This window comes from Lathyrus oleraceus, chromosome 6 (assembly GCF_024323335.1).
Source record: "Lathyrus oleraceus cultivar Zhongwan6 chromosome 6, CAAS_Psat_ZW6_1.0, whole genome shotgun sequence".
In the NCBI taxonomy this organism is placed as follows: Eukaryota; Viridiplantae; Streptophyta; class Magnoliopsida; order Fabales; family Fabaceae; genus Lathyrus; species Lathyrus oleraceus.
Window position 1 is genome coordinate 405,912,095 of NC_066584.1, and position 72,089 is coordinate 405,984,183.

The following is a 72,089-nucleotide window of genomic DNA, read 5'->3' on the forward strand; positions in this document are numbered from 1 at the left end:
CGAAGGGTATCACTCGATAACAGAATGTTCCCCAAGGTGTGATGAATGTTGTCTTCTCCATATCTTCGGGTGCCATTTTGATTTGGTTATATCCGGAAAATCCGTCCATAAACGAAAAGACTTTGAATTTAGCTGTATTGTCTACCAACATATCAATGTGTGGTAGAGGGAAATCATCTTTCGGACTAGCTTTATTCAAATCTCTGTAAATAACACACATACGGACTTTTCCGTCTTTCTTAGGCACAGGCACAATATTGGCCACCCATAGAGGATATGTAGAAGTCACCAGAAACCCCGCATCAATTTGCTTCTGAACTTCCTCTTTGATCTTCACTGCCATATCTGGATGAGTTCTTCTGAGCTTCTGCTTCACAGGCACGCACTCAGGCTTCAAAGGCAGGAAATGTTGCACAATATCTGTATCTATACCTGGCATGTCTTCGTACGACCAAGCAAAGATATCGGAATATTCTCGTAGCAAACTGATCAACCCCTTCTTGACAGACTCTTCCAGGAGTTCCCCAATCTTCACCATACGAACACAATCTTCAGACCCCAAGTTGACTGTTTCCAGATCTTCGATATGCGGCTGAATGATCTTCTTCTCGTGCTCAAGGAGACGGGTAATCTCGTCAGAAATCCCTTCAACATCATCTTCCTCTGCTTCAAATACAGGGAATTCAAAATTGGGAGATGGCGTTGGATCATTATGTTCAATGGGTTTTAGAATCAACCTGCATAATGATTTTGGATAATAAAAAACTTTAGAATTTAAACAAACAAATCATTATGCAGATGAAAAAGATTGCTTTTATTCTTGTTTTTAGGGTTTTTTGTGATCACCGATTTCATGCAAAAACCAAAAAGTGAAAACAAATGGAAAAACAAATGTTTATCAATGCATTAATTGAATGAAATATCATTGTATAGATGCTGCCAACAATGTCATCACTTCTCCTTTTGGCATGGGAGAAGGGTTTTTGAACAAAGTGAACATATTACGCTGACTTATGAATGGCCGTAGGAACATCCACAACGACCTAATTATGGCAGATCCCGCTAGGGATAACAAAGTTGTCAATATCCTCTACATCCTCTTCCAAGATAGCAGCAACTTCTTCAGCTTGATCGGCGTGGATGAAACCTCCACTCTTGAACAGTCCTTTGTCGTTAAAGACCCCAGAAGAATAGCCAATGCCAGCCCGGGATTTGTTGTCTTCAAGCTCAATCATCTTCCCCAAACCAGCAACTGCACCACATTCAATGGCCAGTTTCGCATCACGGTAGGAAGCAAATGAAGGGGACTTCTTCTCAATCGGCTCAGCAATAAACAAAGCTTGGAAAGGCGTTCCAACTTCATCCTCAGTATCAATATATGAGAAAGAAGACAAGTGGCTAACCAAGAGAGCCTTTTCTCCCCCTACCACAACCAGTTTCTTATTCTTAACGAATTTCAGCTTCTGGTGTAGGGTGGATGTCACGGTGCCAGCCTCGTGAATCCATGGTCTACCAAGGAGACATCTATAAGATGGGTGGATATCCATAACCTGGAAGGTAACTTGGAAATCACTTGGTCCAATCTTGATTGGGAGATCAACTTCCCCAATCACGGTCTTGCGCGACCCACCGAAAGCTTTCACAACAACACCACTCTGCCTCATGGGAGGCCTCTGATATGACAATCTCGAAAGAGTGGTTTTTGGCAATACATTCAAAGATGACCCAGTGTCCACCAGCACGTTGGACATGGCGTCGGTTTTGCAATTCATGGAAATATGTAAAGTCATGTTGTGGTCTCTTCCCTCCTCGGGGAGATCAGCGTCACAGAAACTCAAAGTGTTGCAAGCAGTAATGTTTACAACTATACTGTCAAACTGTTCGATTGTGACATCGTGATCGACATAAGCCACGTCCAATACTTTCTGCAGAGCCTCCCTATGGGGTTCTGAATTCAGAAGCAAAGATAGCATGGAGATCTTGGACGACGTTTGTAGAAGCTGGTCTACAACGTTGTACTCACTCTTCTTGATGAGCCTCAGCATCTCATCACAGTCTTCATTCACAATGCCACTCGGGCCAACAGAAGAAGCAGGAGTCTTTTGTACAGAGGAGGGTTTAGCAACAGCAAGTGCCGGGTTCGGAACATTCACTGCAGTCCCAACCGGACGCTCAGCAGAATCAAAAACAACATGAGGCTTCGGGGGTGCAGAAAACACACGACCACTACGGGTCAACCCGCTCACATCAGCAATATTAACAACAGAGGATGAAGGCAAAGGCACTTCTTTCCCATCTTCCACAGCAACTGGATTATAGCGGAAGGGAATTGCTCTATCTGAAGCATAAGGCACGGGGCCTGCAGGCTTGATCACCAAAGAAGGAGAGACCTTCAGCTTGCTACCATCATAACGGATGACAACAGGCTCAGGAATCTTGAACACGGGAGAAATCACATTTACTTCTGGTTCATCTTCATCAACATTTCTGTTTTGAAGAATCTCAATAGTCCCCTCATCCAACAGCTCTTGAAGCTCTCTGCGCACTTGGCGGCAACCCAATCTATTGACGGAGCAGATACGGCATTTGTCATGGTCGTGCTCCATATGACTGTAATCACACAGCAGACGATGCAACTCAACCAATGACTGTCGAATATGGCTTACATATTTGACCTTATATTTGCTAGGGCAACCCTGGACCATGTTAACCGACTTCCCATGCTCGGGCAATGGGTTCTTCGTAACATTAGGGTCTGAGTCCTCAAAGCTCAGAATGCCGCATCTCATAAGGTCTTGAACCTTAGTCTTCAATGGATAGCAGTTTTCTATATTGTGACCGGGAGCACCGGAATGATAAACACAATGTTGGTCGGGCTTGTACCACCACTGCGGGTTAGCAGGTACAGCCGGAGGATCCCTCGGGGTAATCAATTTCCGCTCTATTAAAGAGGGATATAGCTCAGCATATGACATAGGGATAGGATCGAAAGTGATCTTCTTCCTATCATAATTCAAATTAGCCTGATTACTGTTGCCACGAGGCTGGTAAGCCTGTTGCTGTGGACGATGTTGCTGTTGATACTGAGGTTGTTGCTGATTATGCTGATTGTTGTCTCTGAAGACAGGTGCTATGTGAGCCACCTGATGCTGGTTGCTGGCATGACGCACAGGCTTCCTCTTGGAAGAGGGTCTTCTTGGTTTAGCATGAGATTGCACAGCATGTGCCTCCCCATCTTTCTTCTTAAACGCCCCATATCGTTTATAAGAGCCTTCATCCTTGGATAACCGTCCTTCCCGGACTCCTTCCTCCAATCGCATCCCCATGCTCACCATTTCAGTGAAATCAGAGGGAGCACTAGCGACCATCCGCTCATAGTAAAATGAACTAAGAGTCTTCAGAAAGATCTTAGTCATTTCCTTCTCTTCCAGCGGAGGAGTAATCTGAGCTGCCAGCTCTCGCCACCTTTGGGCGTATTCCTTAAATGTCTCTTTGTCCTTCTGAGACATGGCCCTGAGTTGATCACGGTCAGGAGCCATATCAACATTATATTTGTACTGCTTGACGAAGGCCTCACCAAGATCATTGAAGGAACGGATGTTTGCACTATCAAGGCTCATATACCAACGAAGAGCTGCACCAGACAAACTATCCTGAAAATAATGAATCAACAGTTGATCATTATCAGTCTGAGTAGACATTTTCCTGGCATACATAACCAGGTGACTGAGCGGGCAGGTGTTCCCCTTATACTTCTCAAAGTCAGGGACTTTGAATTTGACACGAATCTTAACACCAGGAACCAAGCATAGTTCAGCAGCAGATTTGCCGAACAAATCTTTCCCTCGGAGGGTCTTCAATTCCTTGCGGAGCTCAAGGAATTGGTCATTCATCGCATCCATCTTTTCATTAACATCTGGGCACTCAGACGGCTCAGAATGATAGATGGTGTCGTCTACCCTGGGAGTGGTATGCACGACAGGAGGAGGCATTGCAAGGACCGGGCTAGATGCCGACATGGAAGCAAATGTAGGAGCTGGAATATCTGGCATAAAACCTGGAGGCATACCCCACGGAAACCCAGCTGGCATGGCTGGAACGAAGTGGGCACTAGCAGCTGGCATTGTCGAGGAGACAACCTCTGATATAACAGTCCTTTGGGGAGGAGTTGCAGGAGGTGGAGACGGTTGATTCTGTGCAGCTAGAAACTGCTCCATCAGAGCGCTCAGTCTAGAAACTTCTTCCTTCAGCTCACGGTTCTCTTGTTAGAGTTGATCCATCACTCTTGCAGAATTAGCTCGGGTGTAGTACCGATGAGTCAGCTTGTCTTCAAAATAAATGAAGAGCACAGAGTTAGGCCACAGACAAGAAGACCAGAACGACACCTACTTATGCGAGATGATGCATGCAATGCTCGTGCATATGCTTTGTTTTTTATTTCAAGGAACTTTTAGGGTTCTATTTGCAAATTTTGAAATTTAAAGCATTTAATCGCATATGGAAAATATCTCATCAAATATATATTTGAGACAAAGAAGTACAGCATTGTCAATCATATTACAAGGGAAAAGGAAAATGAACATCCTATGGATCCCTAGAAGCTCGAGATGCTGGAAGACGAGATACACAAAGCCTCTTGATCTCTCTCTCGTACGCTGCTTCCATATCCGCTTTCTCCTTAGCAAGTCGATCATACTTCCTCTTCCAGAACTTGGAAGACTGAGGAAGCAGAGAAGTCCAGGTATCATTCGGATCATCTATCACCTGATGCTCGAGGAATTCAATCAGAGCGTCCTTCTCCTTAATTTGCTGAAGCAATTCTTCTCTTTCACGGATCCAAGCACGTGAAAGGTCTTCTTCTCTCAACTCCTCTACGCCTTGGTTAGGGAGGGTTGAAGGCCCAACCACAACCAACGATGTAGGTCTCGGATAATTGTATGGCATAAGATACTCTGATGCTCTCTGTCTGACCCAAGAAGTATATGGCTCCAAAGCAATGCAGTTCTTCGGACCCAACTCATTTCTACCCTTCTTATGAATCTTGCGCCAAGCGCAGATCATCCTGGCTTTCAGGCCTTGGGGATCTTTACCCTCCTGAAAGAACACACCTTCTAACAGAATGTTATGAGGTTTATCCTTTAGGGGGAACCCAAGCTGACGACGTGCTAAGATAGGGTTGTAGTTGATCCCACCACTTGTACCAAGAAGAGGCACATTAGGGAATTCACCACAATAATCAATAATCTGAACTGTATCATACACGCGATCATACCAAGATATATCATCATTAGTGAGAGACATAAGTCTCGTAGACCACCGTAGACATCCCTTGTTCTCCTTGAAGGCAACCGTCTGAGGTAAGTGAGAAATAAACCACTTATACAACAGAGGCAAACAGCACACAATAGCTCCTCCGCCCTTTGCATTCCTCAGATGCAAAGAGAAATAGGTATCACCCAACAGAGTAGGAACGGGATTAAGAACAGAAAAGATCCTAATGGCGTTCACATCCACAAATTTGTCGATGTTGGGGAACAATACCAATCCATAGATGAGCAGCACGAATATGGCCTCAAAGGCATCCTCACTCATGGTCTTCCCATAAACGGTAGCTTGAGCGATGAGGAAATCAGAAGGAAGACCCTGAATTCCACCTTTTGCGGTCATATGCGCTTCAATCAGGGATTCATCTATGTGCAACAAGTCTGCGATCTCTCGAGAAGTCGGAATAGTCTCTAAGCCACTGAACGACACCTGATCCATAATAGGAATACCCACAAGATGAGCACACTCCTCAAGCGTAGGCAACAGCTGAAAGTCCGGAAAAGAGAAGCAATGATACAAAGGATCATAGAACTGCGCCAAAGTACTCATCAACCCTTCATCAACCTGAGTAGTCAACAGTGGCAGAAGCTTCCCATAACGAGCTTTGAAACCCAAGGGATCCAATACATAAGATGTTAGATTCCTTAACTCTTTCAGATCGGGTTGTCGAAAGCTGTACTTCTTTGTATGCCTTTTTGGTCTTTCCATGTCTGAAAATTTTGCAAATAAACCCTTTAAGTTCCTTGAAAATTTTCTCATTTTTCGGATGACATGAATGCAGATGAATGCATGAATGTATGAATGCAACAATTACACTCAAGGATCAAGCAAAGCACACCAGACAAAGGTCACGGGAAAGCTCATAGTATCCTTAATATCAATCATCCATTTTGGTGGATTATGGTTTTCACCTTATCAACACCCAAGTTCCATTGATATTAACGATACATGAACCGGCTCAATCATCCTTAATATCAATCATCCATTTTGGTGGATTATGGTTTACACCTTAGCAACACCCAAGTTCCATTGATATTAAGGATGTCTGAACGACTCAACCATGAATCACGGGTTTGTTGAGAGTCACGAGCATGGAGTCTCGGTTAAAAACCACCCAAAGGGAGTGTACTAGGGTTTAAACCTGCCGAACATGTTCTACCAGAGGTTCCCATAGCCATCATCCTATCTTTCGAATATTATCGGAGGAACAAATACTCGTATTCCAAAAATATTCTCAAGAGAGACTCTTATGAGTGTAGTATCGCGTAACAATCGCATCAGATCTTACATCTGAACGATTTCCGCACTACGTCCTAAAAAATAGGCCAAGATGGGCTTGGTAAACTAAGGTCCTTGGCTTCTAAGGCACATGATTGAAAGAATAATGCCTAACCACAAATAACTTGTGTGACATTATTAATCCAACATGACCTCCACCAAGTGAATGGACTCGCAAGTCAACTTGTTAAGGAATAATCCACACAAGTCGACGAGACTATGCCATTCTCCTATCCTAAGGTGCACTCGAGTTCGGGTATAGAACTCATCTCACAGAGATCACCAAGCAAACATCAATTGTATATCAAGTAATTCAATCATTACAATCAATACAGTTATCCCAAATTGTACAAAAATATGTCATATAACAAATAAACAATATCATACAACAAGGATGAAAAGTAGGCAAAACCACCAAGGAGCAATTTTTATCCCCAGTGGAGTCGCCACTTTTCTGTAGCGGTGTATTCGTCACTTTATGATTTATTGACTAAATCAAAAGCAAAGCATACAAAGAATCGAGTCGCCACCGCACTTTTATTTATCCAAAGGAATGGCTAAAAAGCGAACAAAAGCCTAAGAAGTTTTACACATAGAAAACTAATGAAAAGATCAGAGATCTGGGTAAGGGGTTAATTACGCAATGGGAAGGTGTTAGGCACCCAAAACGTCCTAGGTACTCCTAGGGAGCCCTTTTCACAACTTGTTGTACGAAATGTTATTTGTTTATGAAAAATTTATTGTGCAAACATGGATTGAAAGGATGGGAAAAGAATATACAAGTTATTATTTTTGTGTTTGAACGGATGAACCCGTTGCCTACGTACCTTTCCATGGAAGGTAAGGATCAAAACGCCGTAGTTCGGCTAAAAGATTTCCAAAAGTATGGGTGGATTCATTTTAAAACAAAAGCACTAAGGTCTTTCGTTATCCATGGGAGAAAACTCAACCTTATACAAACAACAAGTCCACCATGTGAGAAAAGCTTCAACTTGCTAGTGAGGGGTTAACCCTATAATAAGCAAGGAAGTCTTACAATTCAATCACTAAGGACAAAAGGTGAGATTAACATCAACCAACTAGGATAAATCAAACCTATGGCTAATGTATGAAAAACTTATCAAGAATGGACAAAGCCACAAAACCATTGAGTGAGTGGAATTAACCAATTAGGATTATTCACAAAAGTGGTCAAAGTATGATTAGAATTCAATTCAAAAGAAGTATTATGAAATGAAGTTTGAAAAATCAGAGGCTTAAGGCCTAGGTTTCTAATTTGAAAACAAATGAAGATGTTTGCATAATATTTTCTAGTTTTGGGTTAACATGCAAATGGAAGTTTAAAGAAACAAAAGGTGGGAGGGTGAGGAAGTAAAACTTCTCAGATGTTCACCTCTTGAGATCATATGTAGATGATTCAAGTGATTCTCTTGGAATAGGCAACAATGCAAATAACAGATGAACAAAGTAAATGGATACCGCATGCCAATCAATGGACTTATTCCAATCTCACAAAACAAAATGGATACCAGATGCCAATCAATGGACTTATTCCAATCTCACAAAACAAAATGGATACCGGATGCCAATCAATGGACTTATACCAATCTCCAAGGAATGATCATAGGAAACAACTGCCAATAAATGGACTTACAATTGACTCCTCACAAAACAAAATAAAGATAGGATATGGAGTGCCAATCAATGGTCTTATGTCCACCTCCACAAATGATCATAGGAAACAGATACCCAATCAATGGTATTACATCTGACTCCTCACATAAAGCAAATATGCTATGAAAAGAAAAAGCAAGCACATGGAATGATGCAAGTAGATATGCAAAAGCAAACATGAAGGATGTACAGTTAAGCAATCAAGCAATCAGTTAGCACACACTATATACAATCAATTAGGCTCAAGCAAGGTTAGGCTTTACAGCCAACTGGAATAGGGTATTTTGAGCTCTTAACCCTAACATTGAGAGTTAGGGTGAAGCAGGTGAAATGGAGATGAGGGGTGTGCCTCATAGCTCTTATCCCTGGTCAGGGAGAGCTTTAAACGATAGAAAGTGTGGGAGTTCAGAAAGTTGGAACTCTTCTCCACAAATGATTGACTCTATAAGATCCTGGGTTATTATTCACCATGCATCAACACATGGTGTGAGCAAGGTGAATGACACACTGAGTAGCAGGAGATGGATTACACATCTCTTTTATCTGCCAATTGCCTCTTAAGAGGACTTTTCCTGCTTGGCACAAAGTTAAACAATCACAAGCATTGCCTCTTAAGGAGGGCTTCAGACAGGTGCCTACCAATAACAGTAGGTCTTCCAGACTACATGAAGATTAGAGATTATACCTAAGTGGTTAAGCAACCAAACAAAGCAAAGTTCAAATGAACTTAAAGCAACTTAAGTACCTGTGGAAACAACTAAACAAATCAGTACAATGCTCAGACAACAAGACAACAGTCAATAAGCAATAGACAATCCCAATGTACAAAATGTGTAAGCCATAAGGCAAACTCAAATGAGTTAGCATCAACCTATAAAACACACAAGTGTTAGTAATCAAAAGCAAACATCAATGCTCAATTGATGGAGCATCATCAATTATGCAACTTGGATGCTTAAACCTGAAATCAAAGCTCAAACATAAGCAACAAACCACTAAGTCAAAGCCTAGGGTCAAAGATGGAGAAAAAATTCAAAACAGGAGCTCAAATTTAACATGAATCAAATTAAATCACATCTTGACACATTCCAAAAGGTCTCACATCAAAATCAGTTATCAAAAGCATTTCATGATCAAGAGAAGTTCAAGGCAATTTCAAAGCTCATATGTGATCATCATGAATGAAAAATTCAAATCAAAACAGAAATGATTCAAATAAATCTGGAAATATTCATGCACATTCAAGACATCTAAAATATGCATCACACAAAAAATCAGAAGCATTGGACATCATTTGATATGGAAAGCACATGGTACAAGTTGGACAAGGAAAGGTGTGACACAAATTGTCACACCAAGTTAGCACATGCATAAAACAGAAATGATAATTGATAAAAATGCCAAACCAAAACTAAAATGTCAAGCAATGTTCCTAGTTTCATCATGCAAAATTTCAAGGCCAGTGGATAAGAAATAAGCATTTCATGAAGAGATAAGCAAGGCAAGGTCAAACAAGCATATGTACTCAAACATCCTAGCACAAATCAATTTTCCAGCCAGGCACAACTTTGGAAATTATGATCATAAAATAGTAGACAAGATAAGGATCACAATGCAAAAAATTGGAGTCAATTTGGATGAGTTTTCAAATTGTTATGATTTTTCGAAGTTAAGGAAAAAATTAAAAATGAAAATGGACCTAGTATGTGAAAATAGGAGGGAAAATGGAAAATGATTAAGCATTTTGAAAATATCCACTCGCCAGGAATCGAACCAGGCGCAAATTCAAAAGTGGCGCCTCAATCAAAACGGCACCGTATTGCCTTAAACCCTAGCGCGCCAAATATTTCGTAGCTAATTCAAATTTCGTAGCTAATTGGTAGCAAAACCGTGGCTGTTTCTGGAAATGAAGAACATTCAAGGTTGAAGATGAAGATCATCATGATCTTCATCTGGATTTTCCAGATTTTCCAAAATGTGTCCAAAAATCAAAATCAAGCACAGCATCATGCAGTATTTTCCACGTACATCAAGGATCCACAATCATTTCAACATAATTCATCATAACAAAGCCAAATCGAAGGAAATAAAAATCAACATCAAACTTTCAATCATGCATATCTAGCTCAAAACAGCACCAAATCACACGATTCAAAGCTCAAACTCATCAGCATACTTAGATCTATAATAATATGGCCATGGATTTCAAAAATAAGAAGTTCGAATTGTAACCTCTTGAAGTGAAGAAGCTGGAATTCGTGCTATCCAAGACTTGAAATGGCCAAAAGCTTCTCTGTGATGCTTGTATAGATGATTGGAGGAGAGATTGAAGCTCAATTGCACTCGAATCCAACAGAATTTGAAATCACCATGGATGCTTCAATCTTCAAGTATGCTTCAACATGGCACGGTTTCCTTTGATTTCACGTCCAAATCTCCTCAAAAACACTTCAGGAGCAAGAATCAACCAATAGAATATGCTTTTGTTTGAAGAAATTGCAAAAAAAATTGAAAGAAAAGTTTTGAGAAATTTGGATCAAGATCTGAAAAATGGTCCTTTTTTCTGAAAACAGTTGAGGTTATCCTTATATACTTCCTACTAATCATGTTTAGATCATGCTTAAGCCAAAGCCAAAAGTGATTAGCAACTTATGAGGTGTTTTTGCAAAATGGTATTTTCACCCCCATGCATGGAATGCATGTGTGAACAGTGCACGAATTCCATTGATTTTCACTTAAAATCAATTTTTAAAACCAATGGTAATGGCAAAAAATTCAAACCATGCACCATTTTTAAACTTTGTAATTTCCCTCCAAAAAGCCCATGGATTAACAAGTGATCATGTGATGACAATTAATGTATTGTGATGCATAATTTGGAAATTAGAGGTCAAGAGGAGAATATTGCAAAAAGAACCACTCATTTTGGAGCTTTGGTTGAAAAGTTATGGCCATTTGAAGTCCCATGCACACTTTGCCATGATTTGATCATATCTCCTTAACCACAGATGAGAAATTCATGATCTTGGACTTTTTGGAAATGGGAGAGAAAGATATACAACTTTCATGTTCAACAAAATTTCATTTGAAGCTTTCTTCATGATGTAATATTGAGTTGAAGTTGGTCCAAAATCTTTCCATTTTTGGAAAGTTCAAATTACAGGTCACTTTCTATTTTTGGAAATTCTTGACCTGACTTCAAATTCTTCACTGTGAATGTTTGAAATGTCAAATGAGACTTGTTTGAACATGAATGAAGTATTTCTAATCACTTCCCACCTCCAAATCCACAGTTGACTTGGCAGTTGACTTTTTAAGTCTTCAATTGTCTTGACAATGTTCTGATGAAATTCAAGCCTCTTCCACTTGGGATTTTGCTTCAAAATGACATCATAGCTCATATGAACTCTTGTGAATGATTGTGGGGTCCAAATCTCAAGAATGACCATCATCTATTGCTCAATGAATGCTTTGATTGCCTTGACCTGTTATTACTTCATCTGCAAGACAAAGGTTAGATGACATATTTTTGTACTTTTGGTTAGGGATAAAAAGAAAAACAATGATATACAAATGCAAACATGCTTGGTGATCAAGAATCACTCTCAAAAATATGACCCACCCACAGGGAAGGAAGCAAGGTGTCCAATGATCCTTGAGGCAATGCAATGATATGATATGATGTCATGAGGGATCTTAGGGACAAAATTGGGGTCTTACAGTCAAGAATATCCTTAAGTATTTGAGAAGGGCTAAGGACTCATTCTTGATATATGGAGGTCAGGAAGAGTTGGCTGTAATTGGATACACCGATGCTAGCTTCCAGAAAGATAAGGATGACTTTAGATCGCAATCTTGTTATGTGTTTTGCTTAAACGGTGGCGCTGTGAGCTGGAAAAGTTCAAAGCAAGATACAGTTGCTGATTTTACAACCGAGGCCGAGTATATTGCTGCCTCAAGTGCAGTAAAGGAAGCTGTTTGGATCAAAAAGTTCATTAGTGAACTTGACATAGCTCCTAGCATTGTGGATCCCATTGGTCTCTATTGTGATAACAATGGTGCTATCGCACAAGCTAAGGAGCCTAGATCTCACCAATGATCCAAACACATACTTAGGCGTTATCACCTCATTCGAGAGATAATAGATAGAGGAGATATGAAAATATATAGAGTACCTACACTTGACAATATTGCTGACCCACTGACAAAGCCTCTTGCGCAGCAGAAGCATGATGGCCATACTAGATCTATGGGCATTAGGGGTATGCCTGATTGGCTCTAGTGCTAGTGGGAGATTGTTGGTGTAAGCCCTAGAGGCCAATACTTTTGGTACTTGTATCGAATTGTTTATTAATAATAAAAGGCTTTTTCTTTATTATGTTTGTTTAATAAAGTCCCTGGAATAGATAGTCTGTTTAATGTATCAAGTGTGACTTAATCATGAGAGCACATTAAACATAAGGACACTATTCTTAAAGTATCCGTAGTTGAGCTTTATTGTGAAGTGGGATAACATTAAAGCATGAAGACTATTATGTTTATAGACTGATGATCACATCTCATGGATCATGGATAAGGAGTTATCAAGTCTCAAACATAGGTATGAATATTAAGAGTAATATTTATACTGGATTGACCCGCTATGAGAATACTATATAGAATGTTATGCAAAGTGTCATAAGTTATTCTCATGGTGATAATGGTGTATACCACCCTTCGACCTGAAACCACTATGGACCGTAGATGTAGAGTCGAGTGCCTTATTGTTGATCAAACGTTGTCCGTAACTGGATGACCATAAAGACAGTTGATGGGTACTCCACGACGCATGCTGAGGGGCATGAGTGACCTAGATGGATTTTGCCCATCCTGCGTAATAGGATAAATGCCTATGGGCCCAATATTGAACTGGACAAGGATGACACGGTCTATGCCTTGTGTTCAATATAGACATAAGGGCAAAAGGGTAATTATATACATAATTATTATTACAGAAGGATTTGTCAGATCACATGACATTTTCGTGTCTTGGGTAGCAGTGATGTGTTGCTAGATACCGTTCACTGTTTATTATGTTAAATACGTGATTTAATATAATTACCAATGCCGCGAAAACCTATAGGGTCACACACAAAGGACGGATTGATGAGAGATAGAGTAATTAAGGAATACCGTAATGTACGGTGCCCTTAAGTGAATTATAGAACATCGTAAGGTACGGTGTACTTAAGTAGAATACGAAATATGGTAAGGTACCACGAGCTTAAGTGATTTTGGCATATTATAAGATATGGGCCATATACACTTGAGTGGGACTTTTAGCTTGCAGCCCACACAAGTGGTTCTATAAATAGAACCCTTGGGTAGAAGCATTGTCACTCTTGCAATTTCGTTTCTCTCTCTCTCTCTCACTCAAAGCCTTCATTCGTAGCAGCTAGCACTGAGATTGAAGGAATCCGTTCGTGTGGACTGAGTAGAGGCGTTGTCATCGTTCAACGTTCGTGATCGCCACAAGAGGTAACGATTCTATCACTGATCATGCCCATTCGTAAGGATCATTAAAGGAGAAATTTTATATTCCGCTGCATTTTGGATCGCAATTATCCTTCATTTCCTACCAGTCATATGTGATCAACATCCTGAGTCCAAGTACCATTGGTCCTGGAATCTTTCTCCATCTCTTATTGTGACCACCAACAACATCCCTTCTTCTTCTTCTTCATGTTTTACAAACTTTGCATCAGTTTCCCGATTCTTCTTTTTTTCAGGACAATCACTTGAGTAGTGATCATACTTCTGACAATTGAAACATTGAATGTGACTTTTGTCAGGTTTTTGACCATCGCCTCTTCCTCTACCTACAACACCACCTCTTTGGTTGCTTTGGTGTGAGGACTTTATTTGATTTGAACAACCTCCTTCTTGCTAATTTTGACCATCGAATTGTTATAACCTCATCTACCTTTGTTGTTGAGCCACTTCCCTTTACCTTTCTTTTCTCTTGTTGAATGTTCCTACAAATCCACATCACTCTTCAACTTGCTTGCAACTCTTTCAGCCATTATTTTTTCATGAGATTCAAGTGTCTCTTGAAACTCTTCCTTTGTCAATGTTGACAAATCTTTCGACTCTTCTATGGATACTACCACATGGTTGAACTTTGGAGCCAATGACCTCAAGAACTTCACAACAACTGATCTTGATGTCAACACTGCTCTATATACCTTGATTTGATTCACCAGTTTTGTAACCCTAGTGAAAAAATAAGTTATACTTTCATTCTCTTCCATCTGAAGCAATTCATATGTTCATTTGCAAGTTTGTAACCTCACTTCTTTCACCTTCTCAGCGCCTCCAAACGATTTCTTAAGAATTTCACATGCTTATTTCGTTAATTCGACATCACTAACCTTTTCGAAATTGTCTGCGTCAATGCATTGATGAATCATAAAGAGAGTTTTATAATCTTTCTTCTTCAATTATTGTGTGTGGAATTTTCTTCATCTACTGCGTTTGCTGCAAGCGGTGTCGCTCCATCATTCACAAGATCCCAAAGATCTTGATAGTAAAAGACGACTTTTATCTGCTTGCACCGATTCTCGTAATTCTGATTCTTCAGAATTGGGAGACTCGCCGAAAAATGTATGTTCAGATGATTCATCATGTTATGCTTCCAAGAATCGCTCAGTCAGTGCTCTAGATATCAGATGTTGGAATTCATCAATTTCCATCAAGAATATAACCAAACCTTGATGAATTCCTTACCAAATCTTGATGAACAAGAATCAATCTTTCTGATTAATAACTCATCTTGTTTTTTACTCGGGTGAATCAACCATACTTTGGTTGCAAGATTTCGCTACACAATTGATAATGAAAAGAAGGGAAATTGAATTGGTGAAGAAAAGAAAATTAGGGTTTTCAAGCAAGGAAGAAGAAGAAGAAGAAATTTTTGTAGAGTTTCTCTCTGCTCTCAAACTTTGAATTTTATTCTTTGCAACTGCAAATTCTCCAATTACAATGATAAGGGTTACTCCTTATTGATAGATTTGAGTTTGCTTGCTCCTCAAGCAAAGCCCAAAATACTTAATTCGGCTAACACTACAAAATTATACCTAAGTCGAAATTCCTGTTGAGGTACACTACTTCGATATTTCGATATTTACACAATTCAACACTTTCTTTCTTCTGTCGAGCAACCTGCTTCGACACAAGAAATTATAATTCAACCAAAATTTTGTAGATACACATTTATCGCGAGAAAGGTTTAGGTAACTTTAGAGAATAATGACTTTGTAACTTTTAGTCCTATCTCTCTCTAAAAAAATCATTCTCTCTCTAAAATTGTTGTAGGATATAATTTTATGGTTTAATTTAATTTTTGGTCTAGTATGATAACCTCATATTTTATTGTGATTCCTTAATTTTAAAAAAGTCTATATTGATCTTTTAATTCTTCATCTTAATTCTTTTCGTCTAATTAACGACAAATTTAATAATTAATTTTTGAGTTTTTTCATCGTTAATTAGACGAAAATAATAAACATAATACATTTAAAAAAATTATATAATTAATATAATTTTTTAATTAAGAAACTAAAATAACTCAAAATTAACATATAGGATAAAAAAAGAATATTAAGCTAATTTTATCTATTCTTGGACTCCTAGTTAATAGAACGTTGAGGCATAAACATGTTGAAACAAATTTAAAATGGACCAAAATATCCATCCAAAAAATAAAGAAAAAGAGAAAGCCAAAATTGAAGAACTTCTAATTTGTAGAAGTTCTTTTTGTGGTCCTGGTGGCTACCCCTAGTTTTCACTTCTTTGTTTCCTCAATTAAAGCAAAAGAGAACAACTTTGAATCTTGTTATTGTGAAGAACCCAACCAAAAACATTATTTACAACTATTCAGTCAATTAGTGAACTCATTCAATTTTACTATTCATGCTTGTCATTTTCTCTCCAAATGGTTGTCATAAAGTTTTAATATTATGTCTCCAATCTTTTCAAACACAACACAGTGGCCTACAAGGTTGAAATTAACAGTCAAAATTCCTACCAAACAAATTTGAAAATTGTGACATCTTCTATGAAGAAATCATGCAACATTAATTCAATAGTATGGATATTCTCAAAAACTTCCTTTTATAATGGGGCATCAATTTCCTCAGGTTTGCATGGATCTCCATAACCTACCGTTTGGTGAGAAAAACAACATAAAAAATTAAACTACATGCTACTACTATTTTGTTCTTTTGTATGTGAGGATGAAACAACCATTTTTCTCTTGAGAGGCTGTCGATAAAGTTGATACCTTAATTATTTAGGAAAATGTTTAATGTATTTTTTTATATTTTTTTTAGGTTAAATATATTTGTAATACTCCTAAATATTTTAAATTTTGTTTTTAATCTCTTAAAATATTTTCTTCAAAGAATAGTCCTTTTAAAAAAATTTATTCACATTTGTAATCTCTAATACTCGTTATAATTGTCGTTCATTCAATTGATAAATAATAACCGCCGTTAAAATCGTGGTTAATTCAACCGTTAAATTATAAAAACCGTTATTAAGTTGTAGAATAGACTAAAAGTGTGATTGAAAATTTTAAAAGAAATATTCTTTAAAATAAATATTTTGAAAAATTAAAAACAAAATTTAAGATATTTCGAAAAACATAAATATATTTAACTTTTTTTTATAAGAAAATAAATATCATTATTAAATAAAGAACACTAGGTTACTCTAACCCATATACAACAAATTTCAACCCATAAAACACTTGAGAACGGGTAAAAAAATCCTTGGAGGTGATTACACCAATCAAAAAAGCTAGGAGAAAAGTTACATTTTGAATCAATTATAATTTAAATCCACGAAAAAAAAAATTGATCTTGAACAGTGTTTCAGCATCATACCCCACGTCATCTTTAAAAATAAATCCATTATTTTTGTTTCATATACACCAACAAATGATCATCCAAATATATCCTTCTCTATTTTTGTTCACCTTGCTATTTAGTTGCTTTGTAAAAGCTATACAGGTTGAGACACTTGCTCTTCCTCCACAACATATGAACCAATCCACAACATAATTTTCTGCCAAATTGATACTGTTTTCCTGCACTAGAATATCATGTGAGTATTATTTTCCTCTTGCTCAAAACAGAATACACACACTATATCATGTGCACTAGTGAGAACTCATCTTCCGTGTTGGAATAAAATTGATTGATATCATATCTCTTAGGTTTTGATGATAATAAAATATTTAAAGAACAATTATGTATTATAATATTTGTTTAAGTATGTAGGATTATAAGACCAATAACAGATAAAGAGAAACTTAAAGATTCTGAATCTGAAGTTCTGACTCTAACTCTGAAGATCACTTCTGAAGACTCTGACTCTGATGGAAGATCCAGACTCTAAAAAAATCAACTCTGAAGAAAGTCAGACTCTAGTGATCCAAAATCAGTAGCTTCAAAAGTCAAGAAGCAGACTTTGAAGAGATCAGTCTCTGAAGAGTATAGTCTGAAGAAAGTCATCCTCTAAAGGTTTTGTTATCTCTTCAATCGAGGAAGAGTTAAGGAAAAATCTATTCATTGTTGTCTGAGCTTCAACGAATAATTCTTCTTGCAGAAGGTGCTTTCTTGATGTGTCCAATCAAAGTACAAAGGTTATCCAATCTTTTGGTGAAAGTCTTCCAACGTTTGGTTTCCTTCTATCTATAAGGGAGTAGATGGGCTTGAAGATAATGACTAATACACTGCTATACAAGACTTTGAACCTTGACATTTCAAAGAGAAGTTACTTTGTCAAATTAGCTAGACTTAGAACCTCTTATCATTGTGTAAATTTTAGAAGTTCTAAAAGTCGTAAGAGTCTTACCAAGATGTATTATGTCTACACCTTTGATTGTATATTAAATGTAGTTTTATCCAAATCTCTTAACAGTTTATTATAGAGTCAGAAGTCTTTTGTGTTAGTGCTTGAGAATTTGAAGTCTCTTGCTTGTGTTCTTGAGAATAGAAGTCTCTTACTTGCAGGTTTGAGCATTGGAAGTCTCTTTCTTGTGTGGTTGAGCATATAAGTTTCTTACTTGAGGGTTTGAGCATTGTAAGTCTCTTGCTTGGTGCTTGAGCATTTGTAATCAGTTTGGTTATAGTGAAAATCCCTTAGAAGTATAAGGGGATTGGAATACTCTGAATTTGTAAGAAGAACTAGGATAACTGCTTGTGTCTCTACTTTATTTTCTCTGCATCTGAAATATTAATCCGCTGATATCATCTTTATAACTTTGAGTCAGATTCTGGTTTAGAATATGATAAGGACTTTCAGAAGCAAACCTTTGATTCTTATTCAGACCCTGAACTAAGTGTTCAAAATCTGATTGAAATCAATCAGAAGCAGAAGAAGAAAAACCTTAGAAGAGAAAAATTCAACACAATTTGACCCCCTTGTTGTGTTTTTCTCACCTTTAGTTTGCATCAGATCAAGGTATGTGTTAAACATTTAACAATGGTACAAAAAAGATCCTGAGAAAAACACTTTTTATATAAAGGTTGATTGTGATGTATCTAAATCTAGCGAGGGTACTCGTAATCTATTTGGTGTTGTTAATCATGATTACAGTACTTTTGAGAAAAACAATTATACAGCTAAACCTCCAGCTTTCAGTGGAGATTCTAAATAGTTTGAATGGTGGAAGAGCAAGACGTATACTCATATCATAGGTCTTGATTATGAGTTATGGAATATTTTTGAATATGACATTTATATTCAAGTAAATGGAGTTGGAATGGTGTCTAACAGAAAATCTCTCACACCTGCTTAGAAAAAGATTTACAAAAATCATCATAAAGTTAGAGGAATCTTGGTTGATGCTTTACCTTATTCAGAGTACATCGAAATCAATGATAAATCTACTGCTAAGACCATTTTCAAATCCCTATGTTCTACATATGAAGGGAATCAACAAGTTAAGGAAGCTAAGACTAACCTTCTAGTTCAGCAATATGAGTTATTCAAAATGAAGGAAGATGAAGTCATTGAAACCATGTTTTCTAGGTTTCAAATTCTTGTGTTTGGACTTCAGGTTCTGAACAAGAGCTACACTACCTTTGATCATGTCAAGAAGATTCTTAGGATTCTTCCTGTCAGATACAGACCCAAGGTAACAACAATCCAGGAGGCTAAGGACTTAAACACATTAAGTCTTGAACGTCTTATCATCAATCTCCATAGTCATGAGATAGAGCTCATGGAGATGAACCTTCCAAGAAGTCAAAGTCCATTGCTTTGAAATATTCTGTAAAATCTATAAAGGCTCATATAATCTAGAACTCTAAAGAAGCTTCTCAATCAGAAGGTTCTGAAGAAGACTCAAATGATAACGAAATGAACTTTATCATTAAAATATTTCAATATTTGCCCAAGAAGAAAAAAAGATTCTCTGGTAGAAGAAGTGGCTTCAGAGGATCAAGTTCAAGAGATAAGAAGGATGATCAGAAAGAGCTTCTTCAACCGCAAGAAGTCTGGTCACTTCATTGATGACTATCCAGAGCTACAAAAGGACAAGTCAAAGAATGGAAGCTTCAGAAATAGGTTCAAGAAGAGTCTCATGGAAACATGGTATGAACTTTACAATGTATAAGACTCTAAGAAAGATGAAAAAGAATCCAATATAGCTTTGATGGCTCTTACATCTGATGAAGCAGAATCTGACTCAGATTCTGGTTCAGAATCTGAGGAGGATGAGGTATTTTTAAAACTATATCGTTCTATTTTGATGACTTTTATTCAAGGTCTTATGAGTTGCTGTCAGGAAAAGGCCAGACACATGAAAATATTAACAAATCAATATGATGTTTTGAAAGAGGCATTAAGATTTTTTCAAAATAAAAATGAAGCTCTTGAAAGAAATAATAGATCGCCTGTTAATGAAGTATCTGATAAAACTCCTGATGAGCTTGAAATGGCTCTTCAAGAATTTATCTTGACTGGCCTTAAAAGAACCAAACTTGCATCCATAATCTATGGTGTAAGTAGAAGTAGAGGAGAAGGTCTTGGTTACCATAAAATACCTTTTAATGTAAGGACTGAAGCCTTGATTAAACCATCAGATCCTCCTTCTTCAAAATCTACTTAAAGAGGGTTATACTTTTACTTCGTAACTGATTCTAACAATGCAAAGGTTCTGAACCAATCGGAATCTAAGATTGTTGAGTCAAAGGTTCTGAAGAAAACAAAACCTGAAATTATAATGTCAAAGGTATGAAGTCACCAAAACCTAAGACTCTGAAGTCAAAGGTTCTGAAGAAACTAGAGCATAAGGCATCTGGTCATAAAGTTCTGAAAGGTTTAGAACCTAAGGTTAAGATACATTTAAGACAAAAAAAACTTTTAAATCAAAAGTCATTAATGATTCTAAGCCTTTCCATATGCACTACTACAAATAACCCCATTTCACCTCGGACTCGAAAGGGATATAACCTCGATTACACATATGAGGTAATGAAGGGTGACATAAAAACCTGCCATATTACCCCTAGGGTTTTGAATAACTGAAGGAAAATTGGAACTGTTCATGGGTTTGATCCTTAGCAACTACATTTTTTGGATTTTCAAAATTACGTTGTTTTTCACCTCAGTTTTTAACAATAACCGAGGGGTAAAGTCATGTTTACAAAATTTTACAAAAGTGTATAATGTTAGGATACTATGAATGCTCTAAACACTATAAAGTATATAACACTGAAACACAAATTGTTGAGGAATCAATTCATGTTAGATTTGATGATAAGCTTGACTTTGAAAAGTCAAATTCAGTTAAGAGGTTTGCAGATCTGGAGATTACTTATTCAGGCTCTGAAGGTAAAGAATCAGAGGCAAAAGACCAAGGAACGATTCAACTAAAAGTTGTTGAAGCTAAGACTCTTCTAAGGAAGCACAGACGAAGATCTTTACATTTTGAAGAATTGATTCTGGGAGGTAAAATTGAACCAGTTAGAACTAGATCCTCTTTCAAACCCTCTGAAGAGACGCTCCTGGTTCGGTGTCCTTCATAGAACCTGCATTTGTTGATGAAGCACTTCTAGACACTTAGTGGAATATGGAAATGCAAGAAATTAAATTAATTCTCCAAAAATGATGTGTGGAATCTTGTGCCTAGACCCAAAAGAATTCATGTCATTGGAACAAAATGGGTTTTGATAAATAAGCTGAATGAGAAAGGAGAAGTGGTATGGAACAAAGCCAGACTGGTGGCGCAAGGTTACGGTTAGCAAGAGGGAATTGACTATACTGGGACCTTTGCACCAGTTTCTAGGTTAGAGTATATTCGTATCTTAATTTCATTTGTTGTTAATAATAATATCATCTTATATCAGATGGGCGTTAAAAGTGCATTTCGGAATAGTTACATAACTGAAGAAGTGTATGTACACCAACCTCTTGATTTTGAAAATCATGAAAATCTAGATTTTATTTTCAAACTTAAGAAATATTTGTATGGTCTGAAACAAGCTCCTAGAGCCTGGTATGAAATACTACACAATTTTATTTTATAAAATGATGTTACCAGAGGAAAGGTTGATACTACTATGTTCTGTAAGTCATTCAAAAATGATATTCTAGTTGTTCAAATTTACACGGATGATATTATATTTAGTTCTGCTAATGCTACCTTGTGCAAAGAGTTTTCTAAGTCAATGCAGGTTGAGTTTGAGATGAGTCTGATAGGGGAACTCAAGTTCTTTCTAGGTATCCAGATTAACCAAAGTTCATAAGGAACATTTATCTATCAGAGCAAATATACGAAAGAACTTCTGGAGAAATTTGACATGTCAGATTGCAACTCAGCTAAAACTCCAATGCATCCTACTTGTATTCTGGAGAAGGATGAGGTAAGAAATAAGGTAGACCAAAAGGTATACGTAGGTATGATAGGTTCTCTCTTATACTCAATTGTTGCAAGACCTGACATTTTATTCAGTGTATGTTTATGTGCTCGCTTCTAATCACATCCTAGTGAATCCCACTTCACAAATGTTAAAAAGATTTTTAAGTATCTGAAAGGTAATGCTTGTGTTATAGAAAATCAAAAGATTACAAGCTAGTAGATTACTATGATGCTCATTATGCTAGAGATATACTAGAAAGGAAAAGCAGTTCTGGAAGCTTTTAGTTTCTGGGAGACAATTTGATCTCATGGTCCAACAAGAGGCAATCAACAATTGCACTAACAATAGATAAAGTCGAGTATATCGCAGCATCTGGATGCAACACTTAGATCCTATAGATGAAAAGCAAGCTTGGAGACTTTAAGATGTATAAGACTAACGTTCCTATTGTTTGTGATAATACCTCAACTATTTATTTGTCTAAGAATCCCATTTTACATTATAGAGCTAAACATATTGAAATTAAACATCACTTTATACAATACTATGTTCAGAAGGGAATTGAAAATTGAAAATTTATTGATACAGATCATCAATGGGTTAATATCTTCACAAAACCCCTTGTTGAGGATATATTTATTTTCATTCTAAATAATTTTAAAATGGACTTATGTCCACAATGAAAAAGAAGTATATCTCAGAATGTTTAGATTCTCAGAATGATTCAATGAGACTCTGAGGCTTTTGGTTTCTGAATAGTGAGTCTTCTCAAGTAAGAAAGTTTCATGTATCAGAACTATCCAGTTAGAACCTTTCTAAAAAAGTTAGGCCTTCTGGATTCTGAAGAGTTTTCTATATTAACCAGTTGTTAATCAAACGTAAGTTTGTGGTTCAGATTAAAGACACGTGTCTTATAATGAAACACTTTAATGGTTTAGTGACACATTGGGAAAAGATATTTCTTGGAAATAGGTTAGGTCTCTCTACGCTTTCCCTAGGTCATATCCTTTGCACTATTCAAGATTCTTTATAATTGCAAAACATATTTATAAACTCATTTCACTCAATTTTCCCACACTATGCTACTTTCTATCCCACACTTTCTCTCTTTCAAACCTAAGTTTCTCTATAACCTAAATCCTTTTTCTTCGCCATGGCTGATAAATCGTAAGATCAAGCTCAATCTTCTCAGTAACAAGAACAATCTTCTTAGCAACAAGATCAACAATCTTAAAAAGATGGTATTCAAAAGATCATTATATCTATTCTGGTCAAAGAATTGGACATTATGTGTGACATGATAATTGATTTTGATAATCCCAAAGCCAATGGTTACAACCTCACAAAAGATGTTTAAACCCAGGGATGGGAAGAGTTTTTCAACCGTCTAAAAGGGCCAGTTTTGTAATACTCACATATAATATATGTCTAGAATACATATTATACATAGTGTAATATTGGTACTGAAACACATAGGTGCCTCGGCAACAGTGTACATATTACATACCCAAAAGAAAACACTACATGGCACAAAATATACACAAAGGTGACCAAAATAAAAACTAGGAACTAGTCCACTGTAGAATGATCTCAAAAATATCTACACAACGGAGAAGCCATCCAAAACATCAGGTAAGCAAGACATCACTCTATCTTGTCCTTACCCTTCTCCTGATCGGAACTACCTGAAAAATAATCAACAACATGGGGTGAGATAATAATCCCAGTGGGTTCCCTATCTTATGGGTCCACTCAGCTCTACAGGGTTTTCTAATCAATATCCAACTTAAGTCAACAAGGGAATTAAGACTTAAGTGATGGGAAAAAGTCTTGCAATGTATGAAAACATGCTCATGAGTTCTCACAACTCAAAATAAGTCACTATTCAGATTCACGAAACATCCATCCCTAAGCAGACCTACGTCTAGGGCAAGCTCAGTTCATGCATGCTCGTATGATTCGTGTTTCGCGGTGGATATCGGGTCCTTTATGAGTTCCAAACTCAATCCAAGCGACCGTCACCCGTATGGGACTCTAACCCACTTAGGGTATCTTTCACCGTATGGGCCTCTAACCCACTTTGGTGTCCACCTATCCCCCATGTCCACCATGGTTGAGGCTCAAACCCAATTGAAGCACGAATCATTGGTGTCACATCCTATTTCTTACTCATCTAAGCATATCAAATACGGATGTACACCGTCAAGGGTAAAACATTCTGAATACGTGATCAATTCCATAAGACACAACTAGATTCATCAATCACTGGTGACTTCATTCACCAATATACAATCAATAACAATGCATGTTCCATACAATGCGCCTCACTCTCAATTATAGCACCCATTCATTTACGACCTTCACATAGGTATCGTACGAATAAATGTTTCTTTCTACTGTTATTTAAGTTATATGTATAACTTATAGCCTAAAAACAATCCCTAGGTTAACTAACTTGATACTTTATGTAATTCTCACATTCAACATTGGTTCAATACAAGTATAGCATAACAAGTGATTAATAGTTGATGAAATGCATTCAGAAACATTCAAGGAATGAAACCGGAAGTTTTAGGCATGATCCAATTGATTGGTTTATCTCACATTTCTATTTTTCAAAGAATGCAGAGGATCAATCGATTGATCCTGAGTGTCAATCGATTGGCAGCTGAAAAATTTCTAGTTTTCAAGGTCAGTAAGTTTGTGCAATCGATTGGAGCTCACTGTTAATCGATTGGTCCTGCCAAATTTTCGTTTTCTTTAAAACAGAAAGTTAGTACAATCGATTGTTACTAAGGACCAATCGATTGGTCCCAAACTTTTTCCTCTTTTCCATACACAGAAACTTCATTCAATTGATTGGTCGGGGAAAGGACTCCAGAACCAATCAATTGGTTCCTGCACAAATTAAAATTTCCTCTGCATAACCACATAGTTTTCCAACTGTATAATATTGCTTCATTTCTAGCAACCAATATCTTGTAATAGTCATGAAACATATCAACAACATTTTCAAGCAACAACCACATACTTTTATCACAAGAATCCAACAAACACAAGAATACAAATAGAGGCGTCATCAATGGAGATTCACATGATTCATGGAGAAACTCATCACAATATCATTTATCTTACTATCAATTCCATGATTTATCAAACCCTAATTTCTAAATCTAAAGTTCTACCTAGAACCCACCTTAGGTATGGAAGAGGAGAAGTTGTTAAGGATGAGGTGATGATGTTGTTCTTCCAAGTCCTTCTTGCTCCCAATCTTATCAAGCTTATCTTCCTTCACTCTCTAACTTTCCCATTTCCTCTACAAGTGCTTCTACTGATATGCGAAAATGATACATAGAACATAGATTACTACATGTGGTTGGTAAGAGGCCACTAGGTGGGAACATGTGGACAACAAGAGTTGAAATATTGTGTGGATAGAAAGTGGGTAGGAGTAGTATAAAATTATCTTGAGTGATACCACACTTAGATAATTACTCTACTAGAGCAATTGACCCATTATTAGTGTTACCAAAATATCCCAACTAATAAAGGGTCAATCCCAATCAATATTAATTGAGTCAATCTGAATTCACTATTTACTCTATTTATCCCAACTGATAACTTTTAGAGCACATAGGAACTCAATTGATCTCAATTAATAGGAATTTGAGTATTTAAGGAAATACAGGGTATTGGATGCTCCCCCCTTAAATAAAATTCGTCCTCGAATTTAAATATTACCTGGAAGGGATGAGGGTAAACTCCTCGCATTTCAGACTCCAGTTTCCAGGTAGCATCACTCGGATGTTATTCATCCCACTGAACCTTAACCAGAAGGATCTCTTTATTCCTTAATACCTTAATTTCCTTTCGTACAACACGACTTGGTAGAGGTTCGAAAGTTAGGTCTGCTTCTACTTCTATTGAATTTGGAAGAATAGGCTAAAGAGAATCTGGAATGAACTTTCGAAGTTGAGATACGTGAAAAATATCATGCATATTTGATAGAGAAGATGGTAAGGCTAATTTGTAATCTACTTCACCAATCCTCTCTATAATCTGGTATGGTCCTACGTATCTCGGACTTAACTTCCGTGACTTAAACGGTCCCTTCAGTCTCAATCTTGGAGTCACCTTTAAGAATACATGATCACCTTCATTAAATTCTAATGGCCTTCTTCTGTGATATGTGTAGTTCTTTTGGAGATCTTGTGCTTTCTTTATCTTATCACGAACCATCCTTATCTTTTCCGTTGTCTCTTGAATCATCTCCGGTCCTAAGATTCCTTCTTCACCAACTTTCGTCCAACACAAAGGTGTTCTACATTTCCGTCCATACAAGGCTTCATAAGGAGCCATCCCGATACTTGCATGGTAACTATTATTGTATGCAAATTCAATCAATGGTAAGAGCTCCTTCCAGTTTCCTCCACTTTCAAGTACACAAGCTCTTAACATATCCTCCAGTGTCTGTATCGTCCTCTCCGTTTGACAATCCGTTTGAGGATGATTAGACGTACTCAAACACAACTTCGATCCCATAGCTTGTTGGAATGCCCTCCAAAATCTTGAAGTAAACTTTGGGTCTCTGTCAGACACAATACTAGTTGGAACACCATGCAGTCTTACAATTTCTGAAGTGAACAACCGTGCAAGATGACTTGCCTTGTAAGTAGTTTTCACGACCAAGAAGTGCGTTGAATTAGTTAACCGATCCACAATCACCCAAATTGAATCATAACCACCTTGTGTCCGAGGTAACCCTACTGCAAAATCCATTGAAATACTATCCCATTTCCAAACTGGAATCTCTAAAGGTCGCAATAAACTACCTGGCTTCTGATGTTCAATCTTTACTTGCTGGCACACTATACATTCCGACAAATACTTTGTAGTATCCTTTTTCATTCCAGGCCACCATTAGTCATTCTTCAAGTCTTGATACATCTTCGATGAACCTGGATGTATGGTAAATGTTCCCTTGTGGGCTTCCTCTAAAACTTTTCTTTTCAGTTCGGCATCATTCGGGACACAAATCCTTTGATTAAAAAGAACAACTCCATCTGGTGATTGAGTAAAACCTAGTTGAGTCGACATCTCTTGCAACTTCTCATTTATCATTTATCCTTGCTGGATTTCTTCCTTTAGGTTAGAAGTAACATTCAAATTTCCCATTATCACACCATCCTGCATCCAATTAAACTGAAGGTTAAGATCTCAGAACTTTTCCAACAATGCGTATTCTAACATCATTAACTCAGCTTTATGCATCTCTTTCCGAATTAAGGCGTCTGCAACCTTATCCGCTTTCCCTGGGTGATACTTAAGCTCAAAATCAAAGTCTTTCAAATACTTCATCCATCTCCTCTGTATCATGTTCAACTCTTTCTGGTCAAATAAGTATTTCAAGCTCTTATGGTCACTAAACATCTCAAAACATACTCCATACAAGTAATGTCGCCACACCTTCAATGTAAAAACAACAACAGCTAATTCAAGATCATGAGTTGGATAGTTCGCTTCATGAGTCTTCAACTGACGAGAGGCATATGCTACAACCTGGCCACTCTACATTAACACCCCTCATAATCCTTTCTTAGAGGCATAACAAAATACGTCATATGACTTACTAGGATCAAGGATGATTAAAACAGGAGCATTTGTTAGTTTTTCCTTCAAACTCATGAAACTCTCCTCACACTTCGAATCTCATTTAAACGAAATCTCCTTTCGGGTAAGTCTAGTCATTGGTAAAGCTAACTGAGAAAACCCTTTAATAAATCTTCGATAGTAACCTGCCAAACCTAAGAAACTTCTGACTTTGGAAGCATTCTTCGTTCTTTCCCAATTAATAACTGCTTCGACTTTATATGGATCTACTGATACTCCTCCTTGTGATATGACATGACCATGAAACTTCACTTCGTCTATCCAAAATTCACACTTACTTAACTTGGCAAAAGTTTCTTCTCTTGCAGTACTGATAGAACAATCCTTAGATGTTCTCCATGCTCTTACGGAGTACGAAAATAAATGAGAATGTCGTCAATAAAGATCACCATGAAATGGTCCAAGTAAGGTTGAAATATCCGATTCATATAGTCCATGAAAACAATAAGGGCATTCGTCACACCAAAAGGCATTACAAGAAACTCATAATGGCCATATCGGGTTCTAAATACGGTATTTGGTACATCCGAATTCTTAACTCTGATTTGATGATAGCCCGATCGTAAATCAATCTTCGAGAACACACAGGCTCCTTTCAACTGATCTAGCAAATCGTCTATCCTTGGCAGGGGGTACTTGTTATTAATGGTGACTTTATTCAACTGGCGGTAATCAATATACAACTGCATACAACCATCCTTGTTCTTCACTAGTAACACTGAAGCTCCCGATGGTGAGACACTAGGTCGGCTGAAATGCTTGGTTAACAACTCTTCCAATTGATCCTTCAACTCTCTCAACTCGAGTGGTGCCATACGATACAGAGAAATGGAGATTGGATTCGTCCCAGGTATCAAATCAATAGAGAATTCCACGCCCCTTTCAGGAGGAAGAGAAGTGACATCCTCAGGGAAAACTTCTGGAAATTCACAAACGATAGGAATTTGTGTAACATTCAGATTGTCGCTAGGTTCCTTGGTGAGAACCAAGAGAGCCTACTTTTCCTTCTCAAATAAGAAATTAACCATGCCAACTGTACCTTCCAAGATAATAGTTAATACATCCTTTGGAGCTTCACTAGATGGAATGATGATTAACTTCTCTTCACATCCAATAAACGCATAATTGGCGGAAAGCCAATCCATCCCCAAGACCACATCAACCTTATTAAGTGGTAAACAAATAAGATCAATCTGGAAAATTCTATCATTCACCGAAAGCGAACAATTTTCACAAATTAACGGTGTCTCAACCACATCATCCACGACGGTAGTAACCACCATAGGAGGAGACAAAGGAATTGCTGGCAAGTCAAGATGCTTCATACACTGAATTGATACAAAAGAGTGTGTTTCCCCACAATCAAACAATAAAAAACAGGGATGATCATTGACGAGACACGTACCAGCAATCAAAGCATTGTTGCTCTTAGCCTTCCTTGCATCCAAAGTATAAACTCGACCAGTGTTCCTTCCTTGCACCTGATTCTTATTCTGAGGACAATCCCTAGCCATTTGTCCCTCCCTCTGACAAGTAAAACACCTAATAACACTTCCAACACATCTTCCAAAATGAGACTTCTTACATACTTGACATTGCGGAGGATGGTTAGGTCTTACATTTTGCACTTGTTTTCCTTTGAAAGATTGAGGTCTAGGCCTAAACTGGTTACCTGGCCTTCCCTGGTCCTTCTGTCCAATCCTATATTGATCCCTTTCTTCTTGAACTTTATTCAAATTGTTCTCAGCCACATAGCATTGCCTTAGCAATTCAACGTAAGTAGTGAATTCTCTTTGAGAAACACTATGAGAAATTTCACCTCTTAAACCAAAAAGGAATTGATTTATCTTCCACTTCTCATCTGGTGCGTACACGGACTGTCTAGAATAAGCTGCCATATCTTCAAACTTTTCAACATACATAGCCACTAACATAGTACCATGTCTAAGCTGCTGAAACTCAAATTCTTTCTGAGTCCTCAAAGAGCTAGGAAAATACTTATCTAGAAAATTAGTCTTAAAATGCTCCCAATCCCTAGGTACTCCTTGATTGGTCATAAGAGTCGAAGCACTTTTCCACCACCTCACAGCAGGACCCCTCATCATGTGAGAAGCAAACACAACTTTATTCTCTTTACTACAATGCAATATTTGAAAAATCCTCTCTATGTTGCTTACCCACTCACGAGCCTCCACAGGATTTAATCCACCATGGACCTCAGGAGGATTCATGTGAAAGAAAACTCGGAAACTACCACCTGTAACTTCTTGTGGAACCCCTTGAGGATGAAGACCACCATTCAACCGTTGCATCATCTGATGCATGAATTGGTTCTGTTGTTGCTGCATTTGTTGCACAAACTAAGGCCATTGAAAACCTTCACTACCACTTGGCGGTTCTGAATCTGAACTCTGAGTTCTGGGTCTACCACGACCTCTGCGTCTGTCAGCCATGATCCTGAACGTCATATAAATAGAATTAAGTTTATCGGGCTTAATACTATGAATATAACATCAAGGACAATGATGACAACCCTTATATGAGGCAGAAAGGAATACTTATAATATCTCATGGCTAGGTCGAGGATATGACCTGCTCGGATACCAATTGTAACACCCACATATAATACATGTCTAGAATACATATTATACATAGTGTAATACTGATACTGAAACACATAAGTGCCTAGAGGCAACAATGTACATATTACATGCCCAAAGAAAACACTACATGGCATAAAATATACACAAAGGTGCCCAAAATAAAAACTAGGAACTAGACCATTATAGAATGACCTTAAAAATATCTACACAGCGGAGAAGCCATCCAAAATATCAGGTAAGCAAGACATCACTCTATCTTATCCTTACCCTTCGCCTGATCGGAACTACCTGAAAAATAATCAACAACCACGGGTGAGATAATAATCCCAGTGGGTCCCCTATCTTGTGGGTCCACTCGGCTCTACAGGGTTTTCTAATCAATATCCAACTTAAGTCAACGAGGGAAGGAAAACTTAAGTGATGGGGAAAAGTATTGCAATGTATCGCAACATGCTCATGAGTTCTCACAACTCAAAATAAGTCACTATTCAGATTCACGAAACATCAATCCCTGAGTGGACCTACGTCTAGGGCAATCGTAATTCATGCATGCTCGTATGATTCTACTTTCACGGTGGATATCGAGTCCTCTATGAGTTCCAAACTCAATCCAAGCGACTGTCACTTGTATGGGACTCTAACCTACTTAGGGTATCTTTCACCGTATGGGCCTCTAACCCACTTTGGTGTCCACCTATCCCCCATGTCCGCCATGGTTAGGGCTCAAACCCAATTGAGGCACGAATCCTTGGTGTCACATCCTATTGTTTACTCATCTAAGCATATCAAATACGGATGTACACCGTCAAGGGTAAAACATTCTGAATACGTGATCAATTCCATAAGACACAACTAGATTCATCAATCATTGGTGACTTTATTCACTAATATACAATCAATAACAATGCATGTTCCATACAATGTGTCTCACTCTCAATTATAGCACTCATTCATTTACGACCTTCACATAGGTATCATACGAATAAATTTTGCTTTCTACTGTTATCTAGGTTATATGTCTAACTTATAGCCTAAAAAAATCTCTAGGGTAACTCACTTGATTCATTATGTAATTCTCACATTCAACATTGGTTCAATACAAGTATATCATTACAAGTGATTAATAGTTGATGAAATGCATTTAGAAACATTCAAGCAATGAAATTTGAAGTTTTAGGCATGAGCCAATCGATTGGTTGGGGAAGCCCAATTGATTAGTTTATCTCACATTTCTGTTTTTCAAAGAATTCAGAGGATCTATCGATTGATCCTGAGTGTCAATCGATTGGCAACTGAAAAATTTCCAGTTTTCATGGTCAGTAAGTTTGTGCAATCGATTGGAGCTCCTATCAATCGATTGGTCCTTCCAAATTTTCGTTTTCTTCAAAACAGAAAGTTAGTACAATCGATTGTTACTAAGGACCAATTGATTGGTCCCAAACATTTTCCACTTTTCCATACGCAGAAACTTCATTCAATCGATTGGCCTGGGAAAGGACTCCAGAACCAATCGATTGGTTCCTGCACAAATCAAAATTTCCTCTACATAACCACATAGTTTTCCACCTGCATACTATTGCTTCATTTCTAGCAACCAATATCTTGTAATAGTCATGAAACATATCAACAACATTTTCAAGCAACAACCATATACTTTTATCACAAGAATCCAACAAACACAAGAACAAAAATTGAGGCATCATCAATGGAAATTCACATGATTCATGGAGAAAATCATCACAATATCATTTATCTTACTATCAATTCCATGATTTATCAAACCCTAATTTCTAAATCTAAAGTTCTACCTAGAACTCACCTTAGATATGGTAGAGGAGAAGTTGCTGAGGATGAGGTGATGAAATGAAGATGATGATCTTGTTCTTCCAAGTCCTTCTTGCTCCTAATCTTGTCAAGCTTATCTTCTTTCACTCTCTAACTTTCCTATTTCCTCTGCAAGTGCTTCTACTGATATGTGAAAATGATACATAGGATATAGATTACTACATGTGGTTGGTAAGAGGCCACTAGGTGGGAACATGTGGACAACAAGAGTTGAAATATTGTGTGGATACAAAGTGGGTAGGAGTAGTAGAAAAATATCTTGAGTGATACCACACTTAGATAATTACTCTACTAGAGCAATTGACCCATTATTAGTGTTACCAAAATGTCCCAACTAATAAAAGGTCACTCTCAATCAATATTAGCTAAGTCAATATGAATTCACTATTTACTCAATTTATCCCAACTGATAACTTTTAGAGCACATAGGAACTCAATTGATCTCAATTAATAGGAATTTGAGTATTTAAGGAAATACGGGGTATTACATCCCCCCCCCTTAAATGAAATTCATCCTCGAATTTAAATATTACCTAGAAAAGATGAGGGTAAACTCCTCACATTTCAAACTCCAGTTCCCAGGTAGCATCACTCGGATGTGATTCATCCCACTGAACCTTAACCAGAGGTATCTCTTTATTCCTCAATACCTTAATTTCCCTTCGTACAACATGACTTGGTAGAGGTTCAAAAGTTAGGTCTGCTTCTACTTCTATAATATCTGGAAGAATAGGCTGAAGAGAATCTAGAATGAACTTTCGAAGTTGAGATACGTGAAAAATATCATGCATTTTTTATAGAGAAGATGGTAAGGCTAATGGGTAAGCTAATTCACCAATCCTCTCTATAATCTGGTATGGTCCTACGTATTGAGGAGTGTGTGAGCAAAAGTTTAGAAAGGATGGTGTGGTGAGTAAAACTAATTAATTATATTAGTTTTTATTTAGTTAATTAGTTAATAGTAGTTGAATTTTAATTTAATTAGTTAATTGAGTGGGATATTATTATTATTATTATTATTATTATTATTATTATTATTATTATTTAAAAGATGGAAATTAGTGATAATAGTAATAAGTTAATAAAATAATAAGAGGTGATTATTATTTAAATTAAATAATTAGAGATATTATTATTTGTTAATATTCTATTTTAGTGGGATTAGTAATAATAAGAAGAATTATAATAAAAATAGAAAAGGGGATAGGGAGAGACAAACAGAGAGAACATGTAACAATTGGGAAAAGAGAGAAGAAACTAAGAAAGGGAGAAGAAGGGGTTAGGGCTTAACAGGAGAATTCACCATTGTTAAAGGTCAAAGAAGTAGTTGCTAGCAACTCTAAGGTAAGGGTGAGGTTCTGATTATTTAAGGGTTAACATGATGATGGCGGGTAGATTATGCTATGTAGGTTTTGTGATTTTCTTCTATATATTCATGATCATTGTGATAATTAATATTTGTTGAATTGATCAATTACTTATTGAATCCTGTGAGTGTGTGGTATGATAATGATGTGACTGATATTAGAATGATGAATTATTGTAATTGTTGTTGTTGGAATCATAAAATTTGGTTGAATTATATGGTTTCAATGTTGTGTGATTGATGTTGTTTCGAGTCAGAGTCAGAACTGAGTTATGAATGTTTTCGGTGTAAATAAGTTGAGGTTTTGAACTTTGGAAAAATGTTTTTTCGTGTTAAAATACGGTATAAATGATTTGAAAGAAAACTGGGGTTTTAGGATGAATTTTAAGTGATTTTCATTTTGAAAAAGTTGTAGAAAAGTGCTTCTGCAACAATGTAATCGGTTATCAGAAATGGAGTAACCATTACACTTCTTAAAAATATGTTTCTGGGCAAAAATTGGAGTGTGTAAACCGGCTACCAGTTTTTGGGTAACTGGTTACCGTGTGTGTGTTGGCAGTGTGGTTTCGATACAGGATGTAGTGTAACCGGTTACTGCTTTTAAGGTAACCGGTTACATTGGGAGAATTTTCTTAAAAACTTTAAAAATTCATAATGTTTGTTCCGAGTGTCCAATTCGAGTGTTGTTCGAAGCGTCAGAAAACTGAGAGCGTGTACTTTCATTTAATATTGGTTTCAGTATATGAAAATGAATAATTTTCTCTGTTATGGTGTTTAAATGCATTATAATGTTTATGTGGTGGTGTGACAATACCTTAAATGCATTGTTGTTGCTGTTATGTTGTATGTTGATGTTTTGAGTTGTATAACATATGTTTGATGCATGATGGCCAGTATCAGCGGTGTACATTGACTATGGTGGTGGGTCATTGTGCATGACATTGTTGTTGCATGTATAAAATGTTGCATGCATTCATATTTTTGGACAAATGGTCAGTTGTTAGTGAGCCTCAAATCCCATTTTGTGGATTGGGTTGATAGCTGATTTCGGAGGTAATAGAATCAGTGAGTCGTTATCGGAGGTGATGGTAATGAATATGTGGCTTTGATCCTAGGAGGTGAGGATCTAAGCGGTGAGCCTGAATGTTCATGTATTGCTACCACATGCATTGAGTGGAGTTGGCGAGTCTCATTGCATTATACATTGGTTGCATTTGTTATTGTTTATATGTTTGATTATGTTGTTATTATGTCAGATGGTTGTTATGTTGTTGTTATGTTAGGTGGGTGTTATGTTGTTATACTGTTTGGATAGTTGTTGTGTTGTTGTTCTGTATGGATAGTTGGGATTTTGCTATTATGTCTGGATAATTGTTGTGTTGATTATATGGAATTGTGTTATCGATGGGTGATGTGCATGTGATAACCTGATGCTTACTTATTATCATGCCACCCGTAGCACCTTCTACGGCCGTAGCAGGCAGGCGTGTGATTTTCGGAAACTTTCCTTTTTAGGCAAGATTTGGAAATTATTGTGAATTGAGCTATTTTCAGACCTGATCTTATTGTCCAGAAACATTCGATTTACTAGGGGGAATCTGAAAAAGGAGTATTTCTCTATTTAAAGGATATTATTGTCACATTTTAGAAAACTTCTTCTTGGACGACAAAAATTACATAGAGAAAGATTAGAGAACACAAAAGCTTTGGTGAAACGCGTATTTTCATGAACGGAAGCGATTGAAGATTCAATTTCATCTTAGTACCCGTAATGTCTAAACTTTGTATTTTATGTTCATTGAATATTATGAGTAGCTAAACCCACCAATGTTATGGGATGTTCCTGATTTGAATCTGGAATAACTATGATTCTATATTTGCAATAATAATGTTGTTTTCCATAATTAATTTATTCTCTTATTGTTCTTAATGCTTGCTCTGTCCGACAAACGAGTTTGACTTACAGTTAACGATTAGGCTGGACCGTCATTGTTAATGTCTTACTTGAGATTATTCTATATTAGATATTATCTAGGACTAGGGATACCCTATACAATCCGAAATATTCTTGATAATTGAATGCTTAATTTCATCTGTAATTCTCTATGGACATAGACATTAGGATGAATGATTAAAGGTTTTCTTACTAAGGACTTAGGAGTAAACACCCTAAATCACACACTTTCCCTAGCATACTACTCATTTCTATTTTAACCGTTCACGTACTTTATTAATTTTATTTGCAATTGCTTACATAATTTCACCAAACTATCCCAAAATCCCCAAGCTTTTGTTTAGTTGAAATTAATCTTGAATTATGTATCGTCAAGTAGTCCTTGAGATCGATATTGGGGATTCCCGCTTTTTATTACTACATTGGCAGATTAGTACCCTTGCTAATTTACCGATCAAGTTTTTGTGCTACGGGTGGCCGTAGGAAGCCTACTGGAGTGTGGAAAAACTTCTCCAATTCTTCGCGATTCTCCTTGGTTTCTGCATATGATCATACTTGAATATCTGTTTGAACCTGAAAATAGTAAAAACACACAACCCAAGCATAAAATGCGGAAAATGGAAACAAATTGATGAAAAACATTGAACATATTAAATGACATTAACGATAAAAGAAGGTGTAAAAACCAGTTAATCTATATGAAAAATGCAAATGAATCGCCTACTTTCACCTATTAAAATGATAATAACTATAGCACAAATGGTGACTGATCACAACCCCAAAATTAGCTTGTTGCTTGTCCCCAAGCAACTTTAAGTACAAAGACTGATGTCATTCCAAAATAAAATAAAAAACTTTTCACGTACCATCATACCTTTAAGATCTTCCATGACCCTCATTTGTTGATACCTTTGGATTTTACTGGATTATCGAGGTCGATTGATTGACCACACCTTCACTTAAAAGTACTGCTTCACCTGTCAGCTCAATTCACACTCTCACCAAATCTCTCGGGTGTTAATGTGTTTTACACTCAAAATTCATAGTATGCAATACCATACCATAGGCTTGAATAAATTTTCTTTTGATATCAAGATGCACGACACACACACTCTTTGAGGTCTTTATAGTTGTAACAAGGCTAGGGTTAAGGTGGGATAGTTTTGGAAAAGTAGACTAAGATTCAGAGTCAATTCAATCGTTATCTTCATTATGCTCATTCTGATGGATTAACTGCTATTGAGGATTCAACTTTTGGATTTGTTTTTATTTTCAATATCCGCTGACTTCTCCTTCTTTCAAATGTCGTGATGATTATTTTTCTATTATTCATTTCAAATTGATTTTTCAATTTTTCATCTTTTCTTTTTCTTCTCTTATATTTTTTTTCAATCATCATGTGCCCTCATGTGTACTAATGTTGCACAGCTACCCCAAATTTAAAGGTTACTATCCTAACAACAACCCCAAACTTAGAATGAACATGGATCTGATAACTCACATAAATACTCTGAACATGGTAGGGAGTGTTTGGGACATGGGTTAATATTATGTGGTTTTTTAAAAATAAACAAATGGGTAACGACTCAAATGGGTTAACAATGGATAATAATAATAAAAAGGATGGTTAGAAAGGCTCAGGGGTGGAAAAAAAACGTGCCTTAGTGTGTGTAATCATGCAACCGAAATTAGAAAAGAACAAACATAAGTTCTGAATGATAAAGACATACATGCATACTCTCTTATGATGTACATTGTGTTTAGCTTTTTCTACTCTCACCATGTTGGGTAGAGCTGACAACCTTCACAGTACCTCTTGCTCGATGTAGCTTCTCAATCAATTATGGTAAATCTGCTCAATTTTCAGTCCAACTCAATTAAACCAATCAGATCATCTAGAGGTATATAAAAAAATATTTTGGCGAGTTAACATGCATAAAGGACACACATGCCTTATGTTTGGGTACTTTTCGCACAACCATCAAAGCTACAATTATCACATTACTAGATGAAAGTAAACAACCGAAAATAAACCAACTTAAAGTAAACAAAACTCAGAAATTAATATAAAATTGAAACTATAATATAAAAATTACGAATACTTTCCTTGGGTTGCCTCCCAAGCAATGCTCGTTTATCATCATTAGCTTAACGCCTCCTTCCCTCTGTTATGGGGGGTACTTCAGCTTCCACACCTTGTTGCTTGTATTTTAAAAAACCAAGAAACCATCTTTTTCAGAGACATGGGCTACTTTGTGCCACAAGTCACTTCCAACTTCCATATCCTTACCTCAATATTGCTTTCTCTTATTTCTCATGGCTTTTGGAATGGAAATATGAGTTTTTCTTCTCAGGGTTGCTAATGGAGGTGATACCAATTGAGATGGACTTCTTGAGAGTTTTTCTGATGTTGGAATGTTACTTTGGCCTTTCACATTTGTCTTGATCATGCCTACTTGATAGTTATTTTCTTTTTCTACCTCTAGCTTCCTATTTTCAAGCACATTCAAGGTTATTTCATCATCATAAACTTTTAAAGTCAGTGTACCATATTCTATGTCGAACTTGCATCGACTTGTCTGCATGAATGGTCGACCCAGGATGATAGGTGTCTCTTCATCTTCAGGTATGTCCATGATCACAAAATCAACAGGAAAGTTAAATTCCTCTATTGTCATCAGTACGTCTTCCGCTATCCCATATGCATTCTTTATGGAGTTGTAGCAGTAAATTCATGACCATCAAGCTATGAATAAGCTTATCGTCAATAAAACCAGAGTCACCACCGCTCTTTTATTGTTTCCAAAGGAAAAGGGAAAAGTACGAACAAAACCCAAAGATAAGAATTTTTCAAATCAAAACTAATAAAATGCCAGAGATTACAGGTAAGGGGGTTGGTTACACAGAGGGAAGGTGTTAGCACCCAAAGTGTCCTAGGTACTCCTAGGGAGCCCTTTTTTTATTTGTGTATGTGTTTTTGGTATAAAAGATGTTTGATAAAAATAGAGTGTGAGGATGAGAAAAGAATTCATTTATTATATTTTTGTGTTTGACAAGACCTTCGGTCTTGTGCCTACGTACGAACATAAAAATGAGGGATCAAAACCTCGTAGTTCGTGGTAACAATTTCAAAATGAGTGAGTTGCTTTTAATCAAAAAATTTAGTTAAAAGAGGCAAAAAGGGCCCACAAGTTTGAATGGGTGTTAGTTCTTTTTGTCTTTTGAAATTTTAAGTCAATATGATTAGATTTATTTACAAGTTTGATTTAAGAAAGGAGTTTAAAAATACAATGGCATAAGGCCAAGGTTTTTAATTTGAAATAAGGTCCAAGTTTGAAATCACAAACAAAGAAGGTTTTTGAAAGGGGGGAGGGATTTGAAATTTAAGAAGTGGGAGGAGATGAAGAGACTAATCCTAAGCATAAAATTAAAAGTTAATAGTTGAAAAGATCTGACCAATGGGATGCAATCCAACAGACAAGAATGTCATATAGAAAACCCACTTTCCCTTTGGACTTTGCATCAAGCAATAATCAGCAAGCAATTAGCAATATCAGACATCATGAAGATCGAGGCATCAAATAAAGGTAGCCACATCAAAGCAAGCAAATCCCATAGCTAGCAATCTTCTTTGTCTTCTCATGTATCAGATGAAATACTCCTTGATTAACTCATAATAAAGCGTTAGACACAAGATCAAAATAACAGCTGTATCAAGACCATGTAGCAGATGAATTCAAGTGGATCCCAATACTTGCATCAGATGAAAGCTCAAATCATAATACTTGGTCTCAGAAATGTTGGCATTGGCCAAGTCCTTTTATATATGGAATGTTGCCTAATCCTAAGTCCAAAAATTCAGATCAAACCCAACAACCCACACAATTTTTTAGGGATTTTGTTGTTTATTAAGTATTTTAAGGTCCTAAGACCACAAACACAAATAAAGTACACAAACAAATATGTACAATCATAATATATGGCTCAAATAAGCAAAGTGAAAATGGCATAAACATAAATAAGTTAAATGATATGTAAATGACAATGAATGGTAAATGACTTAGAATTAAATTGCATAAAGTAAATGACTTGAAAGTAAAGTAAAGTTAATAAGAGTTAGTTAAATGTTAGTCAAGGTTAATTATATGGTAGTAATATTTTGCTTTTCAATTGATTAAGTCATTCTTTGGAGAATACTCAACCATCTATTCACAAGCATGGATCCTTGAACCAAGACATTTTCCAAAGGAAGGAAAAAATGCCAAGTTTCCACACAATACCGTGAAAAATGGGAGACTTACAATCTCACTTACTAGAATGCTATGCCTTTAGGGTCAAATTTAGCTCTATATTAAGCAATCGTAATTTGACTTATGTAGAAGTCACAACTATCTGAGGTCGGACAATAAAAATTTATGTGTTAATGCATGTTAGAGATTTGATATAATGAACCAGACTCCTAAAATATACCATACACTAAAAGAAAAGATCAAAAGGGATGAACATGTCTCATCCATACTTGTACTGATTCATCTGACACAAAGTCATTGATGAACCAATTAGCCTTAGGATATTGAGATTTCATTGGTCAATGAAAGGGATGGGAGGGAATGCGAATGAAGATGAAGAGGGAGTGGAGATGAGAGAAACACAAATTAGTCATGGGAGGAATTTCATCAAATTAAAATCATTCATTTATTTTGGGAGATGAAATGTCCATTTCATCAATCCCCTCTAAATCCAATGATTTTAATCCAACAAAACTCAAATCAACCTTGATCAAGGCCCAAACAAATAGTCAAACATCACAAGACCAAAAAAGTGGCTCAATATAATTTTTACACAATTAATCAATTAAAAATGCATTTAAATTCAAATTAATTTGGTCAAAACCTAAAATCTCTTCAAAACACCAAATAAATGGCCAAGAGATTTATCCTAGGTCAAGCAAGGTCAAAGGACCTTAGACAAAAATTTTGATGATTTTTGAAAAGTCAGAAGTATTTTTAAACAATTAAAAATATGCACAAAAACGTTTAATTCATGAAAAATATCAAAGTTAATCCAAAAAATAATTTTAATTTAGAAGATGAAAGAGGAAAATATTTTTTTTTTTGGTAAAAGTCCCATATTTTTCGGATTAAAAATGAAATTGTTATTAATTAAACAAAATAAAGCAATTAAATGAAAAATCAGAAAATACAAAAAAAACAAGGGCCATCAGATCTCCCTTATTAATTGAGGTGGCAGATCTGATGGCTAAGTGCGTGCTTCCATCATGTTCTGTAGTCAACGCGTATACACGCGTGATAATCAGGAAGAATGGCTCAGATTAAAATGTTGGACAAGGATCAGAGGGCTCAGGTCAAGCCAACACATCACCGGAGCCTTAGCTCCGGTCATCTTCTCCGGTGAGGGCCACCGGACTGGTCCAACCAAAACTTCATGAAAAATAGAAAATGAATACACTAATTTGAAGAAAAAATGCCCAGGAGCACGAATCCGACCTCCATTTCTTCCAATTCCAAGTATATTGAAAGATACATGGATTTGAAAATTGAGGTTCATGATCTGAGTTGCTTCGATTTCCTCAAAGCAACTCAATCTTGTTGCCTACATTGGTAGGACTTCAGCCAACCAAAAATCATAAAGAATGGTGAAGAATTAAGAGAGAATCGAAGAGATGAAGCTTCTGAATTTTCACCTTCGAGTTGCTTCAAATTCACTTGATCTTGACCTGGATTTGCTGAATTCCTCTTCCTCTTTCTTGCAGTGATCAATTGAGATGAAAGGGAAATGAATTCTTAGAGTTTGAATTTCAAAATAGAAGGTGAAATTAAAACTCGATTTCAATTGAAATCTTCAAGAATTCTATGGAACGGAGGGTTTGGATTCTTCTGGCAAAGCTTGGTCAAGGTGTTGATTAAGTTCTGAGCTCATTGCACTTGTATTTATAGCCAATCCATATGCTTTTCATACATTTCCATTTGAAAATCCAAAAATAGTATTTTTCCTTCATGAGCTAGCATGGGAGTGTACAAATCCCAAAGAATGATTGGAAAAGGTCCAAAATCGTGCATAGGTCATGCTGAAAGCAATGCAATGTTGAAATGAATTTGATCATGAGAATCTTCCAAATGGTACCATGCATTCCACCCATGTGAAAGTCCTTCAATATTGACTCAAATGAGATGATTTTGGACTTTTTGGAAAGGTGAGATCAAGGGGAACAACTTTATTGTTAAATACTTTTCCATTTTAATCTTGGATCATGATGAATTTTGAGGTGGAAGTTTGGAAAATCAAACATAAATGAAAAATTTCGAAGTACCAAGTCAAATGTTCACTTCTTCCACCTTGAATAACTTTTTCTATGGACTTCAAATGGAAACAGTTCCTTCACCAAAGTTGTTTATCTTTCAAACCTATTAAATTTGGTCATAAATTTGTCCTCATTTGGATTTGGAATGAAGTAGTTATGAATTTTAGAAGTTGAGGAAAATCACTTGTTCAATGGTAATGGCCCAAAATCACCTATAATGTTTCTGCTTGGCACATGAATTTTCAAGTTGAATTTGTAATTCCTCCAAACATAAAAATTTAAGTAGACATCTTTAATTTTATCATGGAATTTTAATGGATTTAATCTCATAAAAAATGAGCAAGTTATGGTCTTGGGAAGTTAACCTCCTAACTAGGGTTCAGACAAAATGACCTATAATCTTTCATCATAAAAAATGACTTTCCAAACAAAACTAGCTCTAGAGCTCAACATGAAATTTGTTTGGAATGTAATTATGAGTAACGTTTCTCTTGGAATCAGTTTCATATGACACACATTGTAGGATATAAGGTCTAGGGAACCCCAGTTTTGACTAGTTGACTTTCTATGGTCAACCACCATGAACCATCTTGCTAGCTTGACATTCTATTGATTTTTGGGACTCATGGAGGATAATATATGTATAATATGATGTAATATGAAGTATATCTTGAAATATTTCATCAAATGTTAAAGAAACTTGTTGAAGAAGTCATACAAGATACCCAAATGGATTAGGGTTTCCAAGGAAAACAAACTTCAAACTCTTGATGAATTCTTGATCAAAATGATATGTGAAGACCATGGGGATCCATATATGATTCCTAAAGCCAATTTTAACCATATCTTGATTAGTCTCCTTGCATTGAGGGTCTTAAACCCTAGATATGAGCTTGATGAAGCATAGGTGAGCACACACACTACCTACAAAAGCAACAAACTATACATTGACATATTTTTTGGTATTTTGGTTAGTAAATAATGAAAAAAAAAGTATGATACAATCAAATGTGCTTGGTGATCTCTCCCAATGAAAACCCAATGAATGAGGGGTAAAGAGGATGACAAGGTGTGATCCCAAAGCCAATGCATATGATGAGATAGCATGAGGGATCTTAGGGTCAAAATTGGGGTCTTACAGGAGTGATCTGCAAATTTCAGATTTGTCCATGTATCACTAACTTTTCCAATACCAAGCCTTTGATAGATTGACAATGGCATCAGACTCACACTAGCTCCTGAATCAATAAGTACCTTCTTGAAAGTTCTGTCTTTTATAGTGCATGGGACTATGACAGATCCAGAATCCTTCTGCTTGATTGGTATTCTTCTACTCGGTGATATAACACTACAATTTTTATTAACGGTTACCGACCCATCTCCTATTAGTCTCTTTCTAGATATTACCTCTTTTATAAATTTTTGGTACATGGGCATTTGCTCAAGTGCTTCAAAGAAAGGCATATTGACCTCAAACTTTTTGAACATTGTGATTAACTTCTCAAATTATTTCTCTTTTGGATCCTTCTTTGTCACTCTTTAAGAGTAAGGTATCTTAATCACTGGTTTAGCCTTTTTTTTTCTATTCAGTTGGCTTTATTGATGGTATAACTTCTTCTTCTTCTTCTTCTTTCTTATTTTTCCCTCACTTCCAGATCTACCTCTATGACATGGTCATTCTTTGTTGCTTTCTATTCTTCATCTTTAGCAACTTTCTGACTTCTTGTTGTGACAATATTAACATTCTTATGATGTCTCGAATTTTGTTCTGTTGCACTCGGAAGGGTGTCCTGAGCTTGATTTGTGAATTGTTGTGCTATCTGACCCATTTGAACTTCAAGATTTTTGATAGAAGCAGTAGTGTTCCTCTGATTATTTCTTGTTTCTTCTTGGATTTGGGAATTTTGAGCTTCCATCTTTTCAATGGCAAGTTCCCAATCGGCCTTTTTGGGTGCTTGTTGCTGATATTGTTGTTGTTGTGGAGGATATTGTTGTTATTGTTGATATTATTATGGTTGGTTCTGATATTGAATGAGACCCTGCTTTTGAACATTCCCTTGTTGATCTTTCCAGGATAAACTTTGATGATTCTTCCAGCCTGGATTATAAGTGTTAGAATAAGGGTTGTTCTGCTTCAGAAATTTTATCTCATCAATTTGTTGCGCTATTGCCACACATTGTATGGCAAAATGGGGTCCCCCACAAATCTTGCAACTAACATCTTGAACGGGTTGAACTTGGGCTACATGTTGAGTACCCATATTCATAGCCTTAAGTCTTCTCTCAACTTCAGCAGCAACTTGGTCTTCCATCTTCACAACCTGATTGGCAAGTTTCAAATCAATCACACCCTCTAGTTTACTCACACTCCGGTTATATAACTCCAAATGTTCGTTTGAAGCAATGACTTCTATGATATTCTTGATACCAGTGGTTATTGTAAAATTGGATGAGCCACCGACACCTGTATCAAGAAGTTGTTTGGTCTTCATTCTGAGACCATTTACAAACATATGCATTTGTTCAGGATGATCCAAATTATGAGTCACTACGCCAAAAAGGTTTTTTAACAGCGCATCTTAGACAACGCTTTTAAAAGAAAGCGCTGTCTAAGGTTAAAATAAAAATAAAACACGGAAAATGTTCTAAAAAAATAATGAAAGCGCTGTCTAAGGGGGGTCTTAGACAGCGCTTTTAGAAAGCGCTGTCTAAGACCCCCCCTTAGACAGCGCTTTTAGAAAGCGCTTTTAAATATAGACCTTAGTCAGCGCTTTTGAGAAAGCGCTGTTTAAAGTCTTTCAATTAAAAAAAAAATTAAAACCAAAAGCGCTGTCTAAGGTGGAGCGTCAAGAAGCTCCACGCTTCCCTCCTTATCCACGGCCTTCCCCTCGACACCAACCTAATCTCTCTCTACGCCTCCTTCTCCTCCCTCCCCCATGCCCGAACACTCTTCCACCGTTTACCCTCTCCAGACCTCCACTCCTTCAAACTCATAATCCGTTGGCATTTTCTCAACGACGACCACTCCCATGTCGTTTCATTCTACCACCTCGCTAGACTCACTCTCGGCTTCTTCAACGACCTTGTCGTTTTTTCCATTCTCCTCAAAACTTGTTCTCAGTTACGTGACCTCGTTCTCACCATACGGCTTCACTGTCACATTCTCAAAGCGAAACCTCCTGATAGCTTTGTACTCACTAGTCTGGTCGATGCTTATTCTAAATGTGGAAAGCTTCATTATGCGCGTAAGGTGTTTGATGAAATACCTGACCGAAATGTTGTGTCGTGGACTTCGATGATTGTCGCTTATGTACAAAATGACTGCGCTGAAGAAGGTTTGCTGTTGTTTAATAGAATGAGGGAAGGGTTTGTTGATGGGAATGTGTTTACTGTTGGAAGTTTGGTTGTTGCTTGCACTAAATTGGGGTGTTTGCATCAGGGGAAATGGGTTCATGGATATGCTATTAAGAATGGGATTGAGATTAATTCTTTTTTGGCAACTTCTCTTTTGAATATGTATGTTAAATGTGGTGACATTGGAGATGCTCGTTCAGTGTTTGATGAGTTTTCAGTTTCAAATTTTAGTAGGGATGATCTTGTTTTCTGGACTGCTATGATTGTTGGGTATACTCAGAGAGGTTATCCTCAAGCCGCGTTGGAATTGTTTACTGATGAAAAATGGTATGGGATTTTGCCTAATTCTGTTACCCTTGCGAGTTTGCTCTCTGCTTGTGGTCAACTGGAAAATATTGTTTTGGGAAAGTTATTTCATGTTCTGGTAGTTAAGTATGGATTGGATGATACTTCAGTGAGAAATGCTCTTGTTGATATGTACGCAAAGTGTGGACACATTTTTGATGCATGATTTCTGATAATGCTTTTGTTATAAGTTATATCTGATAATGCATGTGTTATTATAAATTGTGTGGCAGTTCTTCAAATTTACAGTGTTATTTATTTGTAGTTGTACTAAAGTTTATGTTATCTTTTCTTGATCGTTGTCTTGCTTCTTGCTATTGTGCCTTAATTAAGTTCTCGGTTTTTTATTCATAGGGAAAGTGATGGCTCGTTTCAGTACGGTTACTACTGGAGAGAGGCTGATGATTTACATGCTGCGACTCAACATTTCCATGGATTAAACCGTCTGGTGACTGCAATTGTTGGGCATAGTAAAGGTATATCAGCTTGATATCCTTGTCCGAGTATTCCTGCCAACAAGAGAAGTTTAATATAAATATTTAAAGATTTCATTTTCGGTATTGTTGCTGATTTTCAATCATTTATGTAATATGCTCTATTATATCAAATTATAAAAGTTGTCCTTGTCAAAGTAATTTCAGGTTTGTTGGCTAGTAAAGATAAGAAACATTGATGATGATGCAACAGTGTTGCTAAATAGCAGCCAGCTATAGGGCTATTGCATTGTGAAATATGAACAAATCGGTATTGTACCGCAGTATGCTATTTAGTACAAAATATTGTGAAATAAATAACAGCTATAGCAGCACTATGGCACTGATGCATAGCAAAATATGAACAAACTGCTATTTTTGGTGATCTGCAATTGACATCACTATTTATTAGCTTATGTTTTTGAGCTACTTAGCAAAAACCTGATACAAAGGAACTTAGTGAGTATTTTCATTTTAGTAGTGTCAAGAATTAGTTTACACAAACATATTGACATTTTAGACTTGTCTGTTTTATTTATTAACTAGGTATTTTATGTCGGAATATGTAAGATTGGTTAAATCACCATGCTCCTACACTATGTGGGTGACTCGGTGGCCATTTTCTTTTCATTTGTAATCGGTGAAACATGACTTATTAGTCCATCTTTTTCCTCTCGCATTATGTTTTTCAAGCCTGAATGTATAATAATTGAACTATTATAAAGTGTGTCGATATCATGATGTAGGTGCTGGAGTGGTGCTTCTCTATGCTTCAAAATATAATGACGTCAAAACTGTCGTCAATATCTCTGGACGCTATGATCTGAAGGCGGGAATTGAAGAACGCCTCGGAAAAAATTATATGGAGAGAATTAAGGAGGATGGTTTCATTGACGTGAAGAGGCCAGGTAACTTATCTTTTAATCGGGGACATAAGTTTCAACTCGTCTTAGCGAGGGAGCATCAAGTGGGTTTGAAACTTGAAACTAGAGGAAGCCACCATAGATGATTGGGTACATGAGTCATGCATGACATGGCATTCTCCACTTCTATAAGCACGCTTGTTTTATTATTATACAATCATTACTATTGCAGGAAGTTCTGATTACCGTGTGACTCTGGAAAGTTTGCTGGATCGCTTAGATACAAATATGCACGGAGCATGCCTTCAGATTGATACAGAATGCAGATGAGAGAAAAATATTGTCTAGTCTCTTTTGCCTCTTTTCACAACTTTTTTTTTGAGAAAGTTTATATGCAGAATTTGTGGAGGTCTTTTAAAGAAGTTTATATGATAATTGTAGGGTCCTTACAGTTCATGGTTCTTCAGACACAGTTATATCTGTTGAAGATGCATTTCAGTTTGCTCAGATTCTAACAAACCATACATTACATATCATAGAAGGAGCTGATCATTCCTACACTAATCACCAAAACGAGCTAGCTTCGGTTGTTGTCAACTTCATAAAATAAAAGAAACCTTGCACTGGAATAGGAATACTTAGGTAAGTGTCCCTGCTAGCAGCAGTTTATAGACTTATTTTTGTTTGACACCGGTTTTCAGAATGATATAACTGTGACAGGTCTTGCAGTTCCGAGTCATTTGAAGTTGCTACCTGCGACAAATTCTCACGGATACGGCGTTGTTCTACAACATTTTGAACTCTTCTATTTTTTACTCATAAAATTAGTGAGTTTTGCTTTGTACGAACTTGCTGTGATAATCCATTGGTAAACAAAGCATGTGCTCCTATTGTACACTTGTTTCTAATACAGTGGCTAGTTTACAAAATAGATACAATAAACATACATCCTAGTTTTCTTAATATCTATAGTGCAAGTGTTTATAACAAAAAGGTCCTAATTGACACGTAAGTGAGAATGTTCAAAATTTTTCTTAGTTTATGTGAATTGTTCTAATTGCTTCATTTTTATTTTATTAGCGTCCTACAAGCTTTTCGGGCCCAACGAGATATCCAAACCTCAAGGAGGGGCGCCAACTCCATTACATGGATTAAAGTGGCGGTATATTTTTAATTACCACATTTTTTATTATATTAGTGATGACACTTGATAAAACTTAGGATTTATAATCCATATTTTTTTTTCATATGTAGTGTCCTCAACAACGTAATCAAATAGATTGCGGGTATTTCATGTTGAGGTTTATGCGAGATACTCTTGCTTTGGGCCGATTAAAGATTCCCACCGATGTATGTATTTCTAACTTATGAGTTATTTTTATATTTACACATATCTCATATAATTAAATAGTTGGAATTAATTCAAAATATGTTATATTATTATGTAGTACTTTGATGAATTCAAGTGTGCATTTTATACAAAGGATCAAGTGGACGAAATCAAAGAGGAGTGGTGTCAATTCATGATAAAGCTCAATGTTTGTTCATAAATTTGTGTAATTAATGTGTACATTTGTAGTATATGTTATGACTTGTAAATGTGTACATAAATTTGTATATATCTTGATACATTTAAGGCAAAATTGGTTTGAATTGGTATATATATATATATTTGTTAGCCAAAAATTGGTAGAAAAAAGGCCAAAATGGCATATATAAAATGTGATAATTGTCTGTCAAAATCTGGTTGAAAACAGGTAGAAATTCTGGTTTATAAACCTGGAAAAAATGTGGTTTAAAACAAAAGCTTCAAAAAATTTCGTATACCTTAGACAGCGCTTTTGTAAAAAGCGCTGTCTAAGGGGGGGATTAGAAAGCGCTTTAGGCAAAAGCGCTGTCTAAGGGGGGGGCTTAGACAGCGCTTTTTGAAAAGCGCTGTCTAAGGTATACCTAAAAAAATTAAAATAGGAGGGTCTTAGAAAGCGCTTTTGGCCAAAGCGCTGTCTAAGGGGGTGGGGCTTAGACAGCGCTTTTCAAAAGCGCTGTCTAAGGTATACCTAAAAAATTTAAAATAAGAGGGTCTTATAAAGCGCTTTTGGCCAAAGCGCTGTCTAAGGGGGGGGGGGGCTTAGACAGCGCTTTTAAGATTTAAAAAAGCGCTGTCTAAACCTTTAGCAGCGGAGGTTTAGACAGCGCTTTAAAGTGCTGTCTAAGGCTAAAAAAAGCGCTGTCTAAGGTCTTGTTTGTTGTAGTGAGTAGGACATGCAACCAGTGACCTTTTGAATCTCTTGTAAGCATCATCCAGTGATTCCCCTTCCTTCTGCTTAAAATTCATAATATCATATCTTTTTCGAATATAAACAGAAGCAGGAAAATACTCATTCAGAAAAGTTGTTTCCATTTGTTCCCATGTAGTAATACTTCCAGTTGGTAATGAGTAAAACCATTATTCGGCGTCTTCAGCTAGAGTGAACGGGGACATTCTCAATTTTTTGCTTCTTCAGTGTGCCCCTCAATCTTAAAAATAGTGCTCATAGTAAGAAACCTTTGCAAATGTTTATTTGCATCTTCATTTATTTTCCCTGTAAAAGGTCTTTTCTCAAGTTGACAGATAGTTGTTAGGTGCAACTGAAAATTTGGAACATTCACTGGTTGGTTCACTATAGTCAAACGTCCCAATGGGGCATTTTCTCCTTCATAATCCCCAAGAAGTATTTCTTGTTGTTCAACCATAATTGGATCTTCTCTCTCTCTCTCTCTCTCTCTCTCTCTCTCTCTCTCTCTCAGATTCTGTATCTGAGTGCTCAGAAATTTCTTCTTCAGAGGCAGCCAGCCTTGCTTTCCTAGCTTGTCGGAGCCTTGTGTGTAAAGTTTTTTCTGGTTCTGCGTCAAAAGTAAAATCGGCTGAGGGCTTTCTTCGCATACAAGGATTAGACAAAGATTAGTAATAACCAAAAAATAGCCACAGAAATAAAGGTAAAAATAAAAAACTAAAAAATAAAATTTTAGCTGCAAACCAGCAAAATTTTAATTAAAATATATGTATGAACTCTATTATCTTTGGCAGTCCCCGTCAACGGCCCCAAAAACTTGATTAGTAAATTTGCAAGTGTATTAATCTGCCAATATAGTAATTAAAAGAGGAAATCCCTAGTATCTATCTCAAGGACTACTTGAGGATACAGAGTTCAAGATTAATTTTAACTAAACAAAAGCTTGGGGATTTTGGGATAGTTTGGTGAAATCATGAAAGCAATTGCAAATAAAATTAATAAAGTATGTGAACAGTTAAAACAAATATGAGTAGTATGTTAGGGAAGGTGTGTGATTTATTCCTGTAACAACTCTGAATCAATATTGCAACAACAAATATCAACTAATTAATTATCAGTTCTTTAGCGTGTTTACTCCTAAGTCCTTAGTGAGAAAACCATTAATCATTCATCCTAATGCCTATGTCCATAGAGAATTACAAATGAAATTAAGCATTTAATTATCAAGAATATTCTGGTTTCTATAGGGTATCCCTAGTCCTAGGTAATATCTACTATAGAATAATCTCAAGCAAGACATTAACAATGACGGTCCAACCTAATCGTTAACCATAAGTCAAACCCGTTTATCCGACAGCGCAAGCATTAAGAACAACAAGAGAATAAATTAATTATGGAAAACAACATTTTATTGCAAATATAAAATCAGAGTTATTCCATATTCAAATCAAGGACAACCCATAGCATTGGGGGGTTTAGCAACTCATAATATTCAATGAAAACAAAATACAAAGTTTAGACATTACGAGTACTAAGATGAAATTGAATTTTCAATCGCTTCCGTTCATGAAAATCCGCCTTTCACCAAAGCTTATGTGTTCTCCAATCTTTCTCTCTGTAATTTTTGCCATCTAAGATGAAGTTTTCTCAAATGTGATAGTAATCTCCTTTAAATAGAGAAATACTCATTTTTCAGATTCCCCTAGTCAATCAAATGTTTCTAGACAATCAGATCAGGTTTGAAAATAGCCCAACCCACAATAATTTCCAAATATGGCCTAAAAAGAAAAGTTTCTGAAAATCATACGACTGCCTTCTACGGCCGTAGCAGGCCACTGGACCTAGCTTGTCAACAGAAAATGGAGGGTTTTGTATGCTACGACCAGAAGCAGGTGCTATGGGTGGCCGTAGCAGGCCACTGGTTTTGGAGGTTATGTATGATATAACCAGTAGCAGGTGCTACGGTTGGCCGTAGTAGACCACTATTTCTTGTGGATTTTGGTTTTTATTCCAGACCTCTCTGCTATGGCCCGTAGCAGGTGCTACGGGTGGCCGTAGCAAGCCTACTGGAGCATGGGAAAACTTCTCCGATTCTTTGCGATTTTACTTGGTTTCTGCATCTAATCGTACTTGAATATTTGTTTGAACCTAAAAACAGTAAAAAGACACAACCCAAGCATAAAATGAGGAAAATGGAAACAAATTGATGAAAAACAGTGAACAAATTAAATGACATTAGCGGTAAAAGAAGGTGTAAAAACCAGTTAAACTATATGGCAAATGCAAATGACTCGCCTACTTTCACCTGTTAAAATGATAATAACTATAGCAAAAATGGTGACTGATTAATTACCATCATCTGAGACTTGAGAGGTTAAACCATCAGTGATCCTTGAAGCTTAAGTCTTTTCTTGAAAGTCGTTGGATTGCAGGGTTGACTTTAAACAAATGTCTATCTTTGTTTGGGATGATAGATTAATCAGATATCTTGTGCATCTTTGTCTGCTTGAGATATCTTATGGAGTCAGTTGACTTCAAGTGTTGTCATCATCAAAACTATGCAGCTACTAGTTTACTTTCATCTTTTCTATCCATAAGCTTCACCATCTTTTATCACTTCTGGACATGCAAGAACATAGATATACAATTTCAATCGCATTGATTTTGAACCTATAGAGATTTTAACTAGACTGAGCTCAAGAACAAATATGGATATTTTAACTAGTTGAACTTCACAACCAAAAAAGACTTTTTTCTTCAAGGTGAAACTCACAAACCAAACAGATACTTCCTAAGATAACCCCCAAATCAAACAAGAGCTTTTGGATGTTTTATCTTGGAACTAAAATAACAAATTCCTTACAGAATAATTATTTACTCAAGATATAATACACTCTTGATAAATTTACAATTTCTCCCTCACCCAAAACAATTATCCTCACTTAGACTCAAAACTACTCTCGAAGCACCATGGCTAAATATATGTGACAAAAATGAGAGATTTAGAGAAATGATGAGAGAGAAAAAAAGGAGATTTAAACTCATTTTCTGGATGTGAAAAAGTGATAGAGAAACTCTCTATTTCTAGGTTAAGTCGTGGTATAAATTTGGAAATAATCTATGGGATAAATCAATGTCATAATCCATTAAACAACCTAAATAATTGATTGTGAAGGACACAAATGGAAGGTTTAGATATATAGTCATTAAAGATTGTCCCAATCAATTTTAGACTCAAACAAGGATGATCCAATCAATTAGGTTAGTAATTTAATAATTTAGTTAGTTAGAAAAAAGTCTTCCAATCAATTAGACATTCTCCTAATCAATTAGCCATGCCTCAATTTTTTTTATGGTTTAAATAAAATAAGGAGATACTTCTCTAATGCTTTCCGTGTATGTGTTTGTGTGTGTGTGTGTGTGTGTGTGTTTATGTGTGTGTGATTTAACCATAAAATTTCTATAAATACCCATGTGTTTTTACAAGACATTGGCCACTCAGACAGACATGATGAAGCGAGCTTTCACACTTCCTCTCTTTCACAACTCTGAAGCTTCAAGTCTTGGAATCATTATCTTTGAGTTTAGCATCATATAATAACTTTGAATATTATTAATGATGCATTGGTCACTAATTATGTAACTGTTTATGGGAGGTTAAGCGGTTGAGCATCCTGCACGTGTTAGGTATGTGGAGAGCAACCATTGGCGTGACTAGAGAGGACATCATTGCCTATTCTTCATAGCTTATGCTCCTATAAAATAGGTAATTCCAGTTAACTTTTGAAGCACACTTTCATATTCTCGTTCATTTAAACAAGTTATATGTCTTCTCCAGATTCAAGATACTTTGTTTCTCTTGCCCACATGTATATACATTTTCCTTCTCTTCACACTTTTCCTTTTCAATCATGGTGATTATTAGTGAATTAGATATGAACGGTAAGGTAATATAACCATCAAACGATAAAGATTGAGATGATATGTATTTTCATTGTACAAAGAATGTTGAGTGAGCAGACAAATTAATTGACTATAGGCTATTAGAAATGGGGGTGTTAGGGAGTTTACTTCGAGCTTTAATAGCCATAGTATGATAGTGAATAGTAAATCCTTTTTCTTTCTACTTTCACAAACACCACAAAGGTAATGATGACATTTACTTCTTCCAATAAATCAGGGGTCGAAGATTATTATCCAACTTACATCATGCAAAGGGAGGTCGAAGCCTTATGGGAGGTCTGAATTTGTCTAAAACGGGAGATGAGACAGACATCAACTTGGAGCCTTGCTCCAAGGGAAAGAGAGTGTGCATAGCGCCCCCTGATGACTCAAAGGTAAATTTCTTGTATATATACACCCTTGTAATCCAAGACTTAGGGGTACTAATCCACTTTACCGTATTCGAGTCTGAGATACTCAACACAATCAATGTCGCCCATAATCAGATTCACCTAACGGATGGGCATTCTTCTGGGTGTTTGAAGTCTTGTGTAGGAACTTGGAGGTTGCCATTATAATGGGCCTATATTTCTCTTTTTATGGTACAAAAACTTCTAGCAAGGGCGGATGGGCCACCGTGTGTGCCCTGCCTCACTAGGTTCTTTTCACCCCTACTCGAACCACTATAATAATTGGAAGCACATGTTCATGAGAGTGAGGGGAAAATATGATTGCTCCATGTTGATGTACAACAAGGATGGAGAGGACCAGTTCCTTTTTTACTAGATGGAGGATCTAAGTACGATAAATGAATTTAATTATGACTTCATTATTACCGAGAATGAAGTCATGGATATCCTAGACAAGTTACGGGTAATGAGTTCTAGAACGATGCCAAAATTTGATAAGAGGGAAGATAGTAAGATAAATATCAGTGACTAATTACGTAAGTCTAGGAATTTCTTAAGCTTCAATAATATTCGTGTTTTCTTCAACTAATCTCTCATTTTTTATTTGGTAGGATGTATGACGTTATTGACTGTTAAGAAAAAAGAAAGCTCTTCACGCCCCAAAAAAGGACGCTCATGGCGAGACATGGTATCATGACCCCAAGAGCCATGTTGGCGGCTTTTTAGGAAAAGGAAAAAAAGTGTGATGGGGACCCATCATATCCGCCCTCCCCCTAATACTATGATGTTGTTCATAGATGACCAGACATAAACTCTTTTTTTAAGTTGCCCTTCCAAAGATGTGTGACATCTGCCTGCTAATGTTCAAACACAACATGACTTTGTCGACTTGGATCGGGCGCCCATAAAAGGGGGATCTTCATGTGCTCCCCATGTGTAGTCTCTAAGGAATTATGACTTTAATTCCCTGAGCTAGGTGCAAATACACCCGAAATTTCCTGTTGACTTCCCCAAAAACCACTCATGGCGGAGCACACAGGGGGTATCCAGATGGAAAACACCTTGTAGGCCCACATTGTAACAACCCATTTTTTTTAGTATTGAATTATTATACTATTATTATTATAATTTTAATTTAACTATGTGGAGTGTTAATTAATTAATTGGTGTATTAATTCATTATCTAGTGGATATGAGAAATAATTAAATAATAGAATTAATTAATTAACTTGGTTGCATAGTGAGTGATTAATTATTTAAATTTAAATAGAGGTATTTAAATATTAGGTATTATTGGACCTAGTGATTAAATTAGATGATTTAAACCCAACTAGAATACTATTATAAATAGTAAGAGTGAAGGGAGTGAGAATTAGAATTCACTTGAGCACTGAAGGCAATAGAGAAAGAGGAGAGGAAAAGCGAGAGGAGTCAAGGTTTCCATCAAATTGACAAGGTAAGGGGGGGGGGGGGGGTAAATTCTTATTATTATGGGTTAGTATGATTGGGTCAATGGGTAGGAACATGTTTTAGGTTCAAATCCTTAATTGGCATGGTTTTGGGATTATTAGGTTTGATAAATACTCTTGAATTGTGATGAGTAAATTATGCTAAAACTGTGAATGAATATATATTTGGATGAGTCATAATTTTCTGAACGTGTATCTTTTTACGGAATCGAAATCGGAGGTCCGGAAGTCCTCCAACGATGAAAAATGCGGAGAAATCTGCATTCTGTTTCGTTGTTAGCGTAGGAACAGCTTTCTGTTTTGTGTTAACCGGTTAACCCAGGGCGTTAACCGGTTAACACTGTTGCGATTTATGAAAAATTGCATTCTGTCTTACGTTAACCGGTTAACCCAGGGCGTTAACCGGTTAACACTGTTATAAATTACCAAGAAGCGCATTCTGTTTTGCGTTAACCGATTAACCCAGGGCGTTAACCTGTTAACACTGTTTGAAAAGTGAAAATTTGATATTTAAATGTTGTGTGCGTTTTGGAATGAAATCTATGTGTACCTATTTGATGATTGGTCTATATTGGTGAATGAAATATTGTATGAATGTGTGTGTATACCATTATTGGATTTGTGAATGATTTCTGGTTATGGATGTGTATATGTAATCGTAATTGATGAGTTGTGATGAATGTGTATATGTACCAATTGTGAGTCATGGTGATATGTGGGATGTTAAGACGGTATAGAAGGTCTTAATTGCATATGTGTTGGTATGTGTGCATTCATTCATAGCATGGTTGACTTCATTGTGGAAGTGGTGAAACTGTGGGTTCACATGAGCAGACGTTGATTCTTAATTGGAATCAGGCGTAGTATTAAGCGGTGATCCTTTATTGGAAACAGACGTAGCAGACGTTAATCCTTAATTGTGATTAGGCGTAGTATTAAGCGGTGATCCTTCATTGGAAAAAGACGTAGGGCTTTGGTCTTGTCCGGATCGGAAGCGTGGCTTGGATTCTAGATATTGAATCGGAAAGCGGTGAAACTTTGAGTTCACATTGAGGTACCACATGCATAGAGTCACATTGGCTTGCATTGAATCGTCTATAGTTATGTGATCACTGAATGCATGTATTGATGTGGATGCGATGTACGTTTGAAATATGTGAGATGATTGTTGGTTAATATTATTGACGTGATTATACCAAGTGTGATGAATTCTTAAATTGTGTTTTGATTCATTGTGCCTTATTATGCTATTTCATAATGATTTGAATTCTCACCCTTTTTGTTTGAATGTTACCTTTACATGGGTATCGTGCAGATACTACAGAGTAGTATTGCTGGAGTAGGTGGACGGTAGCTCGCTCAAGAATAGCTAGAGAGTTTCCGTATTTAGTTTGAAGTTAGGTAATGAGTCAATGCTCTGGTCATGAACACTGGGTAGATTAGTGGTATTGAACTCGTATCTTATTTGGATATGCTTTATGTCATTACTTGTTTATTTTAAGTCGAGATGATCATGGTATGGGACATGGATCATTTTTATGAAATACATGAGTATTCTTTATTTTCCGCTGTGAACGCATATTGCTTGAATATTCATGATGAGTGAAATGTGTTATTCTGAATGACCAGGTGTATTGTTGGTTTTTGAAAGTTTTAAGTTTCGAAAACGTCGATGTGACGCCCTTTTTTTTATATGCGTGCTTATTTACTCTGATTATATGCTAAATAATTTGGGGTAGAAAAAGGGGTGTTACATTAGTGGTATCAGAGCATGGTCGACCAGTTGGTCAATAGTAGTAGGTTTTCCGTGGTATTTGATTTGTGTATCTGACACGATCGATACTGTTTGTTTGATGTTTCGGGTTGTTAGGACAATGGTTTCCGGCAGGAATGACGATGCCATTGCTGAGGCGCTGAGGATGCTAGCTGAATCCATGGGTCAGATCCATCAAGCGAATGCCCATCAAGCGAATGCGAATGCCGGTAACCAAAAGGGAGATGATGATGAGTTCCGTGCTTTGGGGAGATTCCAGCGGAACAATCCTCCTATCTTTGAGGGTGAGCATGCACCTGAGAAATCTCAAGCTTGGCTGAAAGCAATTGAGAAGATCTTCAGAGTCATGAACTGTACTGATGCTCAGAAAGTGCAGTTTGGTACCCATATGCTTGAGAAGGAAGCTGAAGACTGGTGGAATAACACTCTTCAGAGGTTCGAAGAAGACAACATTGAAGTTACTTGGACTCTTTTCCGTGATACCTTCTTGGAGAACTATTTCCCAGAAGATTGTCGTGGGAAGAAAGAGGTGGAGTTCCTTGAATTGAAGCAAGGAAATGGTACCGTTGCTGATTATGCTGCTAGATTTCAGGAGCTTATCAAGTATTGTCCTCATTACAATACTGCTAATGCTGAGAGATCTAAATGTTTGAAGTTTGTGAATGGCTTGAGACATAATATCAAGAAGGCCATTGGTTACCAACAGATTACTCGTTTTACAAAGTTGGTTAACAAGAGTCGGATTTATGATGAGGATAGTAGGGAGAGTGCTTCTGTCTACAAGAGTTTGAAGGAGAAAGACCAGGATCGTGGGAAACCGTATGATGACAAGAGGAAACAATCCGGTTTTGGCAAGAAGCCAAGTGGGGGAGAATCTTCTACTCCACTTACGTGTTTCAACTGTGGCGTTGAAGGTCATCGTGTTGTTGATTGTAGTAGAGATCATGTGAAGTGTTTCAATTGTGGCAGGATTGGTCACAGAGCAAACCAGTGTAGAGTTGGCTCGAACGCAACTTGTTTGAACTGTGGTGAGAAAGGTCACATTAGTTCGCAATGTGATAAGCCGAAGAAGGAGCAAGTGAAGGGAAAGGTGCTTGCATTGTCTGGTGCGGAGACCACTACCGATGATGGACTAATCCAAGGTATGTGATTTATTAAGAGCACACCTTGATTTCCATTGGTGATACCGGTGCATGGAAATATTACGTGGGAACTCGAGGATAAGATGAGGGAATCATATCCGGAGTTGTTCGTTTGAGGTAAATTTTCGAGGACGAAAATCTTTTAAGTGGGGGAGAGTTGTAACAACCCATTTTTTTTTAGTATTGAATTATTATACTATTATTATTATAATTTTAATTTAACTATGTGGAGTGTTAATTAATTAATTGGTGTATTAATTCATTATCTAGTGGATATGAGAATTAATTAATTAACTTGGTTGCATAGTGAGTGATTAATTATTTAAATTTAAATAGAGGTATTTAAATATTAGGTATTATTGGACCTAGTGATTAAATTAGATGATTTAAGCCCAACTAGAATACTATTATAAATAGTAAGAGTGAAGGGAATGAGAATTAGAATTCACTTGAGCACTGAAGGCAATAGAGAAAGAGGAGAGAAAAAGCGAGAGGATTCAAGGTTTCCATCAAATTGACAAGGTAAGGGGGGAAATTATTATTATTATGGGTTAGTATGATTGGGTCAATGGGTAGGAACATGTTTTAGGTTGAAATCCTTAATTGGCATGGTTTTGGGATTATTAGGTTTGATAAATACTCTTGAATTGTGATGAGTAAATTATGCTAAAACTGTGAATATATATTTGGATGAGTCATAATTTTCTGAACGTGTAGCTTTTTACGAAATCGAAATCGGAGGTCCGGAAGTCCTCCAACAATGAAAAATGCGGAGAAATCTGCATTCTGTTTCGTTGTTAGCGTAGGAACAGCTTTCTGTTTTGCGTTAACCGGTTAACCCAGGGCGTTAACCGGTTAACACTGTTGCGATTTATGAAAAATTGCATTCTGTCTTGTGTTAACCGGTTAACCCAGGGCGTTAACCGGTTAACATTGTTATAAATTGCCAAGAAGCACATTCTTTTTTGCGTTAACCGATTAACCCAGGGCGTTAACCGGTTAACACTGTTTGAAAAGTGAAAATTTGATATTTAAATGTTGTGTGCGTTTTGGAATGAAATCTATGTGTACCTATTTGATGATTGGTCTATATTGGTGAATGAAATATTGTATGAATGTGTGTGTATACCATTATTAGATTTGTGAATGATTTCTGGTTATGGATGTGTATATGTAATCGTAATTGATGAGTTGTGATGAATGTGTATATGTACCAATTGTGAGTCATGGTGATATGTGGGATGTTAAGACGGTATAGAAGGTCTTAATTGCATATGTGTTGGTATGTGTGCATTCATTCATAGCATGGTTGACTTCATTGTGGAAGTGGTGAAACTGTGGGTTCACATGAGCAGACGTTGATTCTTAATTGGAATCAGGCGTAGTATTAAGCGGTGATCCTTCATTGGAAACAGACGTAGCAGGCGTTAATCCTTAATTGGGATTAGGCGTAGTATTAAGCGGTGATCCTTCATTGGAAACAGACGTAGGGCTTTGGTCTTGTCCGGATCGGAAGCGTGGCTTGGATTCTAGATATTGAATCGGAAATCGGTGAAACTTTGAGTTCACATTGAGGTACCACATGCATAGAGTCACATTGTCTTGCATTGAGTCGTCTATAGTTATGTGATCACTGAATGCATTTATTGATGTGGATGCGATGTACGTTTGAAATATGTGAGATGATTGTTGGTTAATATTATTGACGTGATTATACCAAGTGTGATGAATTCTTAAATTGTGTTTTGATTCATTGTGCCTTATTATGCTATTTCATAATGATTTGAATTCTCACCCTTTCTATTTGAATGTTACCTTTACATGGGTATCGTGCAGATACTACAGAGTAGTATTGCTGGAGTAGGTGGACGGTAGCTCGCTCAAGAATAGCTAGAGAGTTTCCGTATTTAGTTTGAAGTTAGGTAATGAGTCAATGCTCTGGTCATGTAACACTGGGTAGATTAGTGGTATTGAACTCGTATCTTATTTGGATATGCTTTATGTCATTACTTGTTTATTTTAAATCGAGATGATCATGGTATGGGACATGGATCATTTTTATGAAATACATGAGTATTCTTTATTTTCCGCTGCGAACACATATTGCTTGAATATTCATGATGAGTGAAATGTGTTATTCTGAATGACCAGGTGTATTGTTTGTTTTTGAAAGTTTTAAGTTTCGAAAACGTCGATGTGACGCCCTTTTCTTTATATGCGTGCTTATTTACTCTGATTATATGCTATATAATTTGGGGTAGAAAAAGGGGTGTTACATACATGCTTAGAGGATTCATGCTAGAGCAGGATATGTTCAAAACCTATTCACAATTAGTCTAGCAAGTGGCCAAATAGAAAGTTCAATTGAGCTCTTAAAAAGAAGACGATATTGAGGCTAATAACTCCCTGATGTCCCCTACGAAGGAACAAGACAAGTTGAAGAAGTCTGAGAAGGCCAAGGGCAATGAATTTAAAATGTTGTAAGAGAATTATCTCATATGGCGAATGAAATATCCAATTGGAAGGAGTCTTATCAAGAGGAAGGTCACCAAAAGAAACAACTCAATGAAGATATTGGAGATGCATAGAATGACATTATCACCTATGAATATAGGGCATTTAAAAGTAGAAGTCCTATGAGGCATTCTTATATCCCAACTTGGACCTCAACCAGTTGTATATTTTCAAGATTGTTAAAGACGACCAGTCGGTGGATAAGGATGTCGAAGCTCTTATAGAGACTACTCAGGCCCAAAAAGGAAATTAGGGTTCCCATGCATGCTAAGGAATGAACGAGTGAATAGGAAGAGCAACATTAAGATCTCTTATTTATGTCTTTGTAATTATACTCCTTGTGGGTATATGTATCTATGACCTTGGTGGTTATTGTAATTCTGCCCCGAGGCTTTTTGTAATCTCCCTTTGGGATTTTATCAATGATATTTTCTACCATCTGACACTTTTCTTTGTTTTATGTTTTCCTACTTATTTATTTTAGCGTGTCGCTTGAAATTTTTTTATGACGCAATCATATCTCTTAAGATTATTTGGTTTAGGGTTTTCGTCCAAAGGCACCTAAGATTCCTCTCTGTGGATCCAATGTTAATATGCCCCTTAGGTGATAAAGATTATTTCATGAGGATCAACCACTTCAATAGCATCGAGACTAAAAATGATTTCTTTGTGAGGATTCAATATTTCAATAACCCCATGGGTGACATGAATTCCTATGTGAGGATCCAACATTTCAATAGCCTCGTGGGTGGCAAAAAATTCTCTATGAGGATCCACCATTTCAATAGTCTCGACGGAGATAATGATTCCTTTGTGAGGATCCATCATTTAGATAGCCTTGTGGGTGAAATATATACCTTTGTGAGGATTTAATATTTTAATAGTCTCGATGGCAGAAAGGATTCGTTTGTAGGGATCCACCATTTCAATATCCTCGAGGGAGAAATTGATTACTTTGTAAGGATTCAACATTTTGATAGCCTTGTGTATGGAAAGTGTGGAACTTTATTTTACATGTGATGTGATTTTAACAAGAACGATAACTTTTGATGATGACAACTAATGGTGACAACTCTAATGCCTTCTAACAAGTCAAGCATAAGTGATTAAGCGGATAAAAATGAAAACCTGAGAATTAGGGTTTGATGGACTTAAATATTCGATGATGGAAAAAAAATCAAATATAAGCTCAATCATCAACCTAAGTAAACTCAAGCAAGTGTCTACAAAAGAAAGCACCTGACAAAGTCTTGAAGTGCAAGAAAGCCCTACCCTAGTCTGAGTGAATACTTTGTAAGGCACAAGGGCATTCTCATAAAAGTACATCTCTAAATCACACACACTAAACCATATTTTCAAACTGATTTTTCTCAAGAAAATATCTTCAAAAATTTCTTAAACTTGTGCCAAATCAGTTGTAAGAAGTCAGAATAGCTTTGGGCAAAGTTTTTTTTTTGCTAATCGATTAACACATTAATCTAATCAATTATCTCAATTGAAAATTGAGTCCTAAAAGATTAGGAAAACATCTTTATAATTTGTAATGGATAAATATCAATTATTTCCTATTTTGAACTTAAAATCAATTATATTTGAAGTATCTAATTGATTGGCATTAGGTGCTAGTCGATTAGGTTGTCTTAAAAAGCATTAAAATCAATTTCCTTTTCGAATCAACCTCTAGCCTATAAATAGAGGCCACATCCCTCATTTCAAATAATCCATAATCATGTTTTGACACTTCTCACTCTCCCTCACTCTCTCTCTCTCTAACCTTTTCTTTTACTTTCTCTCACTGATGTTTTACCTTAAGTGCTTCTGCGAGAAAGTTCTTTTGTGAATGAGGATAAGTTGTAACTATGTAAGAGTAGAATAGTAAAATCCACGAAGGGGATTTTTATTTACACCTTGGTTGAGAATTATCCATTTAGGGATTGTTTGAGTTAGAAGCTAAACCCATAAAAGCATTTGGTTTGGGAATTGTGTGATCAAGCCCTTATTTAGGTTCGAGATCAGCCAGTGGTAAAATCTCATAGGTTATTAGTGTTCCCGTGATAAAACCAATATTTGGTTGAATCTTAGCCTAATATTAAAATCTTGGATAAGGTTCAATATTAGGCCGATATTAAAATCTCCCAGGTTATTGGTAAGCTCGTGTAAAACCAAAGTTTAAGGTTCACAAGCTCAACCTGTGATAAAAGCTTGCAAAGTTTGTTAAGAAGCTTGAAAACTAACTGCCCCAAGATTCTCGTAGAAATAATACTAATCGCTTCAATCTACTGCATGGAAAGAGGACTAATCGCTTCAATCCTCCGTTTGGAATAGAAGACTCAAGGTGCTAGATTCCCATTCTTATTGTTTGGTTGGAAGTCAACCATTTTCCTTGTATAAGAGGTTCGTGAGTATTACCTACTAAAAGCTCTCAAAGTTTATGGGATGCTCTCAAGATCAATTCTAGAGGACGTGAATAAGTCGTTTCTTGACTAAACCTCTATAACTCTTGGTGTTCTTATCTTCCCCTAACTCTGTACCACACAATTCACAGCCCCCCTCTCTTGTATGGGAAGTCACATGTCCAACAACAAGGATTCCTCTATGAGGATCCAATATTTCAATAGCCTCGTGGGCGACAAGAATTCCTCTATGAGGATCCATCATTTAAATAGCCTCGTGAGTGGCAATGGTTCCTTTTTTAGGATCAACCATTACAATAACATCAAGGGTGACAAGGATTCCTTTGTGATGATCCAACATTTCAATATCCTTATGGGCGATAGGGATTCCTCTGTTAAGATTGATTATTTTAATAGCCTTGATATAGACAAGGATACCTTTGTCAGGATCCACCATTTCAATAGCCTCGAGGGCGACACATATTACTTTGTAAGGATCTTACATTTTGATAGCCTTGTGGGAGACAAGGATTCCTCTATGAGGATCAAACATTTCAATAGCCTCATGTGTAGTTGCATGTCTCTACTATCCAGTTATTTTTTGGCTTGTCCTATCGCTTTCATCTATGTCTTTATTTTGATTCATTAAGTCTCCTTCATGATTTCATTTCTCATGTTTAGAAGCATTTAACTTAGATTTGATATTGATATAAATGCTCTTTGATCAATAACATATGACTGTGAAATTAAAACCCCCTTGTGTTTTTGAACAAATTTGATTCAAGGTAAAATCTCAAAAAGCTTTTGAAAACTTGAAATTTTGAGATTTTACAAGATTGATTTGAATCAAACAATTTTACATTGAATTCGTGATTCTGATCAAATTGGACAGTAGCTTAACTCAACAATTTGATCCTGATCAGATTTTTCACTTGACCATGATCACTTTTCTAGGAATAGATTTTGTCTAATTTGATTGGAATCAAAATTTGTGCATGATTCGAATCAATTACATTTTTCATAAATCATGTTTGATTTTGTTTGATTTGATTCGAATCAAACTTTCAACATGATCCGAATCAAATTATTTTGCCTAAAAATCCTGTCAGTTCTGGGCAATTTGATTCAAATCAATTTTTATTCTTGATTCTAATCAGAAGGCTTGTGATTTGAATCATGTATTCCGTGATCTGAATCAAAAGGCATATTTTTCAAAAATTGGGTATTTCTTTCATTTTTTCTCATTTAATTCCAATCATATTTTTCTTGATTTGAATCTAGCTACCCTTTTTTCAACCATTTTGTATGCTTCATCTCAAGCACATATAAATCATTTTTTGTCATCATTAAAACATAACATGCATCATTTTGTTAATATTTTTCATTGTGATTTTGTGTAAAAATCAATTTCCTCTATTTTGAGTGTTCAAAGTCTTGCTACAAATTTCTCACATCTTCAACTTTAATTGAGTTCAGATCTTGTCAATTAGAGTTCTGAGATTGATTTAAGGAAATGTGTACTTGAAACTAGCCGTGCTTGGAGATTTTTTTCGAGTTTTCAGGTGCTTAGCAAGAAAGAGGGATTGTCAATGGTGGTGACAAATTCCATTAAAAAGAAGTAGGTTATTCTCTCCAGCATTGTCTTAGTAGTAACTGTATGGAAGGCTACAAATAGGGTGTAGTTCTTCTCGAATCTTCAGACAATATCACCGCTCAAATAATCGGTAGGATCAAGGGGTTGATAGCTACACATGAAGGCTTGGTACATAATTGGTAATATTGGAAGGTTCAAGAAACGTATTCGAGTAAAGATTATGTAGAAGAGCTTGGCAAGTTTGCTAGATACAAGTCAAAATCCAAATTAGGAGGTTTATTTTCTCATATGTAAATTGTGGATTGGTGATTGTATAAACTCTTGGAAATATTTATCAAACAACAAGGAACTATGCAGGTTCCAATGGGTAACCATTGAAGAGTGCATGTAGGCCAAGCAAAGACGAACGCCAAAGCACTATAAATCTCAATGTTATCTCTTTAACTCTACTCTTGTATTTATATTTCGTAGTGATTTCATGCTAGCTTTTTCAATTCCATTATATTATATTGTTTTGTTGTTGATAGCGATTAATTAAGTAAAGTTTAGGTTTTGTTGAAATTAGACAACTAGTCAAGTTAGTATTGTGATTGATAAATATGAAAACCGATTGAATTTAGTAATCCACATATAATCAATTTTGTACACTTCTTGTTACTACACAACTTGAGTCAACTCATACCAAACATTACATTGTTTGTAATCTTGGATATTTATGAAATAAATAGTGTGTTTGCTTGATCATAGTCGATTGTATAATTTTCGTTTTCATTTCAAACCTTCCGCGTGCAACTCATTTTGAAAATACTCTCATTTTGGAAAATGGAAGTTTCGTTTTTAATTTAGGTCTATTCACCCCCTTCTAGACTATTTTTTTATTTCCATATTCATAACCAACAATTGGCATCAAGAGCTGGTCTTTTGATTGTGTCTGATAGACATCCAAAAGTTTGTGAATATGTAGGAAGATAATGATCCTAAGGGAGCTTATAATAGAGAATCAATTTTCAAAGGCGAAAATTATACATATTGGAAATCGATCATGTATGTTCACTTGTTGTCATTCGACAAAAATATGTGGTGTGTCGTCACCGAGGGATCATATATTCCCAAGGGTGATAATGACGTTGTTAAAAACCCTAAAGATTGGACTGATGATGAAACCAAAAAGGCTTCATATGATTTGAAAGTGAGGAACATAATTATTTTGGCACTAAGTGCTAAAATGTTCTATTTGATTTCATATTATAAGTGCTAAAAGTATGTTGGATTCTCTTTAAACTCTCTATGAGAGAACACGTGACGTCAAGGATTCTAAAATTAATATGTTTACATAGGAGTTTGAACTATTTCGTATGGAACCCAGAGAATCTGTGGATTGCATGCAAACTAGATTCCTATATTTCATCAACAGACTACAAGATTTTTCTAAAACCTTTTCCATCAAAGATTCTACTAACAAAATATTGAGAACCATGCGCAGGGAGTGGAAACCAAAGGTCACTATAATCAAAGAAGTTAATGATCTTAGTACTTTGGATATTACAAAACTGTTTGGGAAGTTAGCCGAGCATGAGATTGAGTTGAAACGACTCACCGATAGTGAATTAAAGTCAAAGAAGAAAGATAAAGGGAAAGAAGAGAAGCGAGATCTTTCTTTGAAATCTTCATCTTCAAAAGTGAAGTATTCAAAGGAAGAAAGTGACGATTTTGACGAAGAAGTTTCCAAAAATGAATAAATTGATTTATTCGTCAAACGCTACAATAGATATCTTAAGAGAAATAAGCTCAAGCATACAGACAAAGGTCTAGTTAATTTTATAAATACTCATCCACCAAAGAAGGATCGCAAGAAAGAAGATGATGAGATGACATGCTATGTGGTAAATTGGGACAATACATAACTACATTTCCAAATCTCACCAAACATCATAAAAGAAAATACAAGGGTTCCTACAAGACATGGGGAAGTCTTCCAAAGGTCGTAGAGCCTACATCGCGTGGGAAGAAGAGGTAGAGAGCTCCCCCTCATACTTCTTCTCGAGTTGAGATGATGAGTGTTCCAACTTTTTCTTGATGGCACAAAATAAAAGTGGAACTTTTTAAGGTATATAATTTTGAACCTGAAAATGAGTATACTTATGGTGAATTGTCTAGTGAGTTTAATGCCATGTATGTTGATTCCATTAAAAAGTTTAAGAAATTTGCTCTCCAAAAAGATATCATTGATACACTTGAACATGAGATAAAGAATTTTAATCGTTCTTTATATTGTTTAAGGTAAGTTTATACTTCTCTTGTGGAAGAGTGTTGTAATGTTTTAGATACTTTAGCTGAAAAGATAGAAGTTGTAGAATGTCTTAATTATCCAATATTAAAAACTGAAATTGAAACTCTTAAAGGACATTTGGCATATGCTACCACACTATCTAATACTTGTTCTAGTTCTTCAAGTGAAAGAGGGAAGGTTTTTAAGAAAAACCCTCATGTCACTAAAAGAAATAGAAGGGGTGTTTCATCTAAAGCTATTCTCCATTATTGTTGAGATAAGGGTCACATTAGGCCTCTTTGTCATGTTAGGAACATTCAAGTTCCCAACGGTAAAATAACATGGATACCTAAATGTAACTCAACTAACCCTAAAGGACCCACTTGTTAAGGACCTAAATTATCTTCTTGATTTGTCACAGGAATGTTTTGCCTCCGAAAAAAGATTGCAGTTTCTAGATAGCGGATGTTCAAGACACATGATGGGAGATGCTTCCATGTTCATTAAGTTCAATGAGAAGGAAAGTGGTCACATCACCTATGGAGGCAACACTAAAGGTAAAATTCTTGGTGAAGGTGTTGTGGCAAATCCCTCCATAATTACCATTGAAAATGTGTTATTAGTGAAAGGGCTTAAACAAAACTTGTTAAGTATTAGTCAACTATGTGATAAAGGGTATTTAGTTTCGTTTGGTACTCTTAGTTGTATAATTGAACATAAGACTAGCAAGGACCATGTGTTTAAGGGTTCTAGGGTTGAAAATGTTTATATGGTTGATCTAGATGATGTCTCAATGCATGAGACTAAGTGCTTAGTAGCTAAGAATGAGGATTATTGGTTATGGCATAGTTGCTTAAGCCATGTGCATTTTGACTTGCCAAATAAGATAGCATCTAAAAATCTAGTAGTTGGTCTTCCAAAAGTGAAGTTTTTAAAAGACAAATTATGTGATGCTTGCCAAATGGGAAAGCAAATTAGAGTGTCATTTAAACTGAAAAAGGTTATTTAGACATCAAAACCTCTTGAGCTTCTCCATTTAGACTTGTTTGGCCCTTTGTAGACAAGAAGTCTAGGTGTCAACTATTACGAATTTGTGATTGTTGACGACTAATCTAAATTTACTTGGATGCTTTTCTTAGCTCATAAAGATGATACTTTTAAAGCTTTTGTTGACTTTTCTAAGGTTGTTCAAAAAAAATTGGTTTTAAAATCATCACTCTCCGTAGTGGTCATGGTGGGGAATTCGTGAACCATCATTTTTACTGTCTCTGTTCTGATGTTTCATGTATTATAATGGAAAGATGGATCGACAATGAAAGTTCAAAAGAGGATCTCGATCTGAAAATAAAGGATAAGGACATTACGGAAGATAAGTTGGATATCTTACATGAGGATGACAAACAAGATACCTCGAACTAGCTACATCGAGATTGGAAAATTGAAAAGGATCATTTGTTATATCAAATCGTTGGAGACATTAAAAGGGGAGTAAGTATTAGGCCACGGGTTAACAATTTCTGTAAGTACTCTACGCTCATTTCTCATATTGAACCTAAATTTATATTTGATGCCTTACTTGACAAGGGATGATTACTTGATATGCAAGAAGAACTAATCTAATTTCAAATAAATGACGTTTGGGACCTTATTCCACGTCCGGTTGATAAAACCATCATAGGTAAAAGATGGGTATTTAGGAACAAGATGGATGAAAATGGAGTAATTATGAGAAATAAAGCTAGATTAGTGGCAAAAGGATATAATCAAGATGAAGGGATAAACTACAATGAGACTTATGCTCTTGTAGCCTGCCTAGAAGCCATTAGACACCTTTTGGCATTCACCTGCTACCTGGACTTTAAGCTTTACCAGATGGACGTTAAGTCTTCTTTTCTAAATGGCCATATAAATGAAGAGGTATACATCTCACAACCTTTGGATTTTGAGGATCAAGATAATCCTAATCATATTTTTAAGTTGAAAATGGCCATCTATGGTCTAAAACAATCTCCTAGAGCTTGGTATGAGAGATTGAGTGGATTTTTTATCAAACAAGGATTCAATCATGGGAAAAACTACACCACTTTGTTTATAATACATAATGTTAAGCATATTATTTTAGTGCAAATTTATGTAGATGATATTATATTTGAGTCTACTAGTGAATCTTTTTATCAAGAATTTGCTAGTTTGATTCATTGGGGGTTTGAGATGTCACTTATGTGAGAGTTAACATACTTCTTAGGATTGCAAATCAAGCAAGGTGAAGAAGGGATTTTTATAAGTATAACAAACCATTGTCTATATCTTCTCAAAATGTTTGAGATGAAAGATTTAAAAACTATCTCAACTCCAATGACTATAAATGTGATCATATACAAAGATGAAAGAGGAATGGATTTTGACATAATCAGGTATCAAGGTATAATCATATCCTTGCTCTATTAAGTGGGTCCGATATTATATTTAGTGTGTGCAAATGTTCTAGATATCATGCATCACCTAAGGATTCCCACTTTAAGATCGTTAAACGCCTTTGAGGTATCTTAACGAAACCTCCAATCACGGTCTTTGGTATCCAAAGGGAAGTGTTTGTATCTTAGTAGAATATTCTAATTCCAATTTCTCAAGGTGTAATTAGAATAGGAAGATTACTAGTGGTTCTCGCCACTTGTTTGGAATCTTCTTAGTTTCTTGGAATAGTAAGAAACAACGTAGTGTTGCTCTTTCTACCGTTGAGGCTAAATATGTAGCCGCCAGTAGTTGTTGTGAACAAGTCTTATGGATTAAGCAATAACTATTGGACTATGATTTAAAACTTGGTTGCATTCCAATTAAGTGTGATAGCACTAGTGCTATAAGTCTTACTAAGAATCCAATACTACACTCATAGAATAAACACATTGAGATCCGACACCATTTCCCGAGGGATCATGTGAAGAAAGGAGATGTTATTTTTGAGTATGTTGACACCAAAAGTCATCTTGGTAACATTTTCACAAAATTGTTGTCTTCAGAATCCTTAGATAAAACCTATAGGGAATTGGGAGTCTTAGACTCATCTTGCCTTAAGTAGAATGACATTTTGGTTTTTATTTTTGTTTGCTATATATTTTGATTGAACTAACACTTTATTATAGAAAATTGTAGCTTATGCCAACTTACAATGGTATGTTTCTAACCCTTATATCATTCTATGTGTTTTATGCTAGAGTTATGCATTGGTTTGCTTATTTCCTCCATATCTCACTAATTCATCTCTAGCTTATGTCTTTTATTGTTCTTACATGCATTTAAGTATTTTGAATGTGTAGCGGTAAATTCATGACCATTAAGCTATGGATAAACTTAACGTCAATAAAACCAGAGTCGCCACCGCGCTTTTATTGTTTCCAAGGGAAAAGGGAAAAGTACGAACAAAACCTAAAGTAATCATTCAATCATGTCCAAAATCATGTACAAACATTGTTGAAGTCTTGTTAGCAAGCCATGCATTTGTGTATGGAAGATGCAAGTTCAATTATGCCAAATGGTCATCCAACTTTAATCCACGCGCAAGTCAATCATACTTTATCCAAATAGGATGAACTTGGACTTTTTGGAAAGGCTAGATCAAGGGGAACAACGTTCATGTTGAACACGTTTTCATTTGAAGTTTGGATCATGATGAATTTTAAGGTGGAAGTTTGGAAAATCAAACACATCAAAAATGTTTCTAAGTACCAAGTCATATGTTCACTTCTTCCACCTTGGCTAACTTTTTATATGAGCTTAAAATGAGAAAAGTTCATTCATCAAAGTTGTAGATATCTCGAAGTACTTCAAAATGGTCACAAATTTGACCTCATTTGGATTTAGTATGAAGGAGTTATGCATTTTAGAAGTTGAGGAAAATCATTTGTTCAATGGTATTGGCCCAAAATGACCTATAATGTCTCCTTATATCACATGCATTTAAAAGTTGAATTTTCTCTTCCTCCAAACATCAAATTGAAATAGACATATTGAATTTAATCATGCAACATGAATGGCTTTCATCTCATAAAAATTGAGCAAGTATGGTCTTGGGAAGTTGACCTCCAAATTAGGGTTTAGATAAAATGACCTATAATTTTTCACCATAAAAAATGACTTTCCAAGCAAAACTAGCTCTAGACCTCTGCATTAAAGTTGTTTGGAATGTCATTTAAAGTAAATTTGCTCTTGTAATAATTTTCATATGACAGATATTGTAGGAGATAGGGTCTAGGGAACCCCAGTTTTAATCAGATGAATTCCTCTGGTCAACCACCATGAACCAACTTGCTAGCTTGATATTCTCTTGACTTTTGGGACTCATGGAGGGTCATATATGCATACGATGATGAAATGTGAAGTATCCATTTGGAATATTTGATCAATCACTGAAGAAGCTTGTTGAAGGAATCACATAAGATACCCAGATGAATTAGTGTTTCCAAGGCAAACCAATTCCAAACTCTTGATGATTTCTTGATCAAAATGACATGTGAAGATCATGGGATCTATATATGATGCTTAGAGCCATAGTAAATCATTTCTTGATTGAGCTCCTTGCAATGAGGGTCTTAAACCCTATATGTGAGATTGATAGATCAAAGGTGAGCATGTGCATTACGTACAAAAAGAGTCAAACTATATATTGACCTATTTTTGGTATTTTGGTTAGTAAAATGATAAAATACAAAGTATGATACAATCAAATGGTGCTTGGTGATCTCTCCCAATGCAAACCCAATGAATAATAGGTAAGGAGGATGCCAAGATGTGATCCTAATGCTAATGCATATGATGAGAATAACATGAGCGATCTTAGGGTCAAAACTGGGGTCTTACAGCTGCCCCTATTTAAAGACATTCTAGCTGAGGAGGTGGAGGTTAAAATCTCCGTATCAACTCAGTAGAATGGACTTAAATAACAACATATAGAAACAAATTTTAGTCCCTAAGAGACCTCATGATGCATATGATATGAATGTTAAAAATAATCTTGTGGGGAAAATGTTACCATAAAAGAAAAGAATTCGGAGGGACCGAAAGTCCACAGGATCATAATGCATTCCGTAAGGAAAAACTCACTGAGGAAACATAGACTCTAGGGGATAAAAGAGTTATGCGTAGGCCAGGCTACGACTTTAAAACTGCTGGGGGACTTGAGGAATTCTATGAAAAATAAATCAATGGAAAGACTCAGCCGGGAAAGAAAAGGAACATCTGTAGGGGAAAGGAGTAGATCAGAACAAAGATGAAATACTCGAACCAAATAGGAAACAATGATTTAACTGAGGAAATGCACACTCAAACTCAAC

At 36.3% G+C, this 72,089-nt stretch overlaps 2 protein-coding genes, 1 long non-coding RNA gene and 1 pseudogene across 3 annotated transcripts; 3 read left to right on the forward strand and 1 right to left on the reverse strand.

Annotated features, from left to right (window-relative positions):
* Positions 1-27,404: 27,404 nt before the first annotated feature.
* On the reverse strand, positions 27,405-30,205 carry LOC127095875 (uncharacterized). The gene is made up of 4 exons (XM_051034504.1): positions 29,263-30,205; positions 28,897-29,160; positions 28,370-28,776; positions 27,405-27,653 (listed from the first exon to the last, which is right to left on the reverse strand). The coding sequence occupies exons 1-4, from the start codon at positions 30,203-30,205 to the stop codon at positions 27,405-27,407; spliced, it is 1,863 nt and encodes a 620-aa protein (XP_050890461.1).
* Positions 30,206-44,487: 14,282 nt separating this feature from the next.
* Positions 44,488-45,836, forward strand: LOC127095876 (pentatricopeptide repeat-containing protein At2g03380, mitochondrial-like; annotated as a pseudogene).
* A 13-nt stretch (positions 45,837-45,849) lies between these two features.
* On the forward strand, positions 45,850-47,312 carry LOC127095877 (uncharacterized). The gene is made up of 4 exons (XM_051034505.1): positions 45,850-45,857; positions 46,001-46,122; positions 46,866-47,027; positions 47,215-47,312. The coding sequence occupies exons 1-4, from the start codon at positions 45,850-45,852 to the stop codon at positions 47,310-47,312; spliced, it is 390 nt and encodes a 129-aa protein (XP_050890462.1).
* Positions 47,313-47,400: 88 nt separating this feature from the next.
* On the forward strand, positions 47,401-47,945 carry LOC127097981 (uncharacterized). Its single transcript, XR_007793248.1, has 2 exons — positions 47,401-47,624; positions 47,703-47,945. It is a non-coding gene; the product is annotated as an uncharacterized LOC127097981 (long non-coding RNA).
* Positions 47,946-72,089: the final 24,144 nt, after the last annotated feature.

What these genes read in the sequence shown, in the direction of transcription:
- LOC127095875 (XM_051034504.1), bottom strand. Translation starts at nt 30,205, where the DNA reads ATGCAGCAACAACAGAACCAATTCATGCATCAGATGATGCAACGGTTG. An exon ending in ATTAACTATTATCTTGGAAG is followed by an intron (nt 28,777 to 28,896) that starts GTACAGTTGGCA and finishes GTGAATTTCCAG; the next exon opens with AAGTTTTCCCTGAGGATGTC. An exon ending in ATTCGGATGTACCAAATACC is followed by an intron (nt 27,654 to 28,369) that starts GTATTTAGAACC and finishes TTTACATTGAAG; the next exon opens with GTGTGGCGACATTACTTGTA.
- LOC127095877 (XM_051034505.1), top strand. An exon ending in AATTGTTGGGCATAGTAAAG is followed by an intron (nt 46,123 to 46,865) that starts GTATATCAGCTT and finishes ATCATGATGTAG; the next exon opens with GTGCTGGAGTGGTGCTTCTC. An exon ending in CATTGACGTGAAGAGGCCAG is followed by an intron (nt 47,028 to 47,214) that starts GTAACTTATCTT and finishes TTACTATTGCAG; the next exon opens with GAAGTTCTGATTACCGTGTG.